Here is a 50,987-nt window from a genome sequence, read left to right as displayed (position 1 = left end):
GGCACAAAAAATACTGAAGAATAATACCATTTTAAAAATCAGAATTGGCTAAATAGTTTTAAAAAAAGTACAGAAGCTCACTGAAGAAAATACTTTCTTAAAATTGGGTGATGGAAGCTAATGAGACATCCACAAAAAATAAAATGAAATAAAAAATGAAAAAAAATAGAAGAAAATGTGAAATATATCATTAGAAAAACAACTGATCTGGTAAATAGGTCAATGAGAGATAATTTAGGAATTAAGACTACTGTGATCAAAAATGAGCTTAGATATATTTCAAGAAATTATTAAGGAAAATTGCCATGATATTCTAGAATCAAAGGATAAGGTAGAAATTGAAAGAATTAACCAATAACCTCCTGAAAAAAGATCTCAAAATGGAAATTTCCAAGAATATTATAATCAAATTCCAGATTGTCCAGGTTGAGGAGAAATTATTACAGCCAGAAAAAAAAATTCATGAAAGATTTAACAGCTTCCATCTTAAAGGCTTAGAGAGCTTGGAATATGATATTCTAGAAGGCAAAAGTGCTAGAATTATCACATGAAGCACTTATCTAGCAAAATTAAATATAGATCTTGGGAGGATCCCTCTCTCCCTTCTTCCCTTTCTTTCTTCCTTCCCTGAAGCAATTGGGGGGTTAAGTGACTTGCCCAGGGTTACACGGCTAGGAAGTGTTAAGTGTGTGAAGCCAGATTTAAATTTGGGTCCTTCTGACTTCAGGGCTGGCACTTTATCCATTCTGCCATCTAGCTGTCCCTGTTTTAATTTTTGAGGTTATACATGTACATTCACTTTTTATTTCCATGAGTTATGTTGGGAGAGAAAAATGAGAACAAAAGGGAAAAATGAAGAGAAAACTGAGATGAGGGGAAGAGAAGGTGAAAATAGTGTGCATTGATCCACATTCAATCTCCATAGGTTTCTCTCTGGATATGGATGGTGTTTTCCATCCAAAGTTTATGGGGATTGCCTTGGATCACTGAATTACTAAGAAGAACCAAGTCTATCATAGTTGACCATCACACAAACTTGTTTCTCTGTATATTTTCTTCATTTGCTTGCTTTACTCAGCATCACTTCATGTGAATTGTTCCAGGTTTTTCTAAAATCAGCATGTTCATTTTTAATAGAATAATAATATTCCATTACTTTCATATACCATAATTTATTCAGCCATTGGAAGGATGAATATATAGTGAAATAGAAGACTTTCAAACACAGGGTTCAAAAGAGACAAAAAAATAAAAATGAAAGAAAAATTGTAAAGGTTTAAATAAGATTAAACTGTTTATATTCTTATACGGGAAAATGGTAATTGTAATTCCTAAGATTTATGTTATTTTTAGGAGTATTTGTAGGAGTACAAATAAAGGTCATAAATGTGAGTTAACTATAATGGGATGAATTTTTTAAATGAAGGGGTGAGGAAGAGGGATGCCCTGAAAAAGGAAGGAGGAAGAAGAATGGGGAAAAATATCTCACATAAAAGAGTCATGAGGAAAAGTTTTTATAGTGGAGGAAAAGTGGGTGGGTGGGTTTTACGGGGAAAAAAAATCAATAAAATAGATAAAGCATTGGTTAATTTGATTTTTAAAAGGGAAGAAAGCCAAGTAACCAGTATCAAAAATGAAAAGGATGAATTCATCACCAATGAAGATCAAATTGAAACAATTATTAGGAGCTCTTTTGCCCATATGATAATAAATCTGGCAATTTAAGTGAAATGAATTAATTACAAGAATTTTAATTGCTCAGGTTAACAGAAAATGAAATAAAATACTTAACCTTATCTTACAAAAAGAAATCGAGCAAGCCATCAATAAGTTCCCTAAGAAAAAGTTCCAAGAAGCTGCTAGGTGGCCCAGTGGATAGAGCACTAGCCCTAAAGTCAAAAGGACTGAATTCAAATTTTATCTCAGACACATACTAGCTATGTGATCCTGGGCACTTAAACCCAATTTCCTTCTCCCCTGATCACATGCAAAAAGAGAGATTACAGCAAATATATCACAAAAATCATATAAGTGGAATATATACCAGAAACGTAGGGCTGATTCAATTATTAGGAAAATCATCAGCATAAATGACCATATTGACAACAAAAACCAACAGAAATCTTATTATCTCACTACAGAAAAAAGTCATCTGATTATCTCACTGCAGATTCAGAAAAAGCTTTTGAAAAAATACAATACTCATTTTTGGGGGGAGGAAGAGGCAATTAGGGTTAAGACACTGGCAAGTGTCTGAGGCCATTATCTAGTAAGTGTCTGAGGCCAGATTTGAATTTAGGCCCTTTGATTCCAAGGCCAGTCCTCTTTACTGCAATACCTACTTACCCTTATTTGTTCCTATTAAAAACGCTAGTATACATAGGAATAAATGAAGCTTTCCTTAAAGGAATAAGCAATACTTATCTAAAAGCTTCAGTAAGTATTATCTGATATGAGGGTAAGTCAGAAGCTTATTCAATAAGATAAGATTGAAACAAGGACGCCCTTTATCACCTTTATTGTAACTGTACTAGAAATATTAGCTATTGTTAAAGAAGAAAAAAAATCAAAGGAATTTTATAGTCAATGAGGAAACAAAACTATTACTCTTTGCAGACAATAAGAAATTATAATTAGAGAATTCTAGAGAATCATTTAAAACACCTATGAAACTAGCAAGTTCAGCAAAGTTGCAGGATATAAAATAAACACATAAATAATCAGAATTTCTATATATTACCAACAACCGTTCAGCAGCAAGAGATAAGAAAAATTCCAATTAAAATAGTTATAGACAATACAAAATATTTGTGAACCTGGACAATTCACTTAACCCTAATTGCCTCAAGAAAAAAAAATACAGATTAGTAAATCATCATAGTAATCTAATGTTTGACAAATTTAAGGATACAAGTTTTTGGGAAAAGAACTCACTATTTGACAAAAACTTGGGAAAATTGGGAGATAGGCAGAAATTAGGTATAAATCAACATTCACACCATTTCATAAGATAAGGTCAAAATGTGTTCATGATTTAGACATAAAGAGTAATATCAAAAGCAAATCAGGAGAGCATGGAAAATTTTACCTATCAGATCTATGAAAGAGGGAACAGTTTATGACCAAATGACAGATAGAAAGCATTATGCTATATAAATTGGATAATTTTGATTACATTAAATTAAAAAGGCTTTGCACAAACAAAACCAATATAGTCAAGATTAAAAGGAAAATAAGAAACTGGATAAGAAAAATTCACAAAATTGAATTTCTCTGATAAAAATCTTGTGTCTCAAATATATAGAGAACCTAATCTAATTTGTCAGAATTCAAGTCATTCCCCAATTGGTAAATGGTCAAAGAATATGAATAGTTTTCAGATGATGAAATCAAAATCATATAAAAATGTTCCAAATCATTATTAATGAAAGAAATTCAAATTAAAACAGTTCTAAGATACCACCTCAGATCTATCAGATTGGCTAATATGGACAAAAAGTAAAAAAAAACAAATGTTGGAAAGTATGTACAAAAATTGGGGCATTAATGCATTGTTGATGGAGTTGTAAACTGATCTAACCATTCTGGAAAGCAATTGCAATTACGCCCAAGAAGCTATAAAATGTCATATCTTTTAATCCAATAATACCCAAAGAGATCAAAAGAAAGGAAAAGGCGATATATATATATATGGCGAGATATATATATATAAAATTTAGAACAACTCTTTATGTAGTGGTAAGGAATTGGAAATTGAGGGAATGACCATCAATTGGAGTATGACTCAACAAGTTGCTGTTTGTATATGATTGTGATAAAATACTATTGTGTTATAAACAGTGATGAGCAGGATGTTTTCAGAAAAACCTGAGAAAATTTACATGAACTTGTGAGGAATGTAGAAGAATTTCTTTCCCTCATCTTGTGATGGGACGGAGGGCTCATCCTCCGGGAGGTTTTCAATAAACAACTTTTCTGCTTTCTACTGAATTATCTCTGAGTGGTCATTTTGGGTAAGAGTCTTCTACATCTCTCATAAACTGATGTAAAGTGAAATAAGCAGAGCTAGGAGAATATTGTTATAGTAATAGCAATACCGCATGCATTGATTTTAAATTGGTGTTAGCTTATTAACGATTCTTTTGTGTTTTTTTTGGGGGGGGAAGTGGGCCCACGGTCACACAACTAGGAAGTGTTAAGTGTCTGAGATTAGATTTGAACTCTAATTCCCGGGTCAGTGCTCTATCCACTGGACCATCTAGCTGCCCCCAGTCGTAGTTATTCTCAGTAACACAGTGATCCAAGGCGGTTCCAAAGGATTTATGATGAAAAATACTACTCACCTTTAGAGAAAGAATTGTTGGCGTCTGATGCAGATCGAAGTATACTTTTTTAAATTTTATTTTTCTTGGGCTTTTTTTTTTGTTTTTGTTGTTCTGTGTTTTCTTTTTCTTGTTGGAAATATGGAAATGTTTTGCATGACTACACTTGTATAATTTATATAAAATAGCTTGCCTTCTCCAGGAAAGGGAAGGAGAGATTTGGAACTCAAAAATTTTTTAAAAATAAATATTTAATAATTTTTTACTTGTAATTGAGGAAAACTTTTAGGGGGCCTGAATTATAGTCCTTAATCAACAAGAGCCCACACACCCAACCGTGTTTCTGTGTTCGGTTTAACCTAACTCGTTTCTAGCTCCCTTCCCTTTCCTTCCCTGGGCCCTGCGTCCTGTGTACAGACTATTACGCTCGCTCTGCCCTAACTTTGTGACGTCGCCTCGCCATTTTACAGCTGGATGTAGAGAAATGACTTGCTCAAGGTGAATAAGACCGAACACGGTCAGGGCAAAAGCGAGGGCTTTGGAGCCAGAGGCCCTGCTATTGGGCAGATCACCTCATTTCTCCGGCCTGCTTCTCCATCTCCAGGTATGTGAACCTCGAGGCGGCCCTGCCAGAATTCAGATCTCTCGTCTCCAGGGGGAAAGGCTGACGCCAGAGAGGAGCCCGAGGGGACGCCGGCACAGGCCCTTCCCGGTGGCTCCCCAGAGACAGCTGCTGCCTGCCCCCGGAGCTGCGGGCCCCACAGCGGCCGGGGTGTGGGCTTTGCCCTTGGCTCCCATATTAGGACCGGCCTGGGGGATAGGGGGAGGGGAGGAGAGGAAGCTGGCTGTTCTCTTCAGCCTGAAAGGTGATTGCCCAATACCTCGCATGTTCCATCTCCGAGGAGTGAGACAAGGGGGGGAGAGGAGGGGGTTGGTTGTGGAGGAGAGGATCAGGCTGGGAAATAGCTCCCTCCGAGCAAGGCCTTTTAAAGCCTTGACGGCCTCCCCTCATGGAGGCTGGGAGAGTTTCCATGTTCTGTGCCAGGGCTGGGAGAGGACATGGCTGGTGGTCAGGCGATGAGCGTTTGGGGCTAGGAAGGGGTTAACCCCTCGTCTCCCAGGGAGGGAGAGGCTTCTCCTAGAGACCGGGGACTGGTTGCTGGGGTGAGGCTCCTAGGAGCTGGAACCAGACGGGTCCGGGTATCCTCTTCAGCGAAGTTCTTCCCTCCACCTCCCTCCAGTTAAGCCATTACATATAACTAGAGTAATTACATCCTGCTGACCTTAATTCCCTGGGAAGTTTTAATTGGCCCCGGGATTCCCCCACTTCCTTTCCTACCCCAGTAGGAGAGGGGCCGAAGCAGCTGTTCCAATGTGGACTCCCCAAGTCAGAAGTGGGAAGGTGTCCTGGGCCTGCACGAGGTCCTGAAGCACAGGGGCTAGGCCTGGGATGGCTTCTTGATGGGGTGTTGTGGGGTGTGTGTGACCCCCCCCCCAGATTCAGAGACTGGCCAACGAAGGGGAAGGGCGAGTCCAGGGAGGCAGCTGAGCAGAGGCTGCCAGGGAAAGACAGAGGTAATCCCGTGGATCTGTCACCGACCTCCCTCAGGAACCAGGCCAGCCCCCCGGCCAGTGGAGACGAGCTCCGCAGAGCCTGCCAAGGCAATGTGCTGACTGGGCAGGAACGCCGGAGAAGCTACCCCCAGCTTTGAGGACCAAGGCTCTCCGGGGGCCAGGCCTCCCAGGGCCTCTAACAGGAGAGAACAGAGACCTGCCAGACCCTTTGGAGCCCCTGCAGTCTGTCCCGCTGCCCCTGGGGCTACAAGGAGGAAACTGAGGCTCAGAGAGCGAGGCGATTCCATCGAGGTCCCATAGGGAGTGAGCATCAGAGCCCTCTTCAGACCCCTAAGTGAATATTCTTTCTCAGCCTGCTCTTAGTTATTGCCTTGGCCCTCACAATAGGATTACAGATGTAGAGTGGGAAGAACTTCCGGGCCATTCAGTACACCCCTCAGGCAGTCAAGCAACTTGCCCAAACTCACCCGAGTGGTGATCCCTGGGGGAGGGATTTGAATCCAGCTCCTCTGACTCCAGAGTCAGTGCTCTTCCTCCTATACCATTCTCTAATGATCCTAATGTTAACGACAATCATTGTCATTGCGGGCTGCTAAGCAGCTCAAGCTCAGCCTGGAGTCTGGTCTGATGTCAGATCTGGTCTCAGACATTTACAAAGACATTTATGTCTGTCTGCCTCAGTTTCCTCAACTGTAAAAGGAAGAGAATAATGACACCTACCTCCCAGGTAAAGAGCTCAAAAATAAATAATACACTCTCACACCCTCTTCTCATATCCTCTGACTATCTGGGATAATAAAAACTGACATTTACATGTGACCTTAAGGCTTTAAAAAAGCATTACGTACATGAACATTTTGATATTTAAATCTAATTAACATGATATACATTATAACATAATATATATAATATAAATACTATTTTAAATTTTATTTTATATATGATATATACAAGTATGTATATCTTACATATAAAATGAGAACCTTTTCTCCCAGGGTTTTTGTAAGGATCAAATGAGATATTTGTAAAGTGTTTAAAGGCATAGTGTCTGGCACACAGTAAGCACTTAATAAGGGCTTGTTTCCTTCTTTTCATTTAACCTGACTAACATTTGTAGTGGGATTTGCTCCTATCTCTGGATTCCAAGGCCAGGGCTCTATCTACTCCAGCGAGGACCTAATAAGTGTGAACAGTCAATCTCAGAAGCTGCCACATTATTTGAATCCACACTAACAGGTTTCCACTTGACTGGAAACAGTGACCATGTTTTACATAATTATAACTTTGAACAGTGTGAATTCAGGCCTGAAGCCTGTTGGTGAGTTAGGGGAGAGTCTGCCCTAAGCATGTGAAGACTTCCCTGGTGGAATGGGCGGATGAGAACAACGTGTTCCAAGGGCCACGAAGGCAGCTGAAGCAGGTGCTGCGGAGGGCTTGAAGCTTGGTCGGACACTGAAGATGCCAGGGTCATCCACTGCATCCCAGATCATCCCCAGACATCCTGCCCTTTTTTTTCCCCCCTGCCGTTGGATTCCAGTGATTTTAGAAAAGAGAATGAAGTTGACATTTTGTGCAACTCTGCCTCACTTAAATCCAATTTATTTGAGAGCCAAGACATCACCCCGTAATGTCTTTGGAACTCTTGAGAAACAATAAAAAAAACAAGAATGAATTCAAATACATGCAGTTATTTAAGAAAATTCAGTCTTCATGCCAACTGGGATGCTGTATGCTCCCTTAGAGTCCCTAGAGCCTCAGCAAAGGGAACATTTGGGGATCTCCAAAGTCTTAGTTCATTTTTGACATTAAACTGGAACAAAGCCTTTGGGACATGCTGTAAATGCAGTTACATAAATGTTCTCATTTTATATGAAAAATATATACATGTGTATATCTCATATATAAAATAGATTTTAAATATCAATGCATTCATGTAAGCAATGCATTTGTAAAGCTTTAAGGTCATATGTAAATGTCAATTCTTATTATCCCAGAAAGTCAGAAGTATGAGAAGAGAGTTTGAGAGTATATTATTCATTTTTGAACTCTCTAGTGTTGCTAATTCTCCCTTACAGAGAAGTCTTTTTTTGGTATTTAACCTCCAGTTCTCTTGCAATTCTCTGGTCCTATCCTCCCTGGAGATGGGAGAAATCTTGGTGTCCTAGAACTCTCCCCGTCCTTACTCCCTCTCAACATTCAGTTCAATCATGTTCGAGCCAATAAATATTTATGAAGTATTTACCAAATACAAGGCTACAAAAATGAAAACCCCCACTCTTCCTGCCTTCGCAGAGATTGTAAACGATGCTAGTGGGACTGGTTTAATTACAGCTCCCATAGCCAGTGGTGTGAGCAGTCAGTAGGTAGGTAGTAGATGGCATCAAGATAGGGGCTCAGAGCTAAGTGGTTTAGCAGCTACTGGGTATGGTGAAAGAGATGAATGTGACATGAAGCTGGAAGCAGGTTGGAATCAGACTGGGGGGACCTTGAATGCTGGGTCAAGCAGGCTGTAATTTATCCTGTGGACAACAGGGTGCCTATGAAATGAAAGATCCTGAGCAGGAGAATGACGTGGGAATATCTGAGAATTAGTAAGATTATTTTAGCAGCTGAGGAGATTGTTTTAAAAACAATAATTTTTAAAATTCCTTATTTCCCCATGACCGGGAGATTCCTTAAGAAAAGGACTCTCTCAAAAGAGTAGTTTGGGACTCTGCTGTTTTGCAAGACACTTTTTTCCCCATCCAGACCTCCAACTTCATCACTGTAATGATGAAAGAGCTCTGAAGGTGGGGGAAGGGGCAAAGACTTCTCAAACAAGATAGTTTAGGGTGTCCCCAAAGTCCTGGATTTAGGAGGCATCTTGTATTTGAGTTGACCTGTGAAGGACAGGTTAGAAAGCAGTTAGTCATTCAATAAACATTTAAACAGCAGCTGTGGTCCCCAGCACTGTGTTAAGGGCTGGGTATACAAAGAAAGGCAAAGATAGATCTTTTCTCAAAGATCTCAGTCTAATCAGGGATGGGCAAGGGTAGGGCCAGGTAGGATCCTATTCTTCAGACTTAAATCCATCTCTCTCTCACTCTCTCTTTCCCATGTCACACCTGGATAGGTATCACATCCCCTAAATTGCTCCTCCTCAGGACACTAGCCTGAGATGGGGGCAGGGGGTAACCATGGTAATCCAGGACCACATTGTTCATGTTCTCCCTGTGGATGTGACTTGAGCATACCAACCAGATGTGGGGAGACTCACGCCTCCAGTGGGAAGGCCCTCCCAGTTCCTAGGCCTCAGGACAATACATCTAGGGTCAGTGCCCCCAGTCACAGACTAACAGAATGATGGAGCTAGGGGGGAATTTAGGGAACAGAATACAGAATGCGCACTGGGAGGGATCCTAGGACATAGGCCATAGAATGGCAGAGCTATGACCTTAACAATAATAGAAAAACCTCCCATTTTTACAGGACTTTAAAAACTTGGCCAAGCATTCTCCTTACGGCAATTCTTCAAGGTAGTTTGGGCAAGTATTATTGTCCCTAGTTTGTAGAAAACTATCAATTTATAAGGAAAGAGGAAGCCAAGTGACCTGCCTACAATGTCATAACTTGCCAAAGCTGGGTTTCAGATTAAGTCTCCCAACTCCGTGTCTTGAGCTTGCAAGGATCTTAGAACGAAGGAAGAAGAATATTAGAGCTGGAAGAAACCTCTGGTTGCCTAATTGCTTTTTTATTTTTCATTAACTTCCCCGCCTCATGTTTTAAAGAAGGAAGCAGGCCTCCTGTTCTTAGTCTCACCTAGAGTCCGAATTTCCCTACTTGCTCAGTTCAGGCTCCTTAGAACACTCCTATTTTTGACCAGAGGCTACTAAGCTTTCCTTTTGTGTCATGGATTCTTTTCAGAGTCTGGGATAGCTTGACTGTTCAGAATAATGTTTTTAAATTTATAAAATATAATGTATAGGATTATAAAGGAAACCATATTGGAACCATATGGGAAATAGGAAATCATACTGAAATATGGTTATCAAAACTAAAAAATAACCATGTTCACACCCCCCCCCCCTTCCCGGACATGGGCTTGTGGACGCCAGTATTATGAACCCCTGATCCAGAGGGATGGAAAGGGGGTGATCTCCAGGCAAGACCCCAGTCTTCCAGCCAGCCTTCTGGTACCAGGCAGTCCCCAAGGAAAAAGGAGACACTTGGGTGTCAGGAAGAGCTGGCTAAGAAGTCCAGGGTGCAGACGCCTGGCTGATTGGGTAAGTAACTGCTTCCTCCCTCTCTCCTCTCTCATCTGCTTCTGTTTGTTTCCCTGCCCCGTTCCCCCAAGCCTGAGCCCCTGCTGGCCGGCAGGGTGGCCGTGGGAAGAATGGCGTGTCCTCTGAACCTGGGCCAAGAGGAACAGGTGGCCCGAAAGTCGAAGCTTGTTGGGCTCATAGCTGCATGGCCCCCGTGTAAGGGATCCTTCTCGTCCTGCACCTCCTCCTCCTCCTCCTCTTCTACCTCCTCCTCCTCTGCTGCCTCCCCAGCTCTGTTGCACTCGTTATAGGGCAGCACCCGCTCCGGCAGCCGCACGTCTCTGCCCTGGTCCTGGCCTGGCCACCAGGTAACCCCCTTCCCCTCCTCTCACGCTGTCCCCTACTTCCTTACCACTCCACACCTTCGGCCCTGAGGGCCATTCATAATCAGTCTGCAGCCCCCCAGGCTTCACCCCCAGTTAGGCTGGGTTCCCTCAGAGCCCCTCTCCCCCTTCCCTCCCACCCCTCAGGTCCCTGCTAGGACCCATCTTGGTCAGGAACTCCCCTAGCTTGCCTCCTGTTCCCTTCTGTCCTTTCCCTCCCTGGACTGAAACCTCCCCTCCCCTGCCCTCCCCTTCTCTCTCTGCAGGCAACAGTCGGACAGACTAGAGGCAGACAAGCAGAAGGACCAGCCTCTCTCATGGCAACTACAGGCAAAGGAGCAGCAGAGCCCGGACCCCCAAGCCCAGAAGCGGGTACAGGTGCTGAGATTGCGGGGGGTGGGGGGGGGGGGAAGTGTCCTGCTGAGAGAGCCAGTGGGGGAGGGCTGAAGGCAGGACCCTGCCCTCCCGGCTCCCCTCCGGGCTAGAAGCCTTCTCTGAGCCGGGCCCGAAGCTGGGTATTTCCTGCTCTCCTCTGCTTGTGTCCCGGATCAGAGGGCAGAGCCAGGAGGGACGAGCTCTGGGCCGGGGTGAGGGAGAAGAAACTGTGTCTCCCTTATCTGAATGGAAGCTCCTTGAAGTCAGGGCTGTGTTTGCCTTTCTCTGCATCTCCAGCTCTTAGCGCAGGGCTTGGACTACAGAAAGCACACAATTAATTCTTGTGGACTGACCGATGCCAAATTCAAGCCCCTTATTTTATAGACCAAGGAAATGGGGGCCCAAAGACAGGAAGTGACTTTCCTCAGGGGGAGGCAGGATCAGAATTTTAAGCCAGCTCCTTAGTCTCCAAACCCAGCGCCTCTTCCACCACTGCAAGGCTCTCTCAAGAGAGATGGGAAATGCTCCCCAGGGTCCCGGTCAGGCAGGGAGTGCTCCCCAGGGTCCCGGTCAGGCAGGGAGTCAGGGTCTGGGCACTGGGAAAACCCTGGAGTATTTCCACTCCCCTTTTTGAAATGATTCACAGTCTCTCCGTGCGGAGGATCCAGTTCTGAGCATTCCTGGAAAGGGGCAGGCAGGATACGGGGTGGGTCCGCTGTCTGTCGCCCAGGGAGGAGGATGGGAGCGTCTCGGATACGGGGCAGAGATTGTGGGCGCTCTCTAGCTGCCCACCACGGACGGAGGGGAGCCTGAGACTTCCTGAAGTCTGGAAGGGCAGGAATGTGGGCTCTAACAATAAGCCACGGGGAAAGAGGCTCCGCTTGGAGTCAGGAAGGGTCGGGATGTGTGACCATGGGCAGATTCCTTCCTCTTTCTGGGCCTCCGTTTCCTATTTTGCAAAGTGACAGAACTATATTAGATGATGATGAAGGTTCCTCCCAGCATCCTACGATGCTCGGACCCCTAGTCCTCCTTTGCAAAAGGGAAGGGTTGGGGAGGCTCTCCTTGCCCGACCTGTTGTTAGAGCTATGGAAATGTTATTATTGTTACTGGGGGGAGCATTAAGGAGACCCAGGGCAGGGCCAGGGAGCTCCAGCACACTGACTTAGGTGGAGCTCAGGCGCCCATTTAATATCACCTTCTCACTTGCAGATAATGCCCCCAAAGGCAGGGCTGATGAGGCTTCTCTTGTCCAGGAGAAAGGAGCCGTGCCTCCAGGTCAGCCCCTGCCTGGCAGTCCAGGCCCCCCCAAGGAGAGAGCTACTGCTGCTGGTGGGGTGGCCCACCCGGATGGAGGGCTAGGGGAGGCGTCCCTGGCAACCGAGGGAAGTGCCGGACCAACGGCTGCCCTGCCCCAGGAGTCCCCGCTGGTGGAATCATCAGGGAAGAAACCAGAGGCTGGCACCAAAGGGTCTGAGACCGGGCAGGACAACAAGGGTGGCCAAGGGGCAGGAGAACAGACCAAAGGAGAGAAGAAGCCAGCAGGCAAAGCAGACCCTCAGCGGGCACCCCCGCCTTTCTTGCACAGCCCTAGCTGCCCTGCCACTCTCCAGAGGTAAGTGCACTCGTGGGGCTTTTCACTCTAAGTCTTTGGAGCCAATGGCGGTGAAAGCCGGAAAACCCGGCTTCTACACTTACCATATTGTGTCGTTTTCCTTCTCTGGGCCTTTAGCTTTCTTCTCTGCAAAATGAGGAAGGGTTGCTTTACCTATCTCTCTAAAGTTCCCGTCGGCTCTGAGAAGACATTTAGTAGACTAGCAGCTTGTAAAAATGATTCCTCTTGTCTCCTTCTCTGGGGTGCCACTCTTAGCCTTCCTTATTCTGAGAAATGTCGCCCATCAGCCCTCTGGACCCTGGGTTTGTGCTTTCCCAGACACCTATGCCCTTCATCCCCTTACCCTCCGATCTTGCAGGTGATCTGATGATGGAGTCGTCTCTCCCGCAGGGAGACTTGTGAGCAAGGACCCTACTTGGGCCTCTGAGAAGGTTGGGGAATGGGGAGCCCTGCCCACTGAGGGGATCAATGGTCCTCAAATCTGCTCTTTCCTCTTTTCCAGCTCTGAGAAAACGATGGAGAAGAGCCTGGAGGAAGTAGCGAAAGCTCTCATTGGAAAGCAGGGTTCTCAGGTCTCAGAAGCCATCCCTGGACAAGCCAGCTCCATCCCAGGAGCTTCCAGCAAGCTTGCAGAGGGAGGGAAGAAGGTGGCGGAGCCTCAGGCAGGGGGCCAGAAGGAGAAGCCTTTGGAGAAGGCTCAGGGCCCGGAAGGAGAGAGATCCCAGGCCCAGCCCAGCCCAGCTAGTCCTCCCCAGGCCCAGCAGGGCAGCAGCCCGGCTAAAGGAGAAGGGGACAACCCAGAAGGGATCGTGTTCCAGGCTGTTCCCTTGGAAAAAGAGGCGACAGAGAAGGCAGCCTGCCCCAGTGCCAACCAAGAGGACAACTTTGAGATTCTGGGTAGGTTTGGGGATGAGGTGGGGTTCAGCGGGGGATAGCTTGTGCCTCGGGACCACAGCTCTCCGACTCTGGTGCTCTCCTCCCCCATCTCAAGGGGGTCTGCCGCCTCCCCAAGGACCAAGGGAACCAGGACCTTGTGCCAAGCAGATCCGAGGCCCAGCCTGAATGGCCCCCAGGGTGGTAACCTTAGACTCAGAAAAGACACTGCCAGCCCCACTCTCCCCCCACACCCGGCGTGGGGACAAGCTGGGGCCTGACCTTTGCTCACTCAGCTCAGGCTCCCGGACAGGATTCCCTTCCTGGCCAAGGAGAGGGCTTGAGGCAGGGACACCGAGCCCTGACATGGGAGCTGACCGGTCACTGGATAGGGCCGGAAGGCCTCAGGCCCGGGGGCAGAAGTCTGAGCTCAGCTCTGGTTTCTGCCCCAGAGTCCCGTCTGCCTCCCCTCCCCCACGTCTGCACCTTTTCTCCCACCCCGGCGAGGCAGAAGCTTACGCAGCATAAAGATGCTTTGAGATCCCTCTCAGACCAAAGGGGAGATTTTTGCTTTCTTTAGTTTTGTTTTTTAAAGGAAGGAAGCAGGCTTGCAAACAGAACAAAAATAATTGTACGGCACATTTCTATGGTGTTTCAGCAAAGTTTTTCTTCATGTTAAATGAGGACGCTCCCTTCTCAGCCTTCGTATAGGGGTGTTAGGAATAACAACAACAATTATAACTAATATTTATGTCACACTTACAATGTGCCAGGCTGTGCTAAGTGCTCACAAATATCATCTCATTTGAAGCTCACAAGAGCCCATGGAGGCAAGTGCTAGTGCTATTCTCATTTTACTATCTGTAAAACCCAAGTGACTTGTAGGAAGTGACAAAGCTAGGAAGGTCTGGGGCTGAATTTGAACTCTTCCGAGTCCAGGTCCCATGCCCTGTTCACTGTGCTATCCGCCTGCCTCATTTATGGCAATCAAAAAAGATAATGATTTAGACACTGGATCAGTCGCTAAGAATGTATTAAGCGTCTGCAGTGTGTCAGGCACTGTGCTAATTGTGCGGCCCAGGGAGGCTTGAGGAGCTTGATCCAGACGTGATGACTGCGATCGTTAGGTTCTGGATACAGAGGAGAAGAGCTGGGATAAGGATCACAGGGAGCTGGGAAGGATCGCCTCTTCTCTCCTCCCATTTCCCACATATGGAAACTGAAGCCTACCAAATTAAATGACTCTCCAGGTCACATAGAGAGTGAATAGCAGGGTGAGAATTTGAATCCAATTCTCCCATTCCAAATCCATGGCTCTTTTCAATATATTCAGATATGAGGGGAGTTTCATTGTTACAAGAGCCACTTGCCAGTGGCTGCTGGGGATCTGATTCTGACCAGCAGAACGGAGCCCTTCGTGTGAGAGGATGATAACGATACAAGGAGACTGAGAGGCAGGTGCAATGTCTGACCTCTCTCCTCTTCCCTCTGCCTCCAATTTATCTCATTCCCAGTCCACAAGGAACACCTGCGTCAGTAAAGGCTGCCCTGCAGCTCCTTCAGGGTTGTTATGATTCACAGCTGTGGAGATTTCGGAGCATCTACCGGCCCCTCACACGTAGGCGGGGTCCTTAACACTTCATTGCTGGGTTCTAGATATAGCTGTGAGGAGTTTGGATTTCTACGGTTCTAGATATAAATCTGAGAAGGTGGAATGGGTGGGTTCTAAACACAAAAGTGAGGGGTTAAATTATAAGTGGAGATGAGAAGATTTGAGTTGTTTCATTCTAAATAACTAATGAGAGGAGTAGAGATTGTTAGGTTCTAGATACAACTGGAAGGGCTTAAATTCTATATATTGATAAAACGAATAGGAATGATTATATTCTAGATACAGATAAGAAGGTTAGGAAAACAACTTTGAGGGCTTAAATTTTAGATATTGATAAGAAGAGTTAGGATTATTGTATTTCAGATAGAAATAAGAGGATTATTAGGTTCTAGACACAACTGGCTAAAATTCTAGATATTGATGAGATTGTTAGGTTCTAGATACATAGGAGAGGAGTTGGGATGGATTCTTGGGTTCCTGATAAAAGTAAAGGGAATTGAGATTTTTAGGTTCTAGGTTTAGATGAAAGAAATTAAAATGGTTAATTTCCAGAAACAGATGAGAGAAATTGGGATTTTGGGTTTTTCATTCAAATGGAAGGTGTCCAGATTGTTCAGTTGAAGTGAGAGGTTAGGAGTGGTAGAGGATATGGATCTGAGGTCCTGTCTGTCTCCAGATATTCATGACCGAGATTCTTAGTTTGTAGCTACAGATATGCCAAACTGTGAGAAAGCTGCAAAAGTGACAGATTTGTGTCTGTGTACAAAGTCAGGAGAACTCTGGATGAAATGCCCAGTGCATCTCTTACTTTAAGCGAGGTATACATTTTTAAATAGACCTCAGTCCCTGTCTTGAGGGACATAGTGTAGTCTTGGCTGGGGAGATAGATCTCATGATCTATTGAGATAGATCTCAATACTAATATCTGGAGCACAGAGAAAGATACTCCAGGAGCTCAGTGAAGGGGGGGAGGCTCTACGCAGTCTTGGGCTGCATTGCTACAGGTGAATTTGATGGAAATTTTTTTAGGTCTGGGAACCTCAGAAAAGCTATAATGGGTGTAGCAATTCCTAACAAAGGGAGCCAGACTTAAATGATTTCTTTTTAACTTTTAAAAATTATTTTTTAATAATAGCTTTCTCCCCCAAAAATACATGCAAATATAGTTTTCAACATTCATCCTTGCAAAACCTTGTGTTCCAATTTTTTCTCCCTCCCTCTCTCCTTTTCTCCTCCCCTAAATAGCAAGTAACCCAATATAGGTTAAACATGCGCAACTTTTCTAAACATATTTTCGCAGACTAAATGATTCTGGTTCTATTCTGGCACATCTTAAAATCACATTCAGCTCTAATATTCTGTTAGGAAAGAAGCAGCTGAATAGACCTTCTATATAGAGGATTGCTTTTGGAGTTAGAAGGACTGAAGTTGAATCCTGCCTGTGACACATACAAACTGTGTGACCATGGGCATATCACTTAATCCCCACCACAGAAAGCACCCCATTGCTCCCGCAGATCCAATCCATTTACTTTCAGCCTTGAGCAAAGGCTGCTTATTCCTGGACTTTGGCACTAGGTGGCAACCTCTGTCTGTGGCAAACATGACTTCTCAGAGTCTCAGGATTTTTTTCCCCTTCTGTTTCTCCAAAATAATAATAATAACTAATGTTTATGTAGCACTTACCACTATATAAGTGCTATGTATTATGAGATTGTTAGGTTCTAGCCTAATTCATCCAGACACTGTGCTAAGCACAATTATTTTCTCATTTGAGCATCACAACCCGATGTGTTACTATTATCCCCAATTTACAGATGAAGAAACTGAGGTTAAGCGCCTCACTCAGGGTTACACAGCTAGGAAATATTTGAGGCTGGATTTGAACTCGGTCATAATAGTAAGTAACATGTTTATAGGACTTTAAAATTTCCAGCGCCCAATCCTGGGAGGTAGGTGCTATTATAATCCCTATATCATTCATGAGGAAAGGAAGGCTGAAAAAGATTATGTGACTTGTGCAAGTTCATGCAGCTAGAAGTATCTGATGAAGGATTTGAACTTGGATCTTTATGATACTAGTCAGATGCTATATCTGCCATCTTGCTGCCTCACCCTCTCACAACCAATATGTTTTAGTCTCAGGCCCCTGCTTCCAAGAATAAAACCATGTAGGAAGAATGTCTTCAGGAAGGGGTAGGTTCCTGGTCCCTGTAGCCCCTGCTTTGGACATTTGATGCTGTGGTAGTGTGACTGGGAGGTACTAGGGGTTGTTCCTGAGGCTCTGAGGGGTTCTGGACTATAAGGAAACATAAAAAGACAGCTGATTCAGTTCCCTTATTTTACAGAGAAAGAATCACAGGGTAGTAGGGCTAGGATTCAAAACCTCAAGGACTAAATTCTATGATCCTCCAGTCCCAGGCACTCTCATTCTCAACCCACATCCCTGTGGTTCATGCACTCCGTCCAAGTCAGGATTCGAAACCAGTTTTCTGCTTGCTAATAAACTGAGTGGCAATCCCACCAGTCATTATAATTTTATAGCTGAGGAAAGGGGCAGCCAGGTCACTCAGTAAAGTGCCAGCCTGAAGTCAAGAAGGCTCATTTCTCAGGGTTCAAATCTGGTCTTAGACGCTTGCTGACTGTGTGATTCTGTTTGCCTCAGTTTCCTCATCTGTAAAATGAGCTGGAGAGAGAAAGAGCCAAACCACTCCAGTAGTCCTTCCATACAACATACAAGCTTCCCACATTATCAGCCGTTAATGCTAGCTGCCTAGTTCTACCAGGGATTAGTGAGCTGATAGCTAAGTATAGGACTGGAAAATCATCTGAGTTGGGGGGGAGAGGAGGAAAAGACAGAGATGGATGGGGCAGTTGTGGGGCTATCTTTCCTTATTTCTTCCTTCATTGGGGTTAAATGACTTGCAAAGAGTCAGAAAGCTAGTAAGTGTTAAGTGTCTGAAATTGGATTTGAACTCAGGTCTTCCTGACTTCAGAGCCAGGGCTTTATCCACTGAGCCATCTATCTGCCCGGTGGTAGTGTAGTCCTGCTCCTTTCCCAGAACTGATTCAGATTCTATCTACTTAACCTGGTCCATATTTGGCATCAACAAATCTTAATGACAAACATTGATTAAATGCTTCTTGGGAGCCAGGCACTGTGCTATGTACCAGGAATAATAAGAGTGACAGAAGTCATTAATTAAAGCCTTAATGAATGTGTGTTTTATTTGTTCTCAGATGACTGCCCCCCTCCTCCTGCTCCTTTCCCCCACCGCATTGTGGAGCTAAGGACCACAAATGTGAGCAGTGAATTCACCATCAATTCCCAGCACCAACTGGGAGGGTAAGAAGCCGGACTGATGCCATGGGTAGAGAACCTATGCCAGACTTGTTTGGGTGCAGAAGAAAGGGGAGGAAGGGCAAGCAATTCAATTCCATGAGATCTTCTAGGTACCGGGGATCAAAGCAGGTCCCTGGTCTGGAGGGTGAGGAGGAGGCAAGGAGAGGAAATAGAGGCTGGAGATCCCTACCTGCCCACCATTAGCATAGATGAACTCAGGTGGATCCAACTTGCCTGGCAAAGAGCCTCGTATATAGAAGGCGGTTAATAAATGCTGGATGAATTAAATTCCACCAGAATTGAATTCAACCAAATTTGATTTCAACCAAGCATTTGTTAAGTACCTCTTATTTGCAAGGCACTTTGCACATAAGGTGATATAAAAACAAAAATGAAGTAGTTCTTGCCCTCAAGGAGATTATATTCTACTGCAGAGATCCAACATGTACAGAAAAGTGTTATACCAGGTAATTTGAAAAAGGAGAGAGCAGTAGTAGGGCCAACAGGAGAAGCTAGAGGGAGCTTCAGGAATTCACCGCGTCTGTCCTGTTTTATAGGAGGCAGAGAAAGATGAACTTGGGGGAGGCACCTCTTAAGCAAGGTAGTAGTGGAATATTTTCAGGAGTGGAAAAAAGTACTGGAAAAATCTAGATTCAAACTGTGCCACACTTACTGGCTGTGGGAACTGAGCAAGCTATTTATTCTCTTTAATTCAGCTTCCTCATCAGCAAAAATGGGATAATAACAGTGTTTCCCTCCCAAGAGTTTTGTGAAGCTCAAACTAGGGAATATATAAGTGTTTTGTAGACTTTAAAGTTGGGGTATGCTGAAACCAACTCCACTGGCTCAGGTGAGCATTTACATCTTTGAAACTGGCAAACTTATAAGTTTGTTGTTTTTATCAGTTTATTGCTTTGTTGTCCTTCTAGACTTAAGAAAGGAATGGGGAGATTTAACATGTATTGGGCTACCTACCATCTAGGGGAGGGGGTGGGAGAAGGAAGGGGAAATTTAGAACAATAGGTTTTGCAAGGGTCAATGTTGAAAAATTACCCATGCCTATGTTTTGTAAATAAAAAGCTATAATAAAATAAAATATTTTTTAAAAAGAAAGTAATGGAGAAAATGCCAATGAAGATTGAACCTCAATGTGTGCTTTGTATATCCATTTTGTTTTCAGGAGCTGGTTATTAAACATTTACTAGTATAACCCAGAATAAAACAAACAGATTAACATTAGCTATTATTATGCCTGACCTTGGACAGCTCTGATTTAGCTCAAATTGCCTCTTACTGTCTAGGTCACAGAATATGGGGGTGACCCAGCTTAAATGGTGGGGTTTGTTTGTGTAACATTTTGATATTTTTTTTGTACACACACATACATACGTATACATGCAAACACACACACCATGCATACAAAACCAGTGAAATGTTCTGCTTCTCCTAGGCTTTGATTTTTTAGACTTCCCTTGAGGAAGTCCCAAATCTGGGAAAAATCTGAGGGGTTCTTTGATTATTCCTCAAGTCTACTTAATTTATCTGTTTTATCATTGGATCCTCATGGCAAGTCCACTCAGTCACTACAATTTTATAGATGAGAAAGGGGCAACCAGGTCACTCAGTGGATAAAGTACCAGGCCTGGAGTCAAGAAGGCTCATTTTTCTGAGTTCAAAACTGGTCTCAGATAACTTACTGGCTGTTTGCCTCAGTTTCCTCATCTGTAAAATGAGCTAAAGAGGGAAATGGCTAAACTACTTCAGTATTTTTTGCCAAAAAAAGCCTAAATGGGGTCATGAAAAGTTGGACAGATAAAGAAAATGAGGCTCATTGAGAAGGACTGTGTCAGAGGTCATCCAGATTCAGGGCTAGAATCTAGTCCAGTTATCTTCCTCCCCAGGGAGTGGGTGGGAATAGTGATCCAACTGGGTTGGGGCCCAGTTATTCTTGGGCATATTGTACCCTGTTTAACTCCTCCTTTCTCTAGGGGGAAATTTGGAGAAGTTTGCACATGTACAGAGAAAGCCACAGGCCTCAAATTGGCTGCAAAGATCATCAAGAAGCAAAGCCCAAAAGACAAGGTGAGTTCTATTGGGGCAGCAGGTGGACCTTGTTTATCTTCCTGTCTTTTGGGAGTGAATGGGGCACTGGCAGGCTGGTTGACTCTAGGAGGAACATGGTTCTTCAGGGATACTGTCCTTCCCAGTTCACTCCTTCTATCACACATGTCCTTTCTATAGTTTCTCTCCCTTTCAGATGACTATAGAGAACTCTGAGGAGGGAATACTCAAACTGCAGACCTTCTACTTTCTCCCTACTTAGGGCTCTCTCTGGCTGATCAAACTCTAGACTTTCACTTGATCCAACTAGGGTGGTTTGAGGGCCCTTTCTCTGGCCCTCATCCCTGTCCTAGGCAGAAACCTAGCCTGTATAATTCCAGCACATAGCACAGACCTGCAAGCAGTGAGACAAATTGTTTAAGGCTTTAAGGGTAATGGTGAACATGATAATAATAGTGATAATGATATTGCCAATGGAAATGGTGATAATGATGATGGTGGTGAAGGTGATGGGTATAATGATGGTGATGGTGATGGTGATGAAGATAATGATGATGGTGGTGATGGTGATGGGGATAATAATGATGGTGGTGATGGGTATAGAAATAATGATGATGGGGATGATGGGGATGGGGATGATGGGGATGGGGATAATGATGATGGTGCTGAAGGTGATGAGGATAATGATGATGGTGGTAATGGGGATGGAGATAATAATGGTGGTGATGGGAATGGGGATAATGATAATAGTGGTAATGGGGATGATGATGGGGATAATGATGATGGTGGTGATGGGAATGGGGATAATGATGATGGTGGTAATGGTGATGGGGATAATGATGATATTGGGGATGAGGATGGAGATAATGATGATGGTGGTGATGGGGATGGGGATAATGATGATGGTGGTGATGGGGATGGGGATAATGATGATGGTGGGGATGGGGATGGGGATAATGATGATAATGGGGATGGGGATGGAGATAATGATGATGGTGGTGATGGTGATGGTGATGGGGATAACGATGATGGTGGTGATGGGGATGGGGATAATGATGATGGTGGTGATGGGAATGGGGACAACGATTATGGTGATAATGGGGATGGAAATAACGATAATGGTGGTGATGGGAATGGAAAAATGATGATGGTGGTGATGGAGATGATGATGGGGATAATAATGATGGAGATGATGGGGATGGGGATAATGATGATAGTGCTGAAGATGATGGGTATAATGATGGTGATGATGATTGTGATGGCGATAATAATGATAGTGGTGATGGGGATGGGGATAATGATGATGATGCTGAAGATGATGAGGATAATGATAATGGTGGTTATGGGGATGGAGATGATGATGGTGGTGATGGGGATGGAGATAATGATGATGGTGGTGATGGGAATGGGAATAATGATAATGGTGGTGATGGGGATGGGGATAATGATGATGATGGGAATGGGGGAGGGGATAATGATGATGGTGATCATGATGAAGATGGTGGTGATGGTGGTGTTGATAAGGATGAGGGTGGTGATGGTGGTCATGATAATGCTCATGATGGTGAGGCTGTTGCAGAGTTAATGGTGATCAATATAGTGATTGGCAGTGATAATGATGATGGTATTAATGGTAGTGGTGGAGGTAATAGTGATACTGTTGCAATTTTGATGATGGTATGATGAATATGGAAATATGTTTAGTAGAACTGTATATGTTTAATCTATATCAGAGGGAATATATTTGGAACATAAGATTTTGCAAAAGTGAATGCTGAAAATTATCTTTTCGTGTATTTGGAAAAATAAAAAGTTATTTAAAATATTGATAATGCTGGTGAGTGTAGGGACTAAGATCACTAAGATGATCATGATGATAATAACAAATATGGGAGGGGGAATGTCTTGTGATGATGTTGGTGGTGATGAGTGATGTAATTGATAATTTCTTTGACTGTTTCTGGAATCCAGGAGATGGCACTGTTGGAAATCGAGGTGATGAACCAGCTAAACCACCATAATCTTATCCAGCTCTATGCTGCCATCGAGACCTCACATGAGATCATCCTCTTCATGGAGTTGTGAGTGAACAATTATGGGTAGGGCAGGCATTCTCTGAAAGATTGAGGAGCTCCACTTACACCTGAGCCTTCAATCTGATCTCCACTTTGGCCTTCCCTGAAAAATTATAGGCCCCTAGTCCTAGACCCACCCTAGGACAGTCAATCCTGCCAAACACACATCCAGCCAGTATGGAGTAGGAGGAAGTGTTCTGTATTTGACTCAGAAGATTTGGGTTCAACTTCTGGCTTACCATATCAGCAACCGTTTGTGAGGAAACATCTGTAGGGCCGTGTGCTCTGTGCTGGGGGAGTCACAAAGTTTAGATGAGCTAGATCTCTGCCCCTCATGGAGCTCACCTTCTAGTGGAAGTGGGAGGTAGGGGCAAAGATATAGACACATTTGCTATTATATACAATATAATTTTCATATATACATGAGTGAAGCAAATAAAATACTTTGGGAGATCAGAAAAGTATTAGGGAAAGCTTCCTGGAAAAGTGGAGTCCTCAGTCTTACCCTGAGAGAAGTAAAGTTTGGGCAGAATATAGTAGCTATAGGTAACACTGTCTGGAGCCAGAAAGGTGGGGTGCTGCCAGATTGTAGAGGGCCTTGCATATTGGGCAAAACTATTTGCTCTTTGGCCCCATGATCCTGGGCAAGTCACAGTCTTAATCTGAGCCTCAGTTTTCCCATCTGTAAAATGGGACTGATATTCCTCATGCTATTAACCTTCACAGAGCTGTGTGAGGAATTCAGTAATAGAAATGTCAGCTTTGGTGATGATTATTATTGGATGGGGCTGGGTGGGAAGAGAGGGTGGTTGGATACTGGGGTCATGGTGGTATCTTATACACCCAGTGTGGAGGGCGGAGAGCTGTTCGAGAGGATTGTGGATGAGGACTACCAGCTGACAGAGGTGGATACCATGGTGTTCGTCAGGCAAATCTGTGAGGGGATCCTCTTTATGCACAAGATGAGAGTCCTTCACTTAGACCTCAAGGTACCTGGAGTGCCAGACCCAACCTGAGCTTGAGTCAGTGGGCCAGGGAAGGGCGGGTATGGGATGGCTGACACCTGGAATAGTCAGGCATGGAGTGTCCTATGGGCCCCACTTGGGTGGAGCATTGTCCTGAGCTTGTAGAACTTACATGGGGAGAGAAGCCCTGCTTTAGATATCTCTAAAATGGGAATAATAATGCTTGCATTCCCTGCTTCATAGGCTGAATGAGGAAAGCCCTTTATAAATATTAATATCTACAGCATTCAAAGTATGAAAAATAATTATTATAGCCTAATAGGGGAGACAAAATGGACTAGCTCGTAGTTAGAGGGATACTGGGGAAATCACGTATCCCCTCTCCTGCGCCAGTGCCAGAATCTTGCACCATTAGAATTTTATCCTTATCATTATTAACTGGAAAATGGTGCTGGGTATCTGACAGAGGGTGCCTCCAGGGGATGGGCCTGAATGGAGACAGACTGCCCCAATATCACTCTTTCTGCTGGTTTGTCGTTACCAAATACCTCTTGGGTACCAGTTAGAAAGAGGTAATGGGGGAGGGATGCCCTGCCCCCTCCCCGGAGGGACATTCAGACAATGGCAAGGTTCAGAATGTGAGGAGGGATGTTGGAATGCAGAAGGTCAGAGTGGGAGATGATCCTTAGAAAACTGAATGTATAACTTGGCATGCGGGAGGTCTAGTAGAACACAATGTTGGACCATAGCATGTGAGAGCTGGAAGGGACCTTAGACCATGGAACGTCAGAGTGGGAGATGTCAGAACTTGGGGTGCAAGTTAGGATGTTAGAAAGTTAGCACAAGATTGACAGAACTGGGAGGGACCTTGCCATATAGAATGGCAGAGCCGAGAAGGCTTAAACAAATAGAATGTCAGAACTGGGAGGGGAAGGAGGGCTACCAGAGTGTTAAAGCAGAAGTTAGATCATAGAATGTTAGAAACTAGATCGACAGAGCTGAGAGGGACCTTAAACACAGAATGTCAGGGGGGTATGCTTAGAAAATAGAATATCAGAACTTGGAGGTGTGGGAGGACTAGTAGAAAGTTAGTCCACGGATTGGCAAAACTCGGGGCTTTTACAGAATATTAGAATATAGGCTAGAAGGAACAGTGGAGTCCATACACCTCACTTTAGAAATGGGAAAAAAGGCCCGGAGTGGGGACCAGGGTCATATAAGTGAGCGTCAGGACCAGTATTAAAAACTTATGGCTTGGAGCCTCTCAGAAAATTTGGAGAGCTGAAGGAGTGGGGAGGGCCTTTCCCCAGGGAGTACCTTGAGATTATTTGGGGAGTGGGGTGGCAGGTGGTGTAATCAGGACAGGCCTCCTGGCCAGGGCAGAAATAGGAGCCTCTGAGGGGCTGTGTGGGTGTGGGGGCCTTGTCCTCTCTTTGCAGCCTGAGAACATATTGTGTGTCAGCACCACGGGACACATGGTGAAGATCATCGACTTTGGCCTGGCACGGAGGTACCCCTCCCCTCCTCCCGACCCTTTCCTGTCCCCCCCTCCCCCCAGGAGTGGTGGGTGGGGTAGGGAAGGGACACTTTTCCCCAGCCCTGTGACCTCCTGCTCGGGTAGGGAGGGGAGGGCAGGCCAGCGGAAGGGGAGTGTCCCGGTTTGCGGTCTGCAGTCTTCCCAGGGGTTTGGCCAGGATTTTGAGAACACGAGCATGCCCTGTGCTTGGGCTTCCCGGCCGTGGGTCTGGGATACACAGGGACAGGCGGGAGGGGAAGCAAGGCAGGAACAGCCCACACCCATCCACTGACCCCCGGGCCCAAACCTGCGCTGCCCCTCCCCTTCTCACTCAGGTACAATCCCAATGAGAAGCTCAAAGTCAACTTCGGGACCCCTGAGTTCCTGTCTCCAGAGGTGGTGAATTACGACCAAATATCCGACAAAACGGACATGTGGAGTATGGGCGTGATCACCTACATGCTGTGAGCTGGGCCTTTCCTGAAACCCGGGGAGAAGGGGCGGAAAGGAGAGTGGGCAGGAGTGGGGCCCGGCTGGCTGTGTCCAGGGTGCTGGACGGGGAGTCAGCAGGGGCGCCTTGCCCGCCACTTTTATTCCTCACCACCCTTGTGTGTGCTGGGCTTTCCCCTCTGGGAAATGAGGGATGTGGGCTGGGGGAGCTCCCTTTCCAGCTCTCTCCAAACCCTGGGACTCGGAAGGCCCCCTCTCTGGGAGCCAGGGCTCTCCAAGTGCCCCATGGAGGCAATAATAGCTCACAGGGAGGTGGATAGCTCCAAAACTGGCCTTAGAGTCAGGAAGAGTCCCACCTCTGACACCTGCTGGCTGTTTGACCCAAACTCTCGGTGCTTCAAGGTAATTCTCTAAGGTGATAGGTTGAAAAATAGTTGCCTAAGAGGCAGTGGGGAAGGCAACTTCCTTTCTGGGATTTCCAGTAACCTTTACCTCTCCCATCTGAACCCCAAACCAGACAGATCTCTATCATCGTTAATCATAATTCCCACTTCTACAGCAAGATTGGATCATTAAGTATTTTAGGCTTGTTACCGAAGAAAAGGACTTAAAATGCAATCGCTTATTTTTCATTAAGGTTATTTTATTTGCTCACCTTCTTGAGGTTAGTAAAGGAGAGAGAGGGAAAGGGAAGGAAAAATAAATCAGACTTTCATGAGAGGAAATAATTTCTCTGAGATCCAGAGGTGAATTATCAGTCTCAAAAGGGCAGAATTTAGAGCCCAGTGTTCTAGTCCCGGATGCTGGAGGTTGAGAAAAGGAGCAGGAGGTTGTGAACTTCCAGGGAAGCATCCAGGACTGGAGGAAGAATAAGCCTTCACACCACAGGGTGCTTCCTGCTGCCCGTCGACCAGAGGATCAGATGTCTTCTGGGCAGGCTGGGACAGGCAGTCCCTTTCCAGGGCTCAGAGGCAGCTGGGACATCAGAAAGAATTCTTCCTGCATGAGTCCCAACCCCACTGCTGACTTGCTGGATGACTGTGGGCAAGTCTATTCCCTTTTGTGGGCCTGAGATTTCCCGTCTCTAACATGGGGATGATAATGCTTCCCTTCCAGTGGCGGAATGAAATAACAGATGAGAAGCTGCTTTGAAAAATGCCAAAGTGGCACATGGCAATAAGTTAGTATTTATATAGTGCTTTAAGGTTTGCTGTTGTTCAGTCGTTTCAGTCCTGACTCTTTGTGACCCATTTGGGGTTTTCTTGGAGTGGTTTGCCATTTCCTTCTCAGCTCTTTTTACATATGAGGAAACTGAGGCAGACAAGTTAGTCCAGTGACTTGTTCAGGGTCACACAGCTAGTAAATTTCTCAGAACAGATTTGAACTCAGTATGATGAGTCTCTTGATTTCAGCCTCAGCCCTAGCAGATTTAAGATTTTAAAAATGCCTTTTTACAAATACCACCTCATTTTGTTCTCACAACAACTCTGGGAAGTAGATGGTATTATTAACTTCATTTTGGAGATGAGGAAATTGAAGAAATCACAGGTTAAGTCATTTGCTTAGCAAGTAAGTGTCTGAGATGGAATCGGAACTCAGTTCTTCCTGATTTCATGTTGAGTGATCTGTTCACTTTGGGAGCTATCCTTCTATTATTCCAATTAATAATAGATGATGAGGTATGATATATGAGGTAGCATGTTATAGTAGCTAGAGATACAGCTTCAGAGCCAGGATAGACCTGGATTCAAGTCTTCCTTTGACATGCCCTGTCTATATGAATTTGAGCCAGTTACTAGCTCCTTAGGTTCAATTTGCATTGATGGAGGAGCTCGGCTCTCGCTTTGTTTTTTTAAAAAAATATATTGGCATCCTTTGTTCTTATATCACTTACATTTTCCAATGTATCCTTCTCCTCACTCCCACAGAGCCTTTTCTTATAACGAAGAATTAAAAAAGAGAAAAAAAGGAAAAAAATTCAGCAAAACTAACACATTAACCAGATCTGATATTACAAACATACATTACAAACTCACATTTCCATTGCATTTTAAGTCTTTTTCTTCCTGTAACAAGTCTGTGAGACAAGCCTACAAAGAAGGGAGGAAAACAAATTCTTCTAGCTCTTCTTTGAGGTTAACAGTGATTATTGCTGTGTCATAGCACTTAATTTTGTTTAATTTGTCATTTCTGTCTACATTGCTGAAATCAGAGTGTGTATTATTTTGATGGATCCCGTTCCCTTTTTTTTTTTTTTTAACTTCTCACCACCTTTTCTGAACTTGCCTCACTATGGTGCTCCTCTTCAATGCCAACCTGTATTGTCCCTATGTTTCTCTAAAATCCATAGTAAAAGATCCCAATTTTTTCTTTTTTGGAAGTAGGGGCATTTAAGACAGCATAGTTGGTAAAAACCCTATAAATTGCAGCCTTTTCTTCTGAAAAAAATTTGGGCCAAGATCCTAGAGTTCATTCCTCCTCTTTCTTCACTCATTCATTCAACAAATGGCTATTAAGCACCTACTATGTACATTGAACTGGTTTGCAGTTTATTAGAAAAAATCATATAATCATAACTTGAAGCTAAAAAGGCATCAGATTTAATTACAGAATCTGAATAAGAAGGAGCTTCAGAGACCATCTAGTTTAGCTCATATCTGAATAGGAATCATTTATACAAATCCTTGACCTGGTAGTCACACCCCAATTATTGGAAAAGAGACTCATTACCTCTTAGGTAAGGGTTCTTCTCCCTCCCCTGATAGTATTTTACTTTTCCAAATACATATAAAGATAGTTTTCAACATTCATTTTTCTAAGATTTTGTGTTCCAGATTTTTTCTCTCTTCCTCCTGTTCCTCCCCTGTTCCCTCAAGACAGCAAATAATATGATATAGAATAAACATGTACAATTAAGGCAGGGGTTCTTCATCTAGCATTTGTTAACTTTTTTTTTTAAAACTATTTTGAGTACTTTAGTTCAGTGTAATTGGATTCCTTTGTAATCCTATGCATTTTATTTCATGCATTTAGAAACATGACTCTGAGAAGTCCATTAGCTTTTTTACTAGGCTGTGTTATGTGTGGGTATCAGAACACAAAGTTAAGAACCCCTGAGATTTCTAAGGGAAGTCATTTATTCCCCTTTGAGACAGTCTTCATGTTGGAAAGCTTTTCCTTCCATCCTGAGGCATTTGTAGTTATGCTGCTCTGACTTTGTCCTTCTCCCTCTCTTCCCTCATACCCTTTGTTCCTACTCAAACTCCCCCTCCCACCCTTCCTGGCAGGCTGAGTGGCCTCTCCCCATTCCTGGGAGATGATGACACTGAGACCCTCAACAATGTCCTGGCTGCCAATTGGTATTTTGATGAAGAGACCTTCGAGACCATCTCAGAGGAGGCAAAAGACTTTGTATCCAAGCTCATTATCAAGACCCCCGGGTGAGACCTGAGCCCCTGTCATGGTTCCCACCCTACACTCCTCTCTGTGACCCCACCCTGACCCAGTCCCCTTCATTGCTTTAAATCACCCATACAAAGCTTGGTTCTGGTTCTGCTCCTTCCTGGCTGGGTGCAAATCCCTTTCCCTACTGGGCTTCGTCTCCCCAGCTGTGACAGGAGGTTAGATAGACTAGATCATTGGTTTTCAAAGTGTTGTCCTGGGATCCCTGGGGATCCACAAGAACCTTTTAGGAAATCTGTGCAGTCAAAAGTATTTTTATAGGAATACTAAGATATTTTAATATCTAATATAATGAACAAAATATAGTAATTTCTGAAATAGTAAATAAATTACACAATAACAAAAGGTCTTTGGGGGGGACTTCTATAATTTTTCAGAGTATAGACTAAAGTTTTAAGAATGGGACTAAAAAGTTTGAGAACCACTAGACTGTGATGAAAATGATCCCTGAAATCCCCTCCAGCTTTGCATTCTGGGATTCTTTGATGAGAACCCTCTGTCCAGCTAAGCCAATGGCCCCTTCTCCCCTCCCTCCACGGGGTCAGTGGGGCTCCGCAGAGTGGGCAGCGGGCATCGGACTCCGATGGAGCCCCCTTCCCTTCCGCTGCCTCTTAGGGAACGGATGAGTGCGGCTCAGTGTCTGGCACACCCCTGGCTCAACAACCTGGCGGAGAAAGCCAAGCGCTGTAACCGCCGCCTCAAGTCTCAGATCCTGCTCAAGAAATATGTGATGAAGCGACGCTGGAAGGTATTTGGGTGGGAGAGGAGTGAATGGGACCAGGGAGGGCAGGGCGGCAGAGGGACGGGAGGAGTCCGGAGGGCGAGGGTCAGCTGTCCCAAGCTCCCTGCCTGCATCGAACTCCCCTCCGTCTTTTCAGTTGGGGCAAATGACTTTCCCCAGTCCCCTACTAAGTAATGGTGCCAGAAATAACACCTGGGGCCTCTGATTTCAAAGGATGCTCTTTCTACTTCATCTAACTGCTGTCGGAGTGACAGACTTGTTACTTGATTTAGTTCAGTTTAGTCAGTCAAACAACTGCTTATTTATTTATTAAGTGCTTACCATGTGCCAGGCATTGGGCTGAGTCCTGAGGATAAAAAGAAAGGCAAAAACACGGTTTCTGCCCTCAAGGAACTGACATTCTAATGTACAAACTCCCCCTCCCCCTACATTCAAGAAATGTACCACGCGAATCACAGAGGATCACAGAACTAGACTTGGGGGCCGTCTAATAATACTAATACTAATAGCTGGCCCTTCTATAAAGCTTTACGACTCACCAAAGGTTTTACAACTATCGTCTCATTTGATACTCACAACAAGCCTTATGATCCCCTCCTTACAAGAGAGAAACCTGAGGTAGAGATAAAGTGACTTGCAAGGGTCTCTCTTGCAGCCAGGAAGATCTGAGGAACTCTGGTCTTCCTCTCTTTCCAAGCCAGTTAGGTGCCTGTGGTTTGACTCAATTTAACATTTTCCAAACCCGAACTCCAAACGGGGTCTTCACATAAGGAGTAAGCGAGGTCTTGTGGACAATAGTAACAAGGGAAATAGCGACAAAAGTAAAGCCTTTTCCCGATGCCGCCCTCCTGGCAAAGCTGGGCTCAGAGGCAGCAGACTTTGGCTGGTCTTGCCGACCTGGGAAAGCTTCGAGAAGAGCCCGGTGCCAGACGGGGTGCCACCCAGGAGAACGCAGAGAGACGCCCGCTCAGGGAATACCATGTGGTTTGCCCAATACCTTATGAAACCCTTCCAAGATGTGAAGATGCTGTGATGGCTCTTGTCAGAGTAGCACTTGACCTGATTGAATTCCTGAAGAATTGAAAAAACAAAGTTATTGACATTTTTTTCATTTGTTTGGGGTTTACAAAGAAATTTGCTCAAGATAAATTTAGGCATAAGGGTAACGAGGGGAGGGCAATCAGGGCTTTGTTCTAGGGTGCCGAAATCTAGAGGGCACCAAAGTGTATATGCATTCCTTTGGTGGAACTGGCACTTAGAGATATTTAACTCAGCATTGTTAGAACTGCATTGTCTCTAAAAGGTCAATGAGGGGGAGTCTTTCATGTCTGATGTTTGCTCCAGGTGCTATTATTATTTTACAGAAGAGAAAACTGGACCTCAAAGAGCACAAAATCACCTAATTAGTTAATAGTGGAGATGGAATTTGACCTGAAAGCTCCCTCCCTCCAGAGTCAGTATTCTTTTTGATACAAGGCAGTGTGTGATCCATGCTATGGGATAGGGACCTACAAAGTGATTTAGGGTAGCAAGTGAGGACAGGGAAACCACTTCCACCTGGGAGAAATCAGGGCAGGCTTCCTGGAAGAGGCAATAGCTGAGTTGGGTCTTGAAGGATTTTGATAAATGGATTTGGGTGGACCAGTGATATGATAAATGTAAGTGTCCCTTCTTAAGGGCCCTCAACCTTTGAATGAATTTTGGGGGAAGAAAGCCCATGTCCTGATTGGACACTGTTCTCTCCTAGAAAAATTTCATCGCCGTGAGTGCTGCCAACCGTTTCAAGAAGATCACCAGCTCAGGAGCCCTGATGGCTCTGGGGGTCTGAGGCCGGGGGGCTGTGTGGAGGCTGCATCAGAACAACCCGGAGAGCCTCAGGGGGCCGAGGGCCCTGCATCTGGAAGGGCCTGAGGGCAATGGGCCAGGCCCCCAAGGAAAGGACAGTCGGGAGGACAGCGACTAGAGCTTGCGCTTGGTGGACTTGCCTCATAACCCAGGCCGACCCGTTCTCCGGCTCAGGGTGGGGGCTCCCCTGCCAAAAGGTGACCAGATCCATATCCCTCCTGTCCCCCAAGGATCTTCCTCTCCCAGCCCCCAACACACAACCAACCCTCTGGGTCCTGTCCTGCTTCCCTCACCGGTTGCCACCTCATACATAGGCTTCATAGGATTTCAAGCAAGAAGGGACCATAGAGATCATTCGTCATCCGTACAGATGGGGAAACTGAGGGAGGCCAGAGGGGGAAGTGACTGCCTGGGGCCTGACAGCGGCCAGACAGCAGAGCCTGGCCTGGAACCCAAGTCTCCTGACTCCAAATTCTGTGTCCTCGTTCCTCCTCTTGGGTCCTGCTCCCTGAGCACTGGAAGGGCTTTTGTGGGAGGGTCCCTCTCATTCTGCTGGGGATATGGAGCCCAGGGTTCAGAAGGGACAGGATTGATTAAAACCCCATCCAGTTTTCACTCCAGAAACCGTGCTGACATCTGGGCCTTATATCCCATGTCATCTCCAAGTAGCCTCCCTTCCCCAGTTGCTTTTCCCACCCTTTAGCCTCTAGAGGAGTTAACAGCTCTGGGGCTAGGAGGTGGGTATGGCTCATGGTCAGACTTAGGGGCCCTTGGAAGCAGAAGGATACATTATAGCATAATGAAAAAAGAGCTGGATTTGGGGTCATGAGACCTGGATTTGAATTCTGGTTCTGCTACCGATGACTTGTGGTACCTTCAGAAGTCACTACTTCTGGACCTCAGTTTCTTCCTCTGTAAGTGAGGATTTTACTAAGTGTTCTCTAAGTTCCCTTTCAACTCTAAATCCTATGATCCTGGGAGCCCAAATGCTCCCAGTTCTCCTTAACATGAAGGGTACCCAGACTCTAAGCCACTGGTGCGGGGTGAGCTCTACAGCTGGGATGGGGGAAATCCAGGGAAAAAAGTTCCTATTATGCCAGAAGGCTCATTGCACAAAAGAGAAGGAAGGAAGGAAGGAAGCAAGCCCCTGACCCAGATCCCAGAAGGAGTCCCTAGCCAGGGGGGGCGAGGGTGGGAGCAGACAGACAAGGGCTTTGTGTTTTCTGCCCACCCCCCGGCCTTCCCAAGCCACCAACAGAGGCAGAGAGAGATGGAACCTGCCTCCTCCCCACAAAGGATTCCCCCACATTGCGAGCGTCCAGAGAGGCTGCAGTGCTAATGCAGACCAGCTGGGCCCCTCGCCGGCCTTCTCACCCCAATGAAAGCACCATTTCACAGTGACCACCAACAGGCAGGAACTTCTGTGTGTGAGCGAGCCAGAACTCAGTCGGAGGGCAGCCCTGCCCTTCCCTGTGTCCCTTCTCCCTCTCTCCTTCCTCCCCCCATACACACATCCCACCTCGGGTCAGCGAGAACCTGGGAAAACAGAGGTGGGGGCAGGGGCTCTCCTGCAGTCTCCTAACAGAGTTAGCCAGCTCTCGTTGGTTGCTCTGCGAAAGCCTTTGCCATCTCTCCCTCCTGTGTAATCCCAGATGGCACCGTGACACGAGCAGGCTCTCTAGGTGACATCTTTGCCACCCAGAAGTGTCCAGGACAGCCTCCCTGCGCGTCCCAACCTCCCACCTAGGCTTGGTCTGGGAGTGATGTATCACTGCTGGACCACTGTAGTGAAGTCACATGGAATGGTTATGAGATTACAACAGCCTGGGTGATGAGGGCTGGGATGATGGGTCACCTCCTCAGAACCAAGAGGAGATTTCAGAGTTCTGGCTTTCATGTAAATAAATGTACAGGTTGAACAGCATCAGTCTGAATACGGGGAGGGGAAAAAGGTGGGAAGCCTGGGAAAAGGACAAGATTCTCCCATCACCGCTCTGTCAGACTAGGAAAGGACCTGGGAAGTAGCTCCTCTATTGTCCAAATCACATTAGCTCCAAGCTTCTGTTCTCCGTCCCTTGAAGATGGACCTTTCCCTTATCCTAAAATTTTAGAAACTCTATAGTTCTCCCCCACAAAAAACCCCGGTTCCATATACATACAGAGTTTATTTACAAAGAGTAGGGAAACTAAAGCTTATGAAGGGGTAGGGACTTGTTCCTACCCTGCTCTGTGGAAGAGCAATCCAGCCTAGGGCTATTTCCATTGTAGAAAGAAGGGTGATGTTTTTCCTCTTTAAGGCAAAGATTTTTAGGCTGAAGAGGGAGACTTATCCCCTTGAGTTTTAGACCCTGCAGAAAAGGTAGGGCAGCTGTGATCATTCATCAGAGGAAAGGGGAAGTGATTTAGCTAAACTCATACTGCCCAGAGAATAGAGTCTGTAAGCATGGGAGTCAGTCAGTTCTTAGCTTTTTTGACTTCAGAGAAAGTCCAGCTAACAAGGTTTGTAGAATAAGGGGGATTTAGTGCAAAATCATAGTGGGTGGTCGGAGAATTTTCCCCAGGGATCAAGGAAACTTTAAAGCTCCCAGGAGTTTGCCGGCCTCCCATCCAGCCTTTTACTCCACCTGCCATTTGGATCATCTCCACCACTTCCTCTTCCCCTGGTCCTATTTATTCCCCCACCCAGGCGGAGTCACCACCCAGTGAGGGTGGGATGAGTCATTTGGGGAGGCTTGGGTGGGGAGATCAGCCGTGGGTCTGCTACAGAGAGAAAGGAGTGTGGTGGTCCGGCCAGGACTAGTGAGTTACTGGGGTGGGGCATCCGGCTCTGCCAGGGAGTGGTGCCGTTTTCTAGTAGGCAAAGACCCAAGGTTCGGGCCTCGGGAGCCAACCAGGGGGACGGATGCCCTCTCTGAGCCCTTTCCTGTAGGGCAACAGGGCATGATACAAATTGTATAAGATATGGTGAGGGAGCAATATTGGCTGTGCTACTTTCTGCCTGTGTTAGTAGGAAAGTCATTTAAGCTCTCTAGATCTCACGGATCCCAGATCCATACAAACAGAAGGGTCAGAGACCATCCAATACAGTTTTACAGATGAGGAAATTGAGGCCCATGGAAATTTAAGTGATTTATTTAAGTAACCATCGGTTGTAAAATAAAGGAGTTAGAGGATCCTAAGATGTCTTCTAACCCGAAATCTGTGATTCTGTGATCTGTCCTCCCCACTTCCCAGGAAAGAGCCCCCAAAAGAATTTCTCCCTCTTGTTACCCGCAGATATATACCCCCATTCCTTCTATGAGACCTATGAGCTTATGTCATCCATCCTGCGTAAGCTATGTGCTTGATCCGTCTGGGGAGCAATAATGATAATATTAGCTTACATGTCTATAATATATAAGACATCTATCACGGGGCTATCTACATATATTTATATATACACACACAGCTTACGTGTATATAGATTTGTATGCCTGTGGGTATGAGTACACACATATATATATACATGTCTAAGTGCATGTGTATGTGAGGAAGACAGAAAGAGTTAGGGAAAGAGAGAGGGAGGAGGGAGGGAGGGAGGGAGAGAGAGGAAGAGAGAGGAGGGAGGAAAGGAGGGAGAGGGAGAGAGGAGAGAGGGGGGAAGGGAGGAGGGAGGGAGGGAGAGGGAAGAAGAGGAGGGAGGGAAGGAGAGATGGCTAGATGATCCACTCTGCAAAGAATAGGAGAAGAGCCAAGCTGGTAATACCAGCAGCCTAGCTGGGGGATGAAGAGAAGGGAAAAGAGGATTCAGAATTGAGCCAAAACTATGCTATCTCTCCTCCAATTCCCAAGTAGGGTATTAGGCTAGAATTATATCTCTCTACTACCTCTTAAACATCTCTAGTTTAGCAATATGAATCTGAGTTCAGAAGGAAAGTTCTTTCCCTGATGGCTCTCAAGGGGTTGGGTAGCTTCCTTGGCTTATCCTCCCAGCTTAGCTCCTTCCCACCAAATGCTGGTCACACAAAAGCCCATCACGATTAGCAAATGCTGAGTAAACTCACTTGTTCAAACAAAGCAGCAAACAGAAATTTAATTTCTAAAGATTAGATTATACCAAAGGACACACAAGAGTAATGAGCTCTTTAACTGGAAGCCAGGTAAAATCTTAGCTCAAATCAGGAGAAAGAGACCGATCTCAGCCAGGGAGTTCCATGTTGGACCGTCTCAGAGTGGGGAGCCTTCAGGGAAGGATCATAATGGGGCTGGCTTCTCTCGGGAGCTCTTCAAAAGTTCTCATGTCTTTGTTCTTTCTCTTGGCCACCTCCCTAGAAGTCCTGTCTCAAAGCATCTGCAGCTTCCGCCCCCTCCACAGGTAAGCAAGGTGGTGCTCCAAATTCTCTTAGTCAGTCAGGAGTCACTCGTTGCTGTGCTCCCACGAAGCCCAGTCCCGGGCCGCTCCTCCACACATCTCATCTGCCTGGGGAATGACTGTTTCCTCACAGTAACCCTACATGGCAGGTAGTATGTTATTATTCCAATTGAGCTTGGCAGATGTATGTACTGTGATTTTCCCAGCCGTGCAGCTAATTTTGATGATGATTTATCATGCTGCTGATAATTAATAATGATACATTTCTATAGAGTGTGAAGTTTCCCATGAAGTCCCCGAGTAGGTGATGTGAATGTGACCATTCTTTGCTTTGGGCCTGTGACTTTACTGGTGAGAGAGGTGCTCCCGGTGAGGAAGTTGTTTTTACTGTTCTGAATTTCACAACTTTACAAAATTGCAAAGGCACCAAGAGGTTGCAGGAACAGTCATTTTTTTCTTTCAGAAATGAGATGAGGTTGGTCTTCCTGACTCCAACACAGACGGGAAAATGACTTTCTATCTCCAGTTTCATGCTGCTACTTTTCTCATTTTGACAGACTAGAAAACAAGAGGCAAAGGGAGGAGGATGGGCCTGCTTCTCTACCGAGCAAAGCTTTGTGCTTTTCAAAATACTTTCCTGCGCCCCAGCTCTTTTGAATTCCCACCTGTATCCCTGCTGTGGGGGAGGCAGGACAAGTATTCTTCCCATTTTACAGAAGGGGTAAATGAGGACCAGAGGAGATAATTTATGCAGGAAACTCGGGGTAGAATCAGTATTAGAGCTGAGGAAATGGCAGTGGGGATGATGATGGGGGGCGGGTTGAGACTAGAGCCCATGTGTAGAATAATATGGCTCCCCCAATCTAGAGCTGAGGGCCTGAATTTGGGGTGGGGAGCGGGGAACTGGGGGCTCTGGGACTCGTCTCCTCCGCCTCCCTTCCCCTTCCTGGACCTGAGCTGAGGTTTTCTGGGGGACCCTCTCCCACCCCCGTCCCTCACTGGCGTCAGCCGCCAGCAGCCCAGCCCTGGCAGGGACCCCAGAAGTGTCACTCTCACCAGATCTCCCGGCCTGCCAGGGAGGTGGGGCCTGGGGGAAGTGGGGTGGTGGCGGTAAAGGAGGCTCTTTCCCACCATCTGATTAAGGCGGGTGAGTCAGCGGGCCCCAGCCCTGGGCAGTCTCCCCAAGCAGCCCAGGCGGCCAGGAGGAGGGAGGAGGGAGGGGGAGGAGGCAGATTCCAAACGGTTGGCTTCCTGCCGCCTCTCACCGAGGGACTGGGGGAAGGTCTGAGAGGCTGCCCTCTGCATGGGACTCTCCCTGAGGCGCCCTCCGCTTGGAGGGTGGAAGGGTGCTTAGAGATAACCCAGTCCCGCTTTTCCATTTCTAGTTGGGCAAATAGGGAATCAGAGCTGTATGGGGACTGGTTCCTCCAAAGTGTGGCAGAGCCGGGGGAAGCCTTAGAGTGTTAGCACTGAAGGGAATCTTAGACATCCAATTCAACCCTCTTCATTGTACAGATAGGGAAACTGAGGCCCAGAGATGTTTACCGGTTTGCTTGCCTTAAATCATATAAATGCTTATTCCTCTTCCCCTCCCATATAATACATAGGTGTCAAGTAGAGAGAGAGAGAGGAAGGAAATAAGCATTTATTAGGGCTTACTGTGTGCCAGGTACTGAGTTAAGTGCTTTTTACAAATATTAACTAATTCGATCCTTACAATAGCCTTAAAAGATAGAAGCTGTTATAGCCCCAGTTTACAGCTGAGAAAACTAAGGCAGTCAGTGGTTAAGTGTCTTGCTTAGAGTCATACAGTAAGTGTGTGAGACTGAATTTGAACCCAATTCTTCCTAACCCCTGGCCCTGTGTTCTATCCATTGCACCAACTAGCTGCCAACAGACTCAAGATTAAAATCATGTTCTGACTCCAAGTTCTAGTGCCTTTTTCTCTTTTTGGCTCCAAGAACAATGAATAAGGTTGGGAACCCTTTCCTTACCCTGGGGCCCAGCCCCACCAGTGGATACAACTACCCAACATCTGCCTTCCTCTGCCTCCCTCCAATCTCTCTTCAGCTCAGGGAGGTTCCCTCCAAGATGATTTCCTGTCACCAGGCATTGGCCCAGCTCCCTCCAGTGACCACCCCTGTGAGTCTGGAAGCCACAGAGGCCCCATCTGGTCTGGATTAGGCCTGGGTCAGTGACGTTGTCTTTCCTGTCTGGGTCCAGCAGCCTCTGATTCCAGCTGCCACCTTTGGCCCTGGGAGGAGGGAGAGGTATGTCCCTAAAGTCCAACAAAGAGCGATCCAGAGGCAACATGGTCTCCGAGGCTCAGAGATGCCCTTAGGGCTCGTGAGGGGGCCAAAGTCATCTCTAGAATATATAAAGGGCCCCAGCCAACTTTGGGGGACGTAGAAGTTCAGGGCTTTTCCCAAAAGGTATGAAGAAGCTAGGATCATCCTTTCACAGAATTAATTCTATTTTTTTTTATAAAAAAAATTTATTTACAATCTGTCTAATCCCTTTCCCCATTGAGGAACCCCAAATTCTTATAACAGATAGTCTTAGTAAAGCAAAACAGATTCCCACAGTGACCATAAACAAAAATTGTACATCTCATTTTGAATCTGGAAGCTGGTAGCATCTATCATCAGTTCTCTGGAGTCATGATTTTTTACTACAGTGATCAGAGTTCTTAAGTCCTTCACAGTTATTTATCTTTATATTTATCTTTATAAGGTTGTTGTCGCTGTACAAACTATTCTTTTGGTTCCGCTCACTTCACTCATGTAGGTTTTCATCTGGGAACATCCTTGAGGGATTTAAAGAATTCTATCCATCTCTAGGCTATACAGAGGGCCAATGTTGTCCTTAAGGAACGGGACAGTCCCCCTTTGAGGGACAGAAGTCTGCTTACGTTGCTTACGGCCCAAGCCCTTCTCCAAGATGGTTTGGGATTAGACTTTTTTGTCTGATGGAATTTTTCCTTTCCTTCCCCTTCGTGGATCCAAGTGAACAGCGGTAACTGGTTGTACAGAGGAGAGGGAGAGCAAGAGGGAAAAGAAAGTCCCAGCTTTGCCTTGCTCAGGCTTACCCCTCAGGCTTTGCTTCTTTTTCTCCCACTGGCTTTTTTCCTGCATCACTCTCAGTTTACCAACAGCAAGTTACAACCCAAGAAAATCATCTGACCTGTATGTATCTTATACCCAGTTACTTACAGGTTTTAATGGGAACTGCTGGAGAGCTGGGACTGTGTTCTGCCTCTCTTTGTATATCTGGTGCTTACAATGAGCCAAGCAAGGGGTAATAAATGCTTGTGGACTGGCTGACAAAGACCCTCCAAAGAACATGTTACAGTGGGATTTGGAATCATAAAACTTGAATTTGATTTTCAACTCCGCAAATTATTAACTTATTAACCATGTGACAAATTTCTTCACACTTGTACCTCAGCTTTTTCAGCTATAAAATGATGATCTTCAATAGTCTTTTGTTCTACGGTCCCTTCCAGGCTGGATGTGTATCTGACCAGAGAGTCAGATGGGGGGGTTCGGGATTCCCTTAAATCAGCCCTATGTCAGAGCATCTGGTTCTTCAGTTCAGCACAGAAGCATCAGACATTTTCATGGACCAAGATGCTTTGTGCTCGAAGACCTTGAGGTCCCCTTTTAGGAGTGAGACCTGAAATAGGCTTGAGCTGTGGCTACTCGCCCTTTCTGGGTAGACTCTAAAATCATGTTGGGGAGGAGTTCTGATTTCGTCAGCAAAGGGAGCCAGAAGCAAGTCTAGGGCCCCCTTTTACCTCCTCTGAGCCTAGTGGGTGGAAAGGAAGAAGACTTCCTGGGGAGTCCATCCTGGGGAAAAGGAATGTCAGAAATTAAGGCAGGAAGTGGAGTGCAGGGGAGAGGCTGGGTGGAAGGGAAGATAAGGTTTGGGTGGGGAAACTGCTAGAGAAGGAGGAAGAGGAGGGGAGGAAGCTGTGTAACCTTGGGCAAATGACTTTCTACAAACCTCAGTTTCCTCCTCTGTAAAGCAGTAAGCTGCTTTAAATGACCTTTAAAGCTCCTTTCAATTCTGGGGCCTTTGATCTTAAGGCTTTCTCTACAGGGACCTTACATGGGTGAGAAAGAGTACCAAGAGAACTCAGAGCAGCTGCCCCAGCTGCAGAGTCCTGAGCCTTTCCTCTCTGCTATAATTTCCCTTCTCTGCCCCTACCCTAGTTTCTATTAGAAGGGAAATAGGGGCCTGACTTATCTCCTGCCTGCTCTCAAAAGGCAGGACCAAAAAAAAATGTCCTAGGAAATAGGGTATTCTACAGTCCCTCCTCTGTACCACCCTGGTCTCTCCTTTGGGAGAAGGCTCTCTCTGTCTCCACCCTGGCTGCAGCTATTCTCACCCCTCATTTATTTTCAGTGACCCAAGAGAAATAGGTTTATATCCTCAACTTGAAAACTTCTACACTTGTAGGCAGTAGGGTCTCCATAGTGATTGAGGGAATTAATAATAATAGTAGTCTGTACTTAAAACATATTGATTTAAACTGAGACCTTGGGGGGAAGGGTGTCCAGAGGGGTTTGGGATTTCTAACCCAGGACCACCCTTCCCCCCAAGATCTCAATTTACATCAATATGACTTCAAAATAAGCCTCTAGGAAAAGGTGCCATGGCACCTTATCTCTATTAGACATTATCATCCCCTTTTACAGGTAAGGAAACTGAGGCTCAGAGAAGTTAAATGATTAGAGTCATGGAGTTAGCAAATTCAAACCCAGGTAGGACTTTCTGACTGCAGGACCAGCACTCAATCCATTCTATTAGGCTGCTTCTTAAGAACAGAAAAGCAGGGGCTGCTAGATGGCACAGGCCCTGGAGTCAGGAAGATCTGAATTCAAATCCAACCTCAAACACTTGATACTTACTAGCTGGGTGAACCTAGGCAAGCCATTTACCCCCAACTGCTTTACCAAAAACACAAACAAAAACAGAAAGCAGGTAAAAAGTGCTTTGAGAGGGTTTTTTCCATAGGGTCAAATCCCTTTATTTATCAGGGATAATATACCCACCATAGTTTTAACCTGAAGGCTTATTTTTTTATTAATCCTTCTTATTACCTAGGGTTAAAAACAAAACAAAACAAAGTTTAAATGCTCCCCAAAGCATCACATGCTGCTTTCTATGTGACTACAGATGGTCCTGGGCTATATAGAAATTTTATTGGTATCTTTCGAATTTATACGACCTTCATTTCCTAACATATCCTCTCCCAACCCATAAAACAAGTCTCTTATACAAAGACTAAAAGAGAAATGAAAGTTTGGCAAAATTAACCAGAGCATTAGCAAAGACAGCCAGTGTATACAACATACCATACCCACAGCGTACGGTACATACTGTACAAAGGAAGGATGGAGGAGAATTCCAATATCTCTTCTTGAGGACCAGACTTGGTCATAATCATTGCCTGGTGTTCGGTTCTGGCTTTTGTTGTTGTGGCTATTCTAATTCAAGGTTGGCCACTGATTTTCTATGACTTGGCCAAATCATTTACTTCCTCTTCCTTTCTGTAATGTCCACTACAGATGGGTCTCAGTTCTCCCGTCTGAAATAATACCGCAGGCTCTGATGCTTCAAAAAACTATGATTTCATCAGTATGGGTAAGCCCTTTTGCCAAGGGATATCTTAGCCCCTCTTTGCCTTAGTAGCATGAATGGCAGAGGACAAACCGTTTTTACTTTACCTTAGACTGAACTCCAGGTGACGGTCACCTGGTCCCCACCTGAAGCCATTTCTGAGACCTGCCACAGTTTGCACTAGGCTGACAGAGCTTCTGAGGCATCATATCAGAATAACAATAAGGGGAAAAAAGGGGAACAAGTATTTATATAGCGTGTCTATATACTAAGTGCTAAGTACTTTACGAATATCTCATTTAACCCTTACAACCACTCTTCAAGATTATTATCCTATTTTACAGTTGAAGAAACTGAGGCAGACAGTGTAAAGTGATCTGCCAAGGGTCACACAGCTAATAAGTGTCTGAGGCTGACAAACTCAGATCATCTTGACTCCAGGTTCAGAACAACTCACGTTTTCATCAGTTTTTTTAAATCAAATATTGATCTTTAAGAAATATTACTAAATTTCCTTTTGTATCCTTCCTTCTTCCCCCTCTCAGAGATCTATCCTTATATTTCTTAAAAAAAAAAGCTTTCCATTTTCAAAATACATGCAAAGATCATCCTCAACATTCACCCCTGAGAAACCCTTGAGTTTCAAATCTCTCTCTCTACCTCCTTTCCTTAAACAGCAAATATTCTAATATATGTATAATAGGTTTTTTAAAAATTTTTTTAATTTAATAATTACTTTATATTGACAGAATCCATGCCAGGGTAATTTTTTTTTTACAACATTATCCCTTGCACTCGTTTCTGTTCCGATTTTTTCCCCTCCCTCCCTCCACCCCTCCCCTAGATGGCAAGCAGTCCTTTATATGTTGGATATGTTGCAGTATATCCTAGATACAATATATGTTTGCAGAACCGAACAGTTCTCTTGTTGCACAGGGAGAATTGGATTCAGAAGGTATAAATAACCCGGGAAGAAAAACAACAATGCAGATAGTTCACATTCGTTTCCCAGTGTTCTTTCTTTGGATGTAGCTGCTTTTGTCCGTCATTTATCAATTGAAACTCAGTTAGGTCTCTTTGTCAGAGAAATCCACTTCCATCAAAATACATCCTCATACAATATCGTTGTCGAAGTGTATAATGATCTCCTGGTTCTGCTCATTTCACTTAGCATCAGTTCATGTAAGTCTCTCCAAGACTCTCTGTATTCATCCTGCTGGTCATTTCTTACAGAACAATAATATTCCATAACATTCATATACCACAATTTACCCAGCCATTCTCCAATTGATGGGCATCCATTCATTTTCCAGTTTCTAGCCACTACAAACAGGGCTGCTACAAACATTTTGGCACATACAGGTCCCTTTCCCTTCTTTAGTATTTCTTTGGGATAAAAGCCCAGTAGTAGCACTGCTGGATCAAAGGGTATGCACAATTTGATAATTTTTTGGGCATAATTCCAGATTGCTCTCCAGAATGGTTGGATTCGTTCACAACTCCACCAACAATGCATCAGTGTCCCCGTTTTCCCGCATCCCCTCCAACATTCATCATTATTTTTTCCTGTCATCTTAGCCAATCTGACAGGTGTGTAGTGGTATCTCAGAGTTGTCTTAATTTGCATTTCTCTGATCAATAATGATTTGGAACACTTTCATATGAATGGTAATAGTTTCAATTTCATCCTCTGAAAATTGTCTGTTCATATCCTTTGACCATTTATCAATTGGAGATTGGCTTGATTTCTTATAAATTTGAGTCAGTTCTCTATATATTTTGGAAATGAGGCCTTTATCAGAACCTTTAACTGTGAAGATGTTTTCCCAGTTTGTTGCTTCCCTTCTAATCTTGTTTGCATTAGTTTTGTTTGTACAAAGGCTTTTTAATTTGATGTAATCAAAATTTTCTATTTTGTGATCAGTAATGGTCTCTAGTTCATCTTTGGTCACAAATTTCTTTCTCCTCCACAGGTCTGAGAGATAAACTATCCTATGTTCCTCTAATTTATTTATAATCTCGTTCTTTATGCCTAGGTCATAGACCCATTTTGACCTTATCTTGGTATATGGTGTTAAGTGTGGGTCCATGCCTAATTTCTGCCATACTAATTTCCAATTATCCCAGCAGTTTTTATCAAATAATGAATCCTTTTCCCAGAAGTTAGGGGCTTTGGGTTTGTCAAACACTAGATTGCTATAGTTGACTATTCTGTCTTGTGAACCTAACCTTTTCCACTGATCCACTAATCTATTTCTTAGCCAATACCAAATGGTTTTGGTGACTGCTGCTTTATAATATAATTTTAGATCAGGTACAGCTAGGCCACCTTCATTTGATTTTTTTTCATTAATTCCCTTGAGATTCGCTACTTTTTATTGTTCCATATGAATATTGTTGTTATTTTTTTCTAGATCATTAAAATATTTTCTTGGAAGTCTGATTGGTATGATAGGTTTTTTAAGAAAAAGAGGAAGTCTTTATCTTTCACAAATGCTATCACCTAAGTGAAACTTTTCATAATTGCCATCTCTGCTGGCTCACTTCTTCCAAAAATAAATGTATTAATTGTGTAAAAAAAAAAAAAAAAAAAGGAAGAAGAAAAAAAATCAACAAATATATTGATAAAATGTGACACTATTATTTATTGTTCCATCTTATAGGATCTGTTCCCCTTCTCTCCTCCCTCCCCCAAGTCTCTCTCTCTGTCTCTCTCCCTGTCTCCCTCCCTCTCTTCCTGGCCTCCCCCCCAACCCCCAACATCCTCGAAAAGGATTGGGGGAAAGTGTCATATCTTTTCTTTAGGGCCAAATTTGTTTTTTGTAATTTTACGACAATCATTTTTTAAAAAAATAGATTTTTACTGATACTTTTTGTTTTCACATGACCTACATTTCCAGCTGCATCCCTCTCCTCCCACTCTCCCAGGAAAGCCATATTTTTTTTTTTTTTTAATGAACAATTTAAAAAAGAAGAAGAAAAAAAGTCCTGTCCAATTAACTAATATATCCAGAAAAGTCTGTGGTTTCAGTCAATGTTCTTTTCTTGCTGGAGTTTCCTCTGTCAGTGACAAGTAGGGAATGGAGAAATGAGGAGTGGGAGGTTGGGGGGGGTGTTAAAGAAGCGTGTTTGCTCTTCTTTCTCCCTTGGAGCTAAGCTTGGTCTCTAGCGTTTGTAGGATTTACTTGGGGCAACTTAGTAGTTCTTTTCATTTGCATTGCAAGGATCATTTCTGATTATTTTAAGTTTGTTACTCTTTTCCCCTCTCAACTTTAAAGCTTAGAAAAAACATCAGAGAATCATCTTGTAGACATGTTGGCACTGGAATTCAGAGAGGGAAAGTCATTTGCCTTAAGTCATAAGACTCACAATCAAATCCAAATCCTGTCTCCTTTCCTCCCCAATAGAATCGCCTTACATTTCCTTCACAGGTGTGCAAGTATTTTGAAAATGGCATATTGTGAAGGGCTGTAGAACTCCCCCTGTCCCAGATCCTATCCATTTTTTGTTCTCATATCTTGATGAGAGGATGAGTTGGGAGAAAAAACAGTCATTCAATCAATAGACTTTTAAGTGTCTTCTTTGTGCCAGGCACTGTGCTAAGTGCTTAGGATACAAAAGGAATAAAAGAAAATTGTTGAAAGAGGTGAGGTGAACTTGGTCCCTGAAAGAACAGATCGTCCAGGATTGTGAATTATCAAAGCTATATATTTGTGCATAATACTACTCCCAGAACAGGGCTTATAATTTTTCAGAGTGCTTCCCCTTTCCTCCCACTAACCCCCTCTGAAGGAAGTAGGGGAGCAATTATGTCCATAGTACCTGGAAGAAACCAAGCCCAGAGAGGTAGGCTAATTTGTTTAAAGTGACACAGTTAGCTGGAAGCTGGGACTAGAATCTGGCCCCTACCACTTCTAGTCCAGAGCTTATTCAATTTACCCGACCTTTTGAAATTTGAACAGATAAGCCTGTACCTTCTCTGTTACTCATTCCCTTACTGATATGCTAAAAAAGATTTTGAGTTTTTAACCCTATTGTGCCCCAGTGGGATCAAGGAAGAAACCCTGCTTTTTGTCAAGCTAGTTTGGGAAAATCAGGGATGAGGGAGGGTCTGGCAGGAGTGATTACAAAGAAATCACTGGGGCAGCTGGGTGGTTCAGTGGATAGAGCACCGGCCCCACAGTCAGGAGGATCTGAGTTCAAATCTGACCTCAGACACTTAACACTTCCTAGCTGGACAAGTCACTTAACCCCAATTATTTCAGGAAAAAAAAGAGGGAGAGAGAGATCACCCCAGTTTGGGGTAATCAGGGAGGAGAGAGCATCTGATGATAGGAGTGGTTAAAAAGAGATCACTACAGTTTGGGGGAATCAGGAATCGGGGATTGGGGGGAGGTCTGGTAAGAGTGATTAAAAGGGATCAGTTCCCCAGCTGCCCTAGTTAGGCTGAGGACTTCCTGATAGGACTCATATAAAAGCATACTTTCCTCTTTTTTTTTTTTTTTTTTAATCAGAGAGATGAAGAGTACAGGTGTGGAATGAAGCATACATTGTCAGACAGATTTATGTATTGATTTGTTTTGGCTAATTGTATTGTTTCTATGTTACCCGAGAGGGCTCTCTGGTGGGCAGTAGAGTCCACTTTTTAAAAAAGACATCCATGTCACTTAAAAAAATTAATGTATAGAAATTTTTTTTTTTTTTTGTGAGCACAAAACCCTCACCACACGCATGGCTTTACACAATATGTGTATATCACTTGTGCATCTCGACATACATGTTATACATCAATATTATAAAATGTATGTACACACAATTAAGTTTTGAGAGGAGAAGTGGATAGAAAGCAAGGCTTAAGAGAATCCAGGAAGATCTGGATTTGAGTCCCATGTCTAACAAATACTAATAGGGTGATGCTGATCAAGTCACTTAACTTCTCAAAGCTATAGACAACTCTCGAAAGACAAAAAGTTGGAAAGAAGATGCCATCTTGAAATTATAGTTTCCTCTATTATTATGATTCCTCTATTTATTTCAGATTCAACCTATCTTCTCTCTCCCTCCAAACTTCCAAGAATGCTTGATGGAACATAGAATGGAGGCACAAAGAGATAAAGTAATTTTTTAGGGTCACACAGCAAATTAGTGACAGTGGTCCTGGGTCCTGCTGTGCAGGTTGTCCCTGTTTTCTTTTGGAGACTTTAAAAAAATTATGATTGGCAAGCTGGTACAGTGGAAAGACAGCCTGATAGAGAGTCGGGAAACTTGAGATCAGGGTCATGCTAGATCCAGCTCCCCAGAGCCGGTTGTTAAATTTCATTCTTAGCTTCTGCATCTTGAAAATCCACAAGCTACAAATCAGGGCTTGATTTATTGTTTAGATTTTAAAAACTGACGGAGAAGTGTTTACTACTGTAGATTAAATGTCAAAGTGTCTCTTGAGTATGTTGTGTCTGGAGAGCCAGTTGTTAAACATTTACCGGCATACCAGTATCTTAGTTAGACTCTTAGCTGGTAGACTTAGTAGTCATTTGACCATACATATATCATGTAATCAAAATCTCAGTTTCTCTATCTATGAAATGAGGATAGTAATCCTAGTGAGACCTATCATAGAAGGTTGTGAGCAGAGCACTTTGCAAATTTAAAATAAAGCAGCAGTTATTAGTAAATGCTCATTGATTGGAATGAATATTGTAATTACACTTAGCTAGACCCGGGTTGTAGAGAGGCTGCCTGTTCCAAGATGGGCTCCCTGTTCCTCCCTTTCTGATTCTGGAAAGCTGGGGCCCAGGGGGCTGCCAACAGCCATGTGGGGAGTCCAGAATGGAAAGAATGTGAGGGCAGGAAGCCGGGCTGGGCGGGGGCACTGGTCTCAGGAGTGTCGGGGGAGTCTAAGGTGGAGTGGGGAGATGAGATCACAACGTCTGGGATTCAGCACCCAGCCAGTGCCTCAGTCTGGGCTGGGCTGCACTGGGATTGTACCAGCTGTTCCACCCTCACCCTGTCCTTGACCTGCCCGGCCCCCAGAGGGGCTGACTATTCACTAATAAGCTTTGCGTGTCTTCCCCACCTTGGACCTCAGTTTCCTCTCCTGTACAAAGAGAAGACCGGATTAGTGGGAAAAGCTTAATAAACTGGCCAGAGGGGTCTGCTGATGTGCTGGAAGCTTTGCAGCATAAATGGGCTCCAACTATAGCGTTGGAGGAAAAATCCAGGCTAATTACATCACAAATCCGTTGAGTACCAGCACTTTATATTCAAGAGAAACTGAAATACAATCCTTGGGTCAGGTATGAGGGCATGTGCTACACGGCCCAAGGCGGGCTTGGAGTCAGGGGTTCAAACCTGGCCTCAGACACTTACTACCTGTGTGACCCTGTTTCATTTTGAAAGTAAAATATGGCTCAAAAAGTTATCAAACTGTGCATACCCTTTGATCCAGCAGTGTTTCTACTGGGCTTATATCCCAAAGAGATACTAAAGAAGGGAAAGGGACCTGTATGTGCCAAAATGTTTGTAGCAGCCCTATTTGTAGTGGCTAGAAGCTGGAAAATGAATGGATGCCCATCAATTGGATCACTTTATCCTGTTTGCCTCAGTTTCCTCACCTGTCAAATGAGCCAGAGAAGGAAATGGCAACCACTCCAGCATCTTTGCCAGAAAAACCCAAATAGGGGAAGCGGGGGGCGGGGGGGGGGAGAGGGGAGGGGCTCAATGGATAGAGGACCAGCCCTGAAGTGAGGAGGACATGAGACACTTAACACTTCCTGGCTGTGTGACCCTGGGTGAGTCACTTAACCCAAAATGCCTCTAAAACCAACCAAACAAAAAAGGAAACCCCAAACAGAATCAGGAAGAGTCAGACAACCTTACCTACTTCCCAGATTGGTTATGAGGATCATATTAGGTCATGGGTGTGATTTATAAACTGGATGCAAAACATTTTACACATTGCATAATGTCAACTGTATAAATAGATACCATCATGTATATAACAAAACTCTGTAAGTTATAACTCTCCATATAATGAGAGAGAGATATAACTCTCATTCTCTGACTTTTGCCACTACATGTAAAATAACAAAAACAACTCCAAGTTCCACAGCATTGTAAGCCTGGGCTCAAACTTGGATCGTTTGCATAAGACTCTGCCCAAGGAGGAGATCAGGACAACTCTATGCCTTTTCACTGGTGTGAGAGGCGAAGTTGATCCAGGAGAATAGCACGGTTCTGGCTTTTCTCGCAGGTCTGCCTTCCAGAAGTTGACCTCTTTGTCTATAGATTTCTCCCCATAAAGAGTCTGGAACGATGGGTTTCCTCTTTTGAAACAGGAAAGCCTCTGTTCTCCTAAGCTCTCAGGCCCAGGAACACTGGGGTAGAGAAATCACCGTGAGGAGAGTCTTATGAACTTATTCTAGTGTTAAACTCAGAGTTTCGGCACTTAAAAGTTTTTAATATGATTTCCTCATAGCAATCTTCTAAAAATGTATTTTACTGATACCTTTTAAAAATATCTCTTCCATTTCTGAATATATTAATCTCCCTTCTCCTGCCCATGGAGTCATCTTTTGTAAGAAAGATATTTTAAATTTTAGTTTTTTATTCTGCACTTAAACACCAAAAAAAGAGAGAACATTTCCATCTATTCAGATGAACATAAAAAGGTACTGAATATGAAACTGTCAATCTTCATTTGATATCATTTACTTTTATTTCTTAATAAAACATATACTAGCTGGATGTGGGGGTGCATACCTATAAGATCTGCTACTGGAGAAGCTGAAGCTAGTCAGATTCTAAATTCAGAAATTCTGAGCTGCAGTAGTCAATAGTCAAGAAATATTTATTTAATACTTACTGTGTGTCAGTCATTGTGCTAAGTTATGGGGATATAAAAAAAGAAAAAAGAAAAACAGTTCTTGCTTTCAAGGAGTTTATAATCTAGAGGGAGAAGACAAAAACCAAAAGAAAATTGAAAATGGAAAAGTGATAGGGAAGGGGAGGGACAGAAGGGAGCTGAACAGAGTAGAAAGGTCTGTCTGTCAATAAAGTTCTAAGATACAGGAGGGCTAAATCCAAACCAATATGGTGAATACACTGCCTTTCTTTCCAAAGCAGGGTTGCCAGGCTGCCTAAAGAGGTGTGAATTCCAGATCGAATGGAACAAATCAGAGCTTCCTTGCTGATGAGAAGTAATAGGATAGGCTAGTGAGGGAACTTTGTACTTCTATCCAAGTTGAGATGGGTAGGCCTTTCCCCCTCCCTCTCCCTCTTCCTCTCTCTCTTTTCCTTTCTCCCTCCTTCCTTTCCTCTCTCCCTCCCTCTCTTCTCTCTCTCTGTCTCTGTTTCTCTTTTTCTCTGTCTTTGTCTCTGTCTGTCTCTGTCTCCCAGTCTCTATGTATTTACATTCACTCTGAGCCAATCAAAGCCCAGACAATAACCAAGTAGGATTTGGCTTGGGACTGGCCAATCTATATATACATGTGTGTATGTGTGTGTGTATTTCCATATTTTACTTTCTTTTTTTTTTAATAACTTTTTATTGATAGAACGCATGTCAGGGTAATTTTTTACAGCATTATCCCTTGCATTCACTTCTGTTCCGATTTTTTCCCTCCCTCCCTTCACCCCCTCCCCCAGATGGCAAGAGTCCTTTACATGTTGAATAGGTTACAGTATATCCTAGATACAATATATGTGTGCAGAACCGAACAGTTCTCTTGTTGCACAGGGAGAATTGGATTCAGAAGGTATAAATAACCCGGGAAGAAAAAAAAATGCAAACAGTTTATATTCAATTCCCAGTGTCCTTTCTTTGGGTGTAGCTGCTTCTGTCCATCCTTGATCACTTGAAACTCAATTAGCTCTCTTTATCGAAGAGATCCACTTCCATCAGAATACATCCTTATACAGTGTCGTTGTTGAGGTATGTAATGATCTCCTGGTTCTGCTCATTTCCCTTAGCATCAGTTCATGTAAGTCTCTCCAAGCCTCTCTGTATTCATCCTGCTGGTCATTCCTTACAGAACAATAATATTCCATAACATTCATATACCACAATTTACTCAACCATTCTCCAATTGATGGACATCCATTCATTTTCCAGCTTCTAGCCACTACAAACAGGGCTGCCACAAACATTTTGGCACATACAGGTCCCTTTCCTTCTTTAGTATCTCTTTGGGGTATAAATATAACACTACTGGATAAAAGCGTATGCACAGTTTGATAACTTTTTGAGCCATATTTTACTTTCAAAACTAACCCACGTATTTGTGCTTTTTCTGTTCTCTTTTGTGCATTAGTTTTAAGGATCACATACTACAATTTGTCCTGGCAATCCTCATTTGAAGGGCATTTTCTTGGATTCTAGTTTTCCCTTTTTCTCTTTTAATCTTTCATTTCAGAATCATTTCTCTTGCTTTCCTTTACCTTCCCCCTTCCCAAGACAGTAAGCAATCTGATATAAGTTAAACATGTGCAATGAAAGGACCATTTAATACACCTTCTTAACTTTTTACCTTTGGGGAAAATGATTCCCAGAAGGGAAAAG

At 44.3% G+C, this 50,987-nt stretch overlaps 1 protein-coding gene across 2 annotated transcripts; it reads left to right on the top strand.

Moving 5' to 3' along the window:
• The first annotated feature begins 10,370 nt into the window (after positions 1-10,370).
• On the top strand, positions 10,371-33,379 carry MYLK2 (myosin light chain kinase 2). Of its 2 annotated transcripts, none has more exons than XM_051979390.1 (13): positions 10,371-10,506; positions 10,788-10,893; positions 12,109-12,511; positions 13,014-13,408; positions 18,237-18,342; positions 20,328-20,421; positions 22,372-22,481; positions 23,323-23,464; positions 24,880-24,950; positions 25,292-25,420; positions 28,694-28,846; positions 29,484-29,616; positions 31,358-33,379. In XM_051979390.1, the coding sequence occupies exons 2-13, from the start codon at positions 10,839-10,841 to the stop codon at positions 31,436-31,438; spliced, it is 1,872 nt and encodes a 623-aa protein (XP_051835350.1). In that variant the 5' UTR covers positions 10,371-10,506; positions 10,788-10,838; the 3' UTR covers positions 31,439-33,379. The 2 variants fall into 2 exon arrangements, with proteins under 2 accessions (XP_051835350.1, XP_051835349.1); XM_051979389.1 differs by having other exon boundaries at positions 10,788-10,899.
• Positions 33,380-50,987: the final 17,608 nt, after the last annotated feature.

The sequence above is a fragment of the Antechinus flavipes genome, chromosome 2, assembly GCF_016432865.1.
Source record: "Antechinus flavipes isolate AdamAnt ecotype Samford, QLD, Australia chromosome 2, AdamAnt_v2, whole genome shotgun sequence".
Lineage (NCBI taxonomy): Eukaryota > Metazoa > Chordata > Mammalia > Dasyuromorphia > Dasyuridae > Antechinus > Antechinus flavipes.
The sequence above is the reverse complement of the archived record's forward strand: the minus strand, read 5'-3'. Positions and strand labels throughout refer to the sequence as shown.

Bases quoted from the DNA above. Each gene is read 5' to 3' on its own strand.
- MYLK2 (XM_051979389.1), top strand. From the start codon at position 10,839: ATGGCAACTACAGGCAAAGGAGCAGCAGAGCCCGGACCCCCAAGCCCA. The intron at 10,900-12,108 runs GTGCTGAGATTG...TCTCACTTGCAG, and splicing joins AAGCCCAGAAGCGGGTACAG to ATAATGCCCCCAAAGGCAGG. The intron at 23,465-24,879 runs GTACCTGGAGTG...CTCTCTTTGCAG, and splicing joins TCCTTCACTTAGACCTCAAG to CCTGAGAACATATTGTGTGT.